At 39.8% G+C, this 71,003-nt stretch overlaps 7 protein-coding genes and 2 long non-coding RNA genes across 13 annotated transcripts in view; 5 read left to right on the top strand and 4 right to left on the bottom strand.

The window, feature by feature from the left end:
- The window catches only part of LOC145447675 (sideroflexin-2-like), a 4,882-nt gene extending 3,221 nt beyond the window's left edge, over positions 1–1,661 (bottom strand). The window contains exon 1 of the mRNA XM_080325935.1: positions 1,484–1,661. Within this exon, the coding sequence (XP_080182061.1) occupies positions 1,484–1,661 (178 nt within the window). The remainder of the gene's footprint in view (positions 1–1,483) is intronic.
- A 21-nt stretch (positions 1,662–1,682) lies between these two features.
- On the bottom strand, positions 1,683–7,682 carry LOC145447665 (receptor-type tyrosine-protein phosphatase gamma-like). The gene is made up of 2 exons (XM_080325920.1): positions 7,536–7,682; positions 1,683–6,829 (listed from the first exon to the last, which is right to left on the bottom strand). Exon 2 carries the CDS (start codon positions 6,633–6,635, stop codon positions 4,038–4,040), a length of 2,598 nt encoding a protein of 865 aa, XP_080182046.1. The 5' UTR covers positions 6,636–6,829; positions 7,536–7,682; the 3' UTR covers positions 1,683–4,037.
- An 8,106-nt stretch (positions 7,683–15,788) lies between these two features.
- Positions 15,789–37,728, top strand: LOC145447674 (uncharacterized). Of its 4 annotated transcripts, XM_080325932.1 has the most exons (8): positions 15,789–16,072; positions 17,684–17,837; positions 32,220–32,317; positions 32,377–32,463; positions 33,320–33,381; positions 35,776–35,942; positions 36,415–36,601; positions 37,278–37,728. In XM_080325932.1, the coding sequence occupies exons 2-8, from the start codon at positions 17,784–17,786 to the stop codon at positions 37,571–37,573; spliced, it is 951 nt and encodes a 316-aa protein (XP_080182058.1). In that variant the 5' UTR covers positions 15,789–16,072; positions 17,684–17,783; the 3' UTR covers positions 37,574–37,728. The 4 variants fall into 4 exon arrangements, with proteins under 4 accessions (XP_080182058.1, XP_080182060.1, XP_080182059.1 ...); XM_080325934.1 differs by lacking the exons at positions 15,789–16,072; positions 17,684–17,837 and adding an exon at positions 20,148–20,201; XM_080325933.1 differs by lacking the exons at positions 15,789–16,072; positions 17,684–17,837 and adding an exon at positions 21,762–22,442.
- A 2,751-nt stretch (positions 37,729–40,479) lies between these two features.
- Positions 40,480–41,370, top strand: LOC145447688 (uncharacterized). Its single transcript, XR_013917682.1, has 2 exons — positions 40,480–40,897; positions 41,271–41,370. It is a non-coding gene; the product is annotated as an uncharacterized LOC145447688 (long non-coding RNA).
- Positions 41,371–41,374: 4 nt separating this feature from the next.
- LOC145447687 (uncharacterized) lies at positions 41,375–46,378 on the bottom strand. 2 transcript variants are annotated; one of them, XR_013917680.1, is made up of 3 exons: positions 45,843–46,378; positions 45,602–45,776; positions 41,375–41,593 (listed from the first exon to the last, which is right to left on the bottom strand). It is a non-coding gene; the product is annotated as an uncharacterized LOC145447687 (long non-coding RNA). The 2 variants fall into 2 exon arrangements; XR_013917681.1 differs by having other exon boundaries at positions 45,853–46,378.
- A 1,493-nt stretch (positions 46,379–47,871) lies between these two features.
- LOC145447685 (transmembrane protein 14C-like) lies at positions 47,872–51,553 on the top strand. Its single transcript, XM_080325943.1, has 4 exons — positions 47,872–48,031; positions 49,694–49,795; positions 50,927–51,014; positions 51,370–51,553. The coding sequence occupies exons 1-4, from the start codon at positions 47,956–47,958 to the stop codon at positions 51,428–51,430; spliced, it is 327 nt and encodes a 108-aa protein (XP_080182069.1). The 5' UTR covers positions 47,872–47,955; the 3' UTR covers positions 51,431–51,553.
- LOC145447681 (armadillo repeat-containing protein 7-like) lies at positions 51,517–56,626 on the top strand. The gene is made up of 4 exons (XM_080325940.1): positions 51,517–51,652; positions 52,330–52,446; positions 53,125–53,357; positions 55,450–56,626. The coding sequence occupies exons 1-4, from the start codon at positions 51,533–51,535 to the stop codon at positions 55,571–55,573; spliced, it is 594 nt and encodes a 197-aa protein (XP_080182066.1). The 5' UTR covers positions 51,517–51,532; the 3' UTR covers positions 55,574–56,626.
- A 7-nt stretch (positions 56,627–56,633) lies between these two features.
- Positions 56,634–66,661, top strand: LOC145447668 (protoporphyrinogen oxidase-like). Its single transcript, XM_080325923.1, has 10 exons — positions 56,634–56,792; positions 57,767–57,870; positions 59,112–59,264; positions 60,017–60,187; positions 62,146–62,263; positions 63,345–63,475; positions 63,998–64,193; positions 64,413–64,527; positions 65,302–65,502; positions 66,476–66,661. Exons 1-10 carry the CDS (start codon positions 56,636–56,638, stop codon positions 66,639–66,641), a joined length of 1,512 nt encoding a protein of 503 aa, XP_080182049.1. The 5' UTR covers positions 56,634–56,635; the 3' UTR covers positions 66,642–66,661.
- Positions 66,662–67,759: 1,098 nt separating this feature from the next.
- On the bottom strand, positions 67,760–68,862 carry LOC145447684 (ubiquitin-conjugating enzyme E2 variant 2-like). Its single transcript, XM_080325942.1, has one exon. The coding sequence runs from the start codon at positions 68,805–68,807 to the stop codon at positions 68,382–68,384; it is 426 nt and encodes a 141-aa protein (XP_080182068.1). The 5' UTR covers positions 68,808–68,862; the 3' UTR covers positions 67,760–68,381.
- Positions 68,863–71,003: the final 2,141 nt, after the last annotated feature.

Raw genomic sequence — 71,003 nt, 5'->3', positions numbered from 1 at the left:
AGAAGTTATTGATTTTCAAGATTTTGGATTTGAAATAATAGTATTCATAGTACGCAGTTCTAGTTCTATAACCAGACAAATTTTCCACCGTAAATAGCCAACAATTTCTTTCAAATCAATCATCTCTGTGCTTTTTCGGCCTTTCATTCCCTACGTCAACTTGTTAGTAGTTTTGAAAAGTCTTGAAAATTTCTTGTAATTCAGTAAAAATTTACAGTGTCACTTCTACTTGAGTAGCTCCGCTTTCTGCTTTGACCGCTGCCGGACAACTAGAAAATTTCAGCTTTCCAAAGTAATAGAAATTTTAGCCGCACAGATTTTTTCATATCATTTTCAAATCAGAAATCAGAAATTGAATTCATTTACAGATCACAGAGAAATGCAACAAAAACCAAGTTCAGTTCACATCGCATCAGAGTTGATCCTCGTAAGCACGAGAATGACAAATGTCTGTACAGCAAACTTGGCTTGTTTCACATGATACAGATCTCATGCAGCATTTTCAGGAAATCAAGAAATTGGATCAGAGTTGAAACCAGAGCATAAAAACATTTCATAAATTAGATTAGAATTAGAGCAAAGAAACATTAATCCAATTACCCGTAATTTTCCATGTATAATGCGCAAAATTTTATCGATTTTTTGCCCTAAAATAAGGGGTGCGTATTATACATGGGTACAGCAAGCCTCGAAAAAAAATCCCTCGATCGAAAACTTGAAATCACACCTTTCTTCATGCTTGTTTAAATCGCGCATCACCTCTAGCCATTGGGCCCCGTAATTCGTATTATAGAGTGTAACGCGCTGCCAAATAGAGAAGGTGTTGCCAATTAACGAAAAGCGTGTTTCTAATTAACGAGAGTCGTCTGCAAAGCACGCGTTCTCTTTGCTGAGTTGGTTTGCCGTTTGTACGCGAGCGAAATTAGGTCGCTGATTGCTGCAAGCGTGCGCGGCAATCCTTGCTGATTCATCGCGTCAACGACAGGCCTTAACAATCGCAAACACAAGAGGCCACGTGCGCAAGATATAATCGCTTGCGTGATCAGTCGCACCTCCAACAGGGCTGGTGCGCAAGACATAACCGTTGGCCTGAGCAATCGCATCTGTAATTGTTATAGGCTCGTGCGCAAGATGTCGTGTGTCGCTTGCCTGAACTATCGCGTCGCCGGCCTCACAGGGTTTGGCTACTATCTACTCTCGTTTAGAAGAGACTCTCGGTTATGATAAGCGATCATTATGTCATGATTGTTCGACAGTGACGTCACAAAACAGAACAACATCGAATACTAAACCGCAACTATTCATGTACGCATGTAGGGCACAGGCTTTTTCCCAGAATATACACGTCATTTCAAGGGTGCGTATTATACACGGGGGTCGGGGGCGCACTATATTCGGAAAATTACGGTAGACGACTAGAATTATGACTTTTTATATTGCCACCTCCAGGAATGTCCGGCTACAGAAGCATAAAAACTGTCACCTTTCTGAAATTCTGTGACCGTGGTTTTGGCATTTTCCAGCTCTTTTTTGCTGGCGAGAGAGAGCCTCGGATCTGTGATCGCGGCGAAATGTCTCAACCTCCCGAAAAACGTGCTCTGATCCCAACGCGGCTTTGTGATGTCAGCACGGAAGTCTACAGGCACAAGAACTTTTGACATTATCGATAAAGGTAGACTGTATTTCTGTGCAAAAGATTTTTACAGAAAATGGCAGATGTCGGCAAAAACACGTTCCGCGTTCACTTGATATGAATAATTTTCTATCGAAAGCTTAGTACCGATGTTTAGTAGTGTGAGTGATTCAAAATATCCGTACCAAATTCAGCGTAAAAGAGTCAAAAGTGAGGCTGAGCACTACATAAAAGGTACATATTTGAAATTCCCACATGATTAATACTGTTTTGAGGTTTGAGCAGTAACCTACTCAACTCCAGTCGTGACCTAATTCTCGATTCAGAATCAAGTCTCTCAGCTACTCAATTTGGCCAGCCCCAGTCAAGGTCAGATGTTCCATTATATGAAAGGTATCAGCGTCATCATAAAACAAGTGCAGTTTTTTTACATGTAGGCAACAATTTTGTAAGACATAGAGCAGGGGCTCCCAACCTGATGGCTATCAGCATTTTAAAGGGGGGGATCAAAAAATTTCCATCCTTAAATTTAAAAGTTCAATACAACACAAGCTATACAGCAAGAAGCTATTTCTTGATGTTGCGTTTACTTTCCTCCCACCTCCACAAAACCAGCAATTACGACGCTGTCAGAGCAAAAACATGCTCAACCATCACATTAACTGAAATAATGACTAATTAGGACCGACTGTATAAATGTCTCTCTAAAAAATTTTTCGAAATGCTGAATAAAATAACGTTGTCATTGATTTTTCAAAGGGAACACGGTGTAAAATGGGTTCGGAAGCCCCGACATTAACAGCCATAAATCGAATTACGAGTCAAAATGTATCATAAATTTCATGCAGTTCATCTGTAAACAACCAGCTTTGGAGCCACATGAAATCCGCAGCCATTTCAAATAAAATTAAATACGCAAAATGGTATTTGTAGTCTAGAGCCCGACCGATAACATATTTTTGAGTCGATATCGATAAAACCAAGAAATAGCACATTCATTCATCATATATTCAAAACATATGGCATCTAGGTCAATGCGCATTTCCAAAACTTTATAGAGTAGGCCTACTTATTGAAACAGACATGCTTGGTCATGAAATAAACTAGAAGGATGCACCTGTACACTCGAATGCGCAGTAATCAAGAAGGTTTTGGCGAATTTCTCATATCTTGATGATTTTAGAGTGTGAGTCAACAGTTTTCAGTTTTTTTGACAAAACTAGGCAAAAAAACTCACTCTTTTACATACTCCGAAACTGTTACTTGTACTCGAGTAGCAATTTATGACTTCACTTCTACTTTGAGTACTGAGAACGACCTTTGCCTATAAGCTAAAAGAAATAGATGGATATCCCCAGTCTAGCAGTCGCTGATTTTTATTCTGTAGCCTGTAGGGTGCTGGGTAGGGTTACTAGATTTCATTTTGGCCGTTTTTTAGTTGTGTTCCGGACCAGTGGCCTGGCTCTCAAAGCTATAAAGGGTAACAAATTAAAAAACAGGACATTTGGCCGTCCTCGGACGGACGACATTTTCGATTTCATGATAGAGGACAAATCCTCCTACTATTATGTTTAACGTCACGAAAATTGCAGATATTATTTTACATCTAACGGCAGACATTGATATGTCATTCAAAATTTGATACACACTCAATAACCGGTCAGGCTCTACTATCAAAGAGAAGAAAATAGAGTTAAATAAGCACCAGTTGGCTTGGTATCATTTTTACAGAGCAAATTGCTACAACAGTGATGTCAAAACAGAATTACAAATTCCTTCACGAAAGAACACATAGAAAATGAGTTTTGATAAAAACATTCCACGAATGTGACCACAATATCACAGGAAATCCATTGAAAGGGGGATTTAACAGATGACTGAACACATGCTAACGCTGGGCACAATGATTCGAGCACTCAAATCTGAATCGAGTATTAAATCTAACGATTCGAGTCGAGTAGCAATAAATGACATTTTAAAGTACTGAAATGATATACGCCTTGCCACTGAGAGTTGTTTTATCAACGAAAATTATAATTTTGATACTATTTTTCTCTGTGCGAAGACTGTAAACTTTAGTTGATCATATCACGGCATACAAAACTTGTAGTGTAAAGCTAGGTGCATTCGTGGAAATAACATATCTGGGAGTCATGACCAAATCACATCATTATCACAAAGTGCAACGAAATAGGTATGGCCGAAAAAAATAGCAAATCAACTTTAACATGATGTAGAATTGGCCTTATATGTGGCCGCATAAAAGCTACATATTAGAACGTTATGAGTGATACTCAACTCGAAGCCTAATACTCGATTCAGGATAAAATCCATCAGACCTACAAACGAGACATTGTAAAATGATCTTCAAGCGGGTACCATGTCATTTGTGATTATAATACTGTTACGCGAGAAGGTTCGTAGCCGAAGTCACTGATTCGTCCATTTCAATATTTTCGTTCGTTGTATCGTCAGAGTTTTTTGCGGACGCGACATCTGCTGTTTCATCGATGACATCATATTGACTCGTGGCGCTTTTGGTGTCATCACAATCGGCAGTTTTCGAGCATTCCCCCAAAACAGGAGACTCCGTTTCATCAGATGGGTTTTCCGCGATCGCATTAGCTAGAAGTAACGTTTTATCGGAACTGACACTTGTTATTTCAACCGTGGACTTGCCAATCTGCGGGCTAATTCCATTATTGCGCCTGGGCGGATGTGTCTCCAGTAACATAGCCATGTAGAGAAAATGTAAATCTTCCGAAGACTCAAAAATTCCGGGGCGCATCTGATACGCGATCCGAACCGTCTGAAAGACATCGACCACGTTTTCATTGGCAAGTTGTTGGTGCAAGTTTAGAGCACAGGCTAACTGTGCGGCGGCCGTACTGCCAAATCTATCTTGAATGATGACGCTACCATCTTTACGTTCGATTGTTTTATCGATAAAACTCAACAATTGACAGAAATCTGGGTTCAATTGGTCCACTGTGGGCCAAAAATCGATGTCAATCTGCACCGTTGAAAGTACATAGTCATCTTTAGTCGCTTCCAACACAAAATCGCGGCTTGCCGCGCGAAACTCTCCGAATTTCAACGTTTCTTCGCAACGCGATCCAGCCGACACATTACAAAGGGGACAAGTGAGCTGTTCATCGCCGGAAGGCCAGTATACATCGTCATCAATCCAATCTTTGTCCCGTATCGTAATGATTACGGGACAGTTATAGTCCCACACTAGGCTCCAGAAATCTATGCGCGTGTCTTCCAAAGGTAGCTGCGTCACAATGTACGCTTTTCCGTTCCGGTAACCTTGTAAATACGAGGCGTTGATGTAATCTGAACCTTCGCTGCCGATGCGATAATTTAAAGGTACACGGGAACAGAATATCGGCAACACTCCGTTGGCACGATTTTTTTTCTCGTTCACTTGTCTTTTTGCGAAATCATAGTCAATGTTGCGAACCACATGTCTCGTTACGATCAAAAATTGATTTTCTAATCCAGTCCGTACATTGGTAGCGTCCAAAGAATCATGTAAACTGGCAGTACCATTTTTGGAGTTTGTCAAATTATCCACATACTCCTTCAATCGTTGCGCTGGACATTCGGTGTCGCCACATATGAAATGACACAACAACGCGTCAAACAGGAAAGTGTATTGATCAACGGTTTGAACAAGATGGTTACGTTGAGTTCTGATGAACTTTAAGAACTTATTAACGTTTACCTGTCCTGTGGCCCGCGCCATTTTGATCATACTATCCAACATGATGTACGCGCCGCTGCGGCCGACCCCCGCACTGCAATGAACTACGATCGGGGCGTTAGATTGTGTAGATCTTCTGATGAATGTCAGCAAGGGTAGGATATATTCAGGAGTGCCGTGATCAGGCCATTGCGTGTAATGATATTGTAAAATTCTTCTTTCGTTGTTGTAAGACCTACGTTTGCTTTGTTTCTGATCTCTCAACTGCAGTGTACGTACTGTATAGTTAGCGTACACATCCTCATCACGTAATGTCACCTGAAAATTCCTGTATTGCTCTCTGCCATCCTGAGGCCAGTATTGGTCGCATTTCCGCCGCCCTTTTTCAATCAAGTTCGTGATCATGACGATGACTGTGACATTATTTTCCCATACCATTTGCCAAAAATCCGCGAAAGTCTCAGGCAAAGGACCTTGGCACGCAATGTAAGCTTTCGGTTTTTCGAAACTAGACACAAAATTTGCGTTGATATAGTCAGATGTGCCTGATCCGTTACGTTTTTTCGTATGTAACAAGACTCTGGAATGATCAAACGCGGATATATTGCTATATCGGTTTTTAGGGCGGTTGTCCTCACACTGAGACGCCTCGCTAGTCAATCCCAGGGTGGAACGGTTCTGTATTTCGTCAAATTCAGAATGAAACAGTTCATCTCCATTATTGTGTCGTAGAGCAACAAATTTGCCAAAGTCTTTAATCAAAACAGCGCCTTCTTCCAGATTTTCAGGCATCGTAGGATGGCAGCTTTCTAAAGGCACGTGCCTTGACTGTTTACGACAATGTAAACGAGCTTCACGACATGAGCGTTGTCTGCAGCGCGTCAAATAGAGATAAAGAAGCACAATAAATGAAATTATTGACACACAGGAAAGCAGAACGACTGCTATAATACTGCCATTGCCATCATTTGCGACGGTAGATGTGAAGGGGTCTGGTGATGTGATGGGTAGGGTGGTATTGTAAAATATCTGGTTGCACCTGGGCTTATCCATTGACCATTTTCCAGTGTGTAAACATTTGAGCCAGTACGTTCTAGGCACACCACCACTGTAGTCATCGTCACAGTCAAATCGAATGACTTCGTTCGGTCTAAATCTTCCTTCGCGTACGTCTGGGATTCGTGTCGAATGGGGGCTGATGCCAGGGTCATCACATTTGAATAGGCGGGAGTTCCTTCTTTTGCTTTGACATCGCTTCGACCCGGGGTCTTTGTCGTCCGAACAATTTGTCATTACATTACTGGTATAGTTATCTGAAAACTGTCATGGATTTTGTGCTCAATTAGCGATTTTCAAGCGTAGAATTAAAATCCACGAGTAGTCTGTCCATTTCGTCAACGTCATCAAGACACACTAGGTTTGTTCAAAAAAATTTTTTTCAAATAATTGCGGGCTACTAGATAGAATGGTTGCCGGTGAACCCAGCCCTCGGTAAACCCAGCCCTCGGTGAACTCGGCCCTCGGGAAATTTTGTATTCACGGATTGCGGGGGAGATAACGCAACGCTCACATACTCTACTTGTTTGTTTTGTGGTATTCATGGTGTTTCTCGAATACTATGGACCTAGGTGAATTCCACCCCCGAACAATTTTGAATTAAAGCTGGGAGCTGGGATATTAGGGTTGGCGAAGGTAGGATATTAGGGTTGGTGGAGGTGGGATATTAGGGTTGGTGGAGGTGGGATATTAGGGTTGGGGGAGGTGGGATATTAGGGTTGGTGGAGGCCGGATATTAGGGTTGGGGGAGGGGGATATTAGGGTTGGTGGAGGTGGGATATTAGGGTTGGGGGAGGTGGGATATTAGGGTTGGGGGAGGTGGGATATTAGGGTTGGTGGAGGGGGGATATTAGGGTTGGGGGAGGTGGGATATTAGGGTTGGGGGAGGGGGGATATTAGGGTTGGTGGAGGTGGGATATTACAAGATCGACAAATCAGTGGATAATAACATTATTAGTTTAATAATTCATAATAATACTTGTTAATACACTTAATTACAAAAGTTCCCGAGGGCCGAGTTCACCGAGGGCTGGGTTTGTAAGGCTGGGTTTACCGAGGGCTGGGTTTGTAAGGCTGGGTTTACCGAGGGCTGGGTTCACTGGTAATCGATAGAATCATTAGGTTGCCTAAACAAACGCTGCCCTTTTAAATGATGTGGTCTAAAATTGAAGGGCAAAACGAAAAAAAAATTTGGCCGCAGCCGTTTTCTTCAAAACGCCACCGTAATGGAGCTGCAATGTATCGAAATTTCAATAGCAAAAATTTTTCAAATTTTACAGGCTACACTACAAAAAATAATAAGACAATTTTGGTCTTATTATCTTAAAGTGACTTTTTATGAAAAAATGTCTTAAAGACCAATCGGTCTTAAAGACTAATCGGTCTTAACAAGAACTTTTCGTCTCAAAATTAAGACCGAAGTTGCTTGAAAATAAGACTTTTTTTTATTAAAAAGTCACTTTAAGAATTTTTCGTCTCAAAATTAAGATTGAAATTGCTTGAAAATAAGACCGTTGTCGCTTAAAATCAAGAGAGAAATTACATCAAAATACTCCAAGTGCTTTGGGGGTATTCACATGTCAGTGTTAGGGTCCGCATGAAGGGAAGCCCAACGTACCTGGATTTGCAATTCATTAGATACCTATTACATAACATTATCATTGTACATTCCACTTACCTCTTTGTATACAATCCTCAAAACAATATGTAGTGTAATTAGAGTATATAATAGTATTTGTGGTGGGTGCGGCATGCCACCACCATTGTGTCAGTGAAAAGTGACAAGGACAGTACTTTGAATTCTTGTTCTGGCGCAAATGCATTCTGCATTTGACTTATTTGAAGTGTGACATGTGACCAGCGAGAAATGGACAAACATGGCACCACCAAATACATTTTGGCTCTCTGCTCGCAAGCCACCTCTAGATTGTATTTGCAATGACCTTTGATGGATCAAAATTTGTCAAAGAAAGCTAATTACGTCTTGTGCTCCTGGCTCATGACAGTTGACCATTAGGGCTCTTCAAAAACGACTTTTTTTCTCAAATCGTACTGGCTACTTGATAAAATTGTTAGGTTACCTAATTTAAGCCTACACACAAAATTTGGTTTAATTCCAGCCAGTAGCCGCTTTGCTACAGGGGAAGAAAGTTTCTATTTATTATATAAAAATAGATAATGAAAAATTTGAAAATTTTCTCTTCACCCCATGAAAGTGTTAGGCTGTCTATAGAAACGATGCTCACCAAATTTGGTTCAATTCCAACCAGTGGAAGCGGAGTTATTGCCGTCAAAAAATTTGGATTTGAAAAAAATAGTATTTACGGTGACCGATTATTTGTTTATTTATTATAGTTGTGCTCACCGTAAATACTATTTTATTCAAATCCAAATTTTTCGACGGGAATAACTCCGCTTCCAATGGTTGGAAATGAACCAAATTTGGTGAGGATGGTTTCTATAGATAGCCTAACGCTTTCATGGGTCGAATAGAAAATTTACAAATTTTTTATTATTTATTTTTATATAATAAATATAAACTTTCTTTTCCTGTAGCAAAGCGGTTACTGGCTGGAATTGAACCAAATTTTGTGTGTAGGCTTAAATTAGGTAACTTAACAATTTTATCAAGTAGCCAGTACGTTTTGAGAGAAAAAGTCATTTTTGAAGAGCCCTATTGACCATTCTGATTTATAAGACCACGGACCATGATGTTTCTTGATTAGCAAAATGGGTCTTGAAAATAAGACCAAAGAGACCCAAGCATCTGAAATTGTCTCAATAAGCAGGTTATGTCTTGGATTCTTATCACATAACAATTTTCCAGTCTCATTTTAAGACCATCAAACCATGATTTTCTTGATTAGCAAAATTGGTCTTGAAAATAAGACAAAATACTCAAGCATTAAAAATTATCTCAATAAGCAGGTTATGTCTTGGATTCTTATCACAAAACAATTTTCCAGTCTCATTTTAAGACCATCAAACCATGATTTTCTTGATTAGCAAACTTGGTCTTGAAAATAAGACAAAAAATGCTCAAGGATCAAAAATTATCTCAATTAGCAGGTTATGTCTTAAATTTGTATCTAATGACAATTTTTCCGTCTCAATTTTAACTCAACGAACCATGATTTTTCTTGATTAACAAAATTGGTCTTGAATACAAGACAAAAAAAAATGTTGAATTAAAAACTGTCTTAATGAGCACAATGTGTCTTATAAGATGTGATGTATTAGTCTTATTTCAAGACAGAATAGTCACGATAATTCAATATGGTCTTACCAAGCTCCTTGAGTCTCAATTTTAAGACAAAAATTTATCAGTAAGACTGAAAATTGCTTAAAATAAGACTTAATAATTCAATATGGTCTTAACAAGCTCCTTGAGTCTCAATTTTAAGACAAAAATTTATCAGTAAGACTGAAAATTGCTTAAAATAAGACTTAATAATTCAATATGGTCTTACCAAGCTCCTTGAGTCTCAATTTTAAGACAAAAATTTATCAGTAAGACTGAAAATTGCTTGAAATAAGACTTAATAATTCAATATCGTCGCTGGAAAACCAAACTATCCTATGTCCACTTTTGGTGATTTTGACTTTTTTGGTTTCTATTACTATTTGGACATAGGTCTTTCTTTTTAGCCGGGTTTCATGTTTCTAGGTAGTGTGGATCAATGGTCAAGTGGACATATACACATGGATTTTCAAGGCAAATTGAAAACCAAACTGGGTTATGTCCAAATTATGGACATAAACCTCTTTGACCTTCCACTTGACCAAGGTCTTATGTACGCCTGTGAGGCTCTATGTCCATCATTGCATGTAAGTAAAGTGGCGGGAAGATCCTGCCATGTGTCATTCGAGTGTTCTATAGTATCTCTCAGGATGTAATTACCTTTTTAGTTAGGTTAATGCATGTTCTCGAATATGCTCTGCCAAAATTCAGAGATGAACAGTGTGAGATGCCAGAATTCAGAGTACTGGTAGATTAACAGTGAGAGATGAGATAATAATACTTGTGTTGAAATTTAAATGTTACTTATATCTTGATGTTTTTACTGGATTCCTATCAAAATTTGTTGATTACAGGGATATATTATGGTAATTCCCAGTACTTGTGGTTTAACAGTGGTAGAATGAATCGAGTTAGAATAAATTCAAGGGTGTCAACGGAAGCCTGGCAATTTGATGAGAAAAACCAGTTGGACACTGACAGATGGTCTTACATGTATTTTGGAGATAATTGGAGCCTTGGAGGGATGCAAGAATACAAGGAACAGTTATAAAAGCTTTGGGATCTAAATGGCAAGTGACAAGTTGTTTCTAGAAGGAATCGCAGATAGAAAAGGAGGAGTTGCAGTTGAGCCATCTTGTTCTGGTGGTGCTGTAAACAGAGGCAGTGACTCTGACTCTGAGGAGATTGAATTAAGTGATTCAGCAGCGGGAAGCGATTCAGATTATTATGATTCCGAAAAAGAAAAGAAGAAAATTGGCAGCAAGTGGAAAGATGTGTTTCTGGTAGATGAGCCTTGTTCGTCAAAACAGACAGATGGTCTTATTGAAGGAGTGGAGGTATATTTGTGTCATCATTCAATTATTTCAAAAGACCGCGAAATTATAACTTCACAATAACTGATATAAACTCAATGAAAACGACATGCTTCCCATGGAATGAAACTGAGGCCAAAAAAGGTTCCTGTGAGGTTGCTACCGCAGTTTTTCTGCACTTGAAGTCATTGAATGACACAGGAAAGAAATCTGTTCATTTATTCTGTGACCGGTGCGGGGGGCAAAATAATAACAGAACGGTTGTTGTAATGCTGTGCCATGGTTCTACCGTTTTTTGAATTTGAGGAGATAACTTTAAATTTCATGGTAATTGGACATTCACAAAGTGAATATGACAATGCACACTCTGTCATCGAAAACGTCACCAGAGGAAAGTGCATATTTCCTACAAAACAATGGGAAATGGCAATAAAAATGGCATTTAAGAAGAATCCACCTGAAGTCAATGCCTTCAATTACAGTGACGTGATTGACTTCAAGTCACCACTGGGTTTTCCGCAGTATGCCTCAATTTGGCAGAGCAAATCCATCATTGATGCTGGGAAAAATGCCGGTGAAAAAATTTACTGGTCAAAGTGATGCAAATGAAATTTTTGAAGGGTTCCAATTCAACAGTTTTTTTCAAGTATAGTTACAGTGACCCCTCGTTCCAAAAATTGCAGCTGTCCAGTTCAAGACCAGCAATTAGGTCAAATGCCCCATTTCTAACGATGCTGTATCAGGAGAGACCAGGGATTCCGACAGACAAATACAAAGACTTGTCTAAACTCTGTGATAAAAATTTGGTTCCTCCACACTTGCATTCCTTTTACAAAACCCTTAAGGTGGCATGCACTAGTGAAGGGAGTGACTGAGTTAGTCAGTTTCTTTCATTTGTTTCATTTGTTGTGTTCCTGTTTCTTAGTTTGACATTATTTAGTCTCACTCATTCGTTTCATTTGTTATGTTCCTGCTTCTTACTTTGACATTATTATGCCATAAAATGCTGATAAAGTACATTATTGACGCATTGATTGGTAATTTGAAGAGGAATTATGTCCAAGAAAATGCTACTTAGTTGAGGACTATTTGAGAACCAAACTGGCCTATGTCCAAAATGGGGGCTGAAAATGGGGGTTGCTCTTATTTTTAGAAACTAAAAATTATACTATATCCCAGCTATATGCATATATATCAGTATCCCAGGAGCTCACTGTTGGGGTGTGGATAGTGTGAGCATGATAACTAGGCGAAATATTCTTTTTCGATTATCTCAGCTCGCTGTTTTGTGACATAGCGCAGTTTGGTTTTCCAGCGACGATATGGTCTTAACAAGCTCCTTGAGTCTCAATTTTAAGACAAAAATTTATCAGTAAGACTGAAAATTGCTTAAAATAAGACTTAATAATTCAATATGGTCTTACCAAGCTCCTTGAGTCTCAATTTTAAGACAAAAATTTATCAGTAAGACTGAAAATTGCTTAAAATAAGACTTAATCAGCTTATTATCTTAAATTTAAGACCAAAAATGCAAATTATTTTTTGTAGTGTACCCCATGAAATTGTCTGGTTGTCTAGAAAATATGATGTATATAAAATTTGGCTCAATTACAGCCATTGAAATCGAAGTTATTGCAGTAGAAGTAACTCCGGATTCGAAAAAAATAGTAAATAAGTCTATAATATATAATGACATAGTTTGCCACTTTACAAAAATAATAGTTCATTATTCTACTTGAGTAGCACCAATATCGGCAACTATCTTGACTTAAACTATATAGGGCTCATAAAAATACCTTTTATTTCAAATTTTCCAGGTTGCCCCATGAAATTGTTTGGTTGTCTAGAAAAACTATATATAGAAAATCTGGCTCAACTCCAATCATTGACAGCAAAATTACTGTGGCAATGAAATATTGTGGATTTGAAAAATAACTAATGAATGAATTTGCTACATGTTAATATTTCATAATTCTACTTGAATTGACTGCAGATAGTAGCAGATGGATGCTACTCAACTAGAATAATTGGCACCATTGGCAAATATATATACCAGCCAGGGAGAGCCAATCTGTTAATGATGAACTCGGCATGGCAAAGAAGTTGAAGAATAAGTTGTGACTAAAAACGATGCAATGAATGAATGGTGCATGCATTCTTTAAAAAGTTTGTTTTTAGGAATTAATTTGAGATAGATCGAGTGTTCTGGACACCAAACAGGCCCAAATGGGAGATTATAATATTAGAGTAACTGCAAGCCTGCCATTATAAAGACAGATAATATAATTTGTCCACCTTACAGATCAACAACATGATGAACAAAAATGCAATTGGGTGAAATGTGATATAGGCTATACAGATTAACAAATTTGTTACCCTCAATATTTTAAATTAATTACCAAAATTGCAAATGAAGGATGAAACATAGAAAGCACACAGAATCACAGAAAATGAATGACTAAAATAAAATCATTGAATACGATTTATAGAGGTGAGGCTTAAAAGCAGAGAGTCAAAAAACCGTTTTTTGAATTCACAAGAAGCTAAATTACGGAATTCAGACGGTTAGTTATTCCATGACTGAGACCACCATCGATGGTTGTGAATTTTGCAGATGACTGGTTTAATGGTGTTACGTGGAGTCGTGGACCGGGACAAGACCACGACGAACGAATGAATAATTTAGCTTTTCTCAGCAAATTTCATCAATCAAATTAAGAGACCTTCTCGCAAACCTTGCAGATACATATGAGTTACGCAGTATATATGTAAGAACACAACTGACTGCAGAAGAAACAGAAAGGGAGGCAGAACCAGAATGCGTCTAACGACTGAATTCAGTGTGAGTACAGTTCAGTACAGAGTGAGGATAACCCGAACTTACCAGATGCAAACTACCACCGCTACCGTAGGTTTAAATAACAGACGGTAGTAAGTAGCATACATACAATAATAGGAAAATACTACGGCGGAATACAAAAAATCGCATATGCAATTATTCACATCTCTGTGTCTACTCGCCTTTCCATAATCCATTTCATGATAATGGCGCCTCTTGGTGTCGCTACTAGACTTGTACAAATTAAAGGATTTTCAAAATGCGCAAATAGTACTAAAACTACTCGCTTTTTAAAAATAGCAATTAGAGATAGAGAGAGAGAGAGAGAGAGAGATATGATATTCTTTCTCGCCTGCACCATCGAGATGCTTTGGCGACGGAGTTGCGATACGGCCCCATGAGGTCATCTAGTCTGCGCCCCCGTTTTTTTTCTCCTCCATGCTATCCGTGATTGCTGAGCGCCTAGCAGGATAGCTGCGGATACCATCTTTCGAGTCTTTGGTATGACCCGGCCGGGGATCGAACCCACGACCTACCGCTCGAGAAGTCGGACGCATAACCATTACACGATCTCGCTCGGTACTAAGGGCTTTTGAAAATTCGCAACCAACTAACCAAAAACACAACTAACTAGATTCGATACCGATGGAACTTATTAATTTTTATGTTATCGGAATCGGATAAGCATTCGGCAACTGAAGTGTTTTTAAATGCGCAACTGGAACTACGACTAGAACAACTCAAAATCCGCAACTGGAACTACAAGTAGGCTACTCAAAAAAGCCAATAGTTAGTACACCGAGCGAGATAGAAAAGCTCCGGCTTCTCGATCGGTAGGTCGTGGGTTCGATCCCCGGCCGCACAAGAACAATACACGCGGGTCCACGTCGTCCAACTATCATATGATCGACCGAAAAGATCATCGCTCTATCAAATATGCCGGACCTGATGTGTGGAACAGTATCCCGCCGGCCATCCGACAGTCGACGAGCATGTCCACATTCAAGTCGAAATACAAGCAATTACTACTAAATAAATACAGTCCATCCTCAAGATTACCGGACCACGACTGACCTATCGATCTCGCTTCCCATGACATGCCGCCCTATTTCTTGTCGCTTTCTTTTTCTATACTATCTTCTTTACTTTCATTCAGTGTGCATGCCTCCTCTTTACATCGCCTAGGCCAAGGTGGGTCAGATTCCATAGACTACTCCTTGTCGCTTCGACATCTTCCTGTCTTTTCATTGTATCGCATTTTTTGTGGTGTATTGAACTGATAAAATTGCTAATAAACCAATGATGATGGGTCAGACCAAAGACTCGAAAATTGGTATCCACGGCTATCCTGCTAGGCGCTCAGCAATCACGGATAGCATGGAGGAGAAAAAACCGGGGGTACAGACTAGATGACCTTACTCTAACATCGCATCTCCGTCGTCAAAGCATCTCGATGGTGCAGGCGAAAAAGAATACGATCTCTCTCTCTCTCTCTCTCTCTCCCTCTCTCTCTCTCTCTCTCTCTCTCTCTCTCTCTCTCTCTCTCTCTCTCCATCAACTAAGTAGATTGAAGGCTTGGACAATTAGCAGCTTATATATCTGGTAGGCCTGCTTCTATATCAGGGGTTCTTAAACTTTTTTTAGCGTCGGACCCCCTTCGTTCCATTCCGAACTTTTTACGAATTAGCGATGCTAAAACCACTTCGCAAAAAATCAACTGTTTTAATTTCAACTACAATCATCATACTCATACAAATGTTGATAGAGCCTTTTTGACTGACAGTTACAAGTAATTCAAAATGAGATCGCCGAAACGCAAACACTTATATGGCTTATTTACCTTGTCATCACGGAAATCAATTTATAGATTACAACAGGGCACTAAACAGATCGTCCACGCGTATCCCCGATGCTTTACGAAATTGTGTGCATTGGAATATGTCTATGCCTAATTACTCTGACGCATAGTGAAGGGTTGCGTTGAACACATTATTGAACTACCACATTTATCTGGAGATATGCTTTAGTGCGGTGAGATAATAGGTGTGACTCGGTATGGAGATGATCCAGGGTAGATCAGAAGCAGGGGCACGGCCGATCTGCCAAATATCATCTTTGGATTTTCAATCAAATAATCTATGTCGTCGCTGCAAGCTATTTTTGTGCAGGCCTATACACAACACATGTGCGTAAATGTATGATTAAGCCAGGCCTGTATATTTGATTGAAGATCTGGTCGGAGGCGTGGAGATCCGAAGAAGTCAAGTCTGAAAGCTATCGAGTAAGTGGTGCCTGTACTGTGACTATATGGGAAGGGCCTATATTTTGTAACAACTTGCGGACGATGACTGTATCTCCGAATTGCAAGGTGCATATCGTTTTGTCTAAACAAAACGGATAAATGGTCCAAATTTTCTAAATCAGATTCTACATTTGACCGTTTGTTGTTATTCACAAAGAAGTGATGCAAATAGGCCTATTAGCCAGCATAAATGGAATTCTGTCTTATACACTTTGCGGCCATGTGTAGTTGGAAACGGTCGAGCCTATTCGCCAGCTGAATCGCAATTTTGATAGAGATGGCGTTATCCAAGAGTGCATTCTTGATGAACCCATAAATGGCTATACTTTTTCAATTCAATTTATTGCTGCAATTTCCATCATTTCAATACACCACCTAACTGCGATACAATGAAAGATAGGAAGGTGTCGAAACGACTTGGAGTAGTCCTCGAAATCAGACACCTACCTGACCTAGGCTAGGCACATGTAAAAAAAGAGGGCATGCACCGAGACCGTACCCCGCATGCACAAGGAAAAGAAGATAATATAAAAGGACAAGTAACAAAAAATGACATTGTGTGGGAAGGCGAGATCGATGTGTCAGCAGGTCGTCGTCCGGTAAATTCAATCCAGAGATATCTATCCCTGACTCAATCCGGTAAACTCAATCCATATTTACTCGACTTAAAAGGGTAAGCGCCCATTGAGGCGTTTTACCGCAATATGGTGGGGTAGGCGTTTTAGCGTCGAGGTGGCCAGCAATGTCCATTGTTCATGAACCAGGCGGATTACGTGAATTCGCCTTCGGACTGTGGCAGTGAAATCATAAATAGGACTCTCTGTATAGCATAGCCTATCCGTTAAATATGACATTTCACTTGCTTGTAAAAGGCTCTCGTTTAGTAAGAATATGTGTAGAAGTCATAAATTCTCATAAAACGCTACAAAACTTAATTTATTCGGGCGCGGAAATCGCAAAGTGACCATTTCGTTTGACCATTACTCGATTTTTGCGATACTGCGACGCTTTCAACGCTCGTTATGTCATAATGATGGTGGGCGTCTTACCTCACCTGGGCGTATTACCCCACGCTACACCTTTCGAATCTAACCCTCGCAGGCCGAATGAAACTGGCCTCTACATATAATGTACTTATAACGAATTTGTTTATTCAATATCGTTGTGATGCTTCGAATGCTTCATTTGATGATGATAGGCTACTAAATAATCCTAAAGATTTCACTGGACAGCAATCTGACGTATTACGCCTACTGAGACATGCCTTATTCCTTTTTCAACGCTTGCCCTTTTTCATTCTCCAATTTTTATTTTCATCCAGTGTGCAACTGTACTTGCCTCTTATTTACGTGCTCTCTATATTAGCTAGATGCCCAGCTGCGTGTCTGATTACCAAACTACTCCAATTTGTTTCGACACCAATCTTTTCAATATCGCAATCTTGCGATCGTCAAATCGTGCTATGATCTATTGAAAAATTTCAATAAAATGCAACTGACTGTGATGTCCAATGACTAATCTAACACACGGGTATCGGTTGTTTTAATTGTGAATACATACAGAGCGATGTCTAATCTCATTATTTCGCAGAATCGGCGGTCCAATGCTTGAAGTGGCCAGATCTCTTTCGGCCGCAGCTCTCCACGACAATCTTCGAACCAAGTCAAGTCTGTAAAGAGTTGGGGTATCGATGGCGCCCGCACGAAAATACAAACTCACACCGAACATTTTTGCAGATGGTGACGTGAGTCAAATTTTCTAACACAATTGGGAGTGAGTGCTGAAATGACGCGCCTCTTGCTATACTGTAGTTAATTTATGAACGTAAATTATAGTTTCTATACAGTCTCGAAACCTCAATTGACCGTATTGCATCATACGATACATGTAGTACAAAGCTATACACGTTAGTAAAAATAACATAGCTGTGAAGTCATTACTGCACGACGACAGCCAGCGAATTGATCCCGACGCTACTCGGATTACTCTGAACTTAAAATAGATGATCTGCTTTAAACAATAAAACCAATCCAAGGATTGATAATGGGATTTTGGTGAGTATGGTGTAACGATTTCGTACATTATACATAACTGCTGGTGGATTTTCAGTGCAAGTTTGAGTTTATGGTTAAAAATTATAACTTTCTAAAAATAGGCCTATCACAAGAGCGCGATATACAACGATAAGACAGAAGGTTTCGAACAGGTAGATTATTTATAGAACTCCCTGATTCTAGAAATCCGTGGTTTCGAAACGACTTGGAGTAATCTTTGGAATTATGCACTCACCTTAGCGTATATGACGATGTAAATAATAAGCATACATGCACACACACACACACACACACACACACACACACACACTAAATGAAAAGTAATAGAAAATAACATAAAAGCACATTCAACAAAATGAGGTAGCGCATGTGACGGAAGGCAAAGCCGATATGTCAGATCGTGGTCCGGTAATCTCGAACTATCTGGACTAATTACGGTTCTATAAGTAGGGTTACCATACGTTATCATTAGTCAGGAAATCGAAAATATCCTCCGAAGACGGCATAATGTCCTCGTTTTTGGCAATTCGTCCTCATTTATAGCTTTGCCAGCCAGGCGATTGGACGGAGACAATTAAAAAACATCATAACTGACGCGAAATATGGAATCTGGACATTTGGACCTAGTGCGGAGCGGATCGACAAATTCTCTGGTCCGGCTCCGATCCGGTTGTTCAATTCTCTGGTCCGGCTCCGGCCGTATCAGGAAAAGTACTGAGCCGGCTCCAATCTGGTCCGGCCAAAAATGAAAAAGTCCGGCCAGAAATCCGGCCCTACTCGGTACGGAGGTTCCGTGAATTGATGAATATGCCACGTTTATGTTCACACTGGCTTGGAGGTTACTTACGTGTGGTTGGTTGGTAGTTATATAGTTATAAAAGTCATGCTTATCCATATAGATTCCGGCCGTATCAAAAAAGTAGTGATCCGGCTCCGATCCGGTCCGGCCAAAATTTTTAACATCCGGCCGGATATCCAATCCGGCTCCGGTCCATGCTCCGTATTAATTTGAACGCGTCTTTTGGGAGTCGAACTGGAGAAATAATGACATATTTTAGTCAATCCAACAGTATTTCCACCAGTCAAATTGCCCGTTTTCTAGTCGGATAATCCAACTTTTGTAATTTGTAAAGAGTGTTCTCTTTTCCGGATCTCAAAGTATGGTATTAAGTTCAATTTTATTCATAAAATTTCATCACATCGAAACATCACAAGACCGTGATACAATGAAAGACAGGAAGATGCTGAACGACTTGGTGTAATCTTTGAGATAAGGCACCCACCTGGCCTAGGCGACGTAAAGAGGAGGCATGCACTGTACACTGAATGAAAGTGAAGGCAGATAATATAAAATGATAAGCGACAAAATCAGGTGGCAAGTGACGGGGGGCGAGATCGATATGTTAGGTCAGGGTCCGGTAAAAATGGTGCGGGCTGACTAGTATTCATTCAGTACAAATTGCTTGTATTTCGACTTGAATGCGGACATGGTCGACGACTGTCGGATAGCCGGCGAGATACAGTTCCACAAATCAGGTCCGACAGATTTGATAATAGAGCGATGATCTTTTTTGTCCACTGTATTATGATAGTTGAACGACTTGGACGCGCGTGTGAATTAATAGCCTATACTTATACATACACTTATTTCGGGGCAGTGGCCGCAGTGGAACTGATACATAAACTTCGCAATTTCTAGTTTGCGCATATCTTCTATGTTTAGGACACCGAATCTTTTGAGCAGTGATTTGTTGGACATACACATCCGGGTCCTTTGGGGCCCTGGCTATTATACGGAGGGCCTGATGTTGTAGTTTTTGCAGCGGCTTTAGTGTAGTTTTACTGGTAGCCCCCAACAGATGATGACATATTGTTACTTCGATTGGAATAATGATTAAAAGACATAAACAGTATGGCATGTAGTCTCTAAGGCTGTAGAACAGACCTCAGTTCAATTCTATCAGTAACTTATTCATTCATTTCATTTATGTACAAATTTCTTATAAATATCACGAATGAATCAGTTAGGTCAAACCCCGGACAAGTGTTTCAATGTAAGTTATCTATCTATTGAAACTGTTGATATATAAGGCTCTTATGAATTCTCTATACTAAAGTTGCTGGCCTTTAGCCAGGTGGATGACGAGTGTCAGCAGTCGGGTTTACTAAAGCATCAATATACTATTCAATGGTAGGCCTATATTGAAATAAGGCGGCAAAGGCTATTTTTCGTGGCCTACGAGCTTACATTTCAAGAACCCATAACACGCAATAAAGGAGCATCTGTTATTTGCGGTTTGGCTCATAAACTGACCCGCACAATCAATAGAGCCAACTATCCATCATGTTCGCCAGAAAATTGTGAGCTCTATATCTTAAATCAATGAGCGATCAATATCGTGACGCCAAAGTGCTCGGGGACGCGGTCAGATGACTTTGTCGTTCGACAGCAAATCGTTGCGCTCTGCAACGATTCATTTCTCGAGCTTTATTTCACGGTTGGAGAGTATTAGTTATTGACGCGCGAATGAGTATAGATTCCAAATTACCAGCGGATGTATTATCTCAGTTTTACTTTTGCTGAAGGGCGCTCAGTATGCAGACTTGCACAACTAGCCAATTCTAGTTGTATAATTAGACTAGAGCGAAATGCTGGTAATCTAATTCCGATCTAATTTTTCCAAGCCTGGTCAGTAGCATTGCAGGCCGTTGCGATCTAAAATGTGCACTCGTGACGTCAGAACCGTGTCGTCTTTGCCAAATTTCGATCAAGGCAAATCTTTAGCGATTCCTTTGAGAAATTACTTTTAGCTCGCAAACCTCTGTCAGCTGAGTCATCAGCATCACTGACCTGAGTCAGTAATCTTAAGGTCATCTCCGAGTCAATATGATTGACTCGACTTGTTGCACGACCCAATAGCACAAAAGGGTGAATTTTTTGTGTTTTCAAATCCAAATAATCCTGCTCCGGATTTGAGACTCGAGTTGAAATTCATGTCTACATCAGACGTCTTGTACGAACTACTCGATTTTCAAACTGCGCGACTACAACTAGAACTATACTAACTTTCACAACTCACAGCTGGAACTAGAACTATACACACTTTTCAAAATCCGCAAATAGAACTACGCATTTTTCAAAACTCACAACTAGAATTAGATCTACTCACTTTGCGAAACTCGCAACTAGAACTAGAACTGACGACGTAAAAATCCACAACGATCTAAATCACAATTCTAACTAATATACCTGATAATGCGATTTACTGAACTACAGTGAGTTGAAAAATATTCGAGAGAGAGAGAGAGAGATATATATGATATTCTTTCTCGCCTGCACCATCGAGATGCTTTGGCGACGGAGTTGCGATACGGCCCCATGAGGTCATCTAGTCTGCGCCCCCGTTTTTTTTCTCCTCCATGCTATCCGTGATTGCTGAGCGCCTAGCAGGATAGCTGCGGATACCATTTTTCGAGTCTTTGGTATGACCCGGCCGGGGATCGAACCCACGACCTACCGCTCGAGAAGCCGGACGCATAACCATTACACTATCTCGCTCGGTGTAATGGTTATCGTGTAATGTTTATGATGGAATCAGCGTTTTAAAATGGCGGGTTTCAGTTTTGAAATGGGAGGAGTTTGGACCCTCAAAACCCACCCACTGCATGGCTGTACTGCGCTGTCAGTAGTGAGGACTCTGAGCCAGTGGCGTAGCAGCTACTTGGCGCTTATTCCTCTGCGCCGTGGGCGGCAGGCTGCTAGGGCGCGGCAAAATGTTAGGTGATGACCCAACAAGATTTCCAGTAAATATAATTGAAAAGATTGAAACTATGTCTAAATTTGTGCGGCATTTTGAAGGAAAGCCATGGCCGGCAGCATATACTCTTACGCCACTGCTCTGAGCTAGAAATGGCTGCAGGAACATCACACAACAGAACACCGGTAGGCCCTATCACGATTCACGCCAAACGATGACACATGTTTCTAGTTGTTTTGCGACTAAATGTGCTTTTAATGCGTAACTAGAATTACAAGTAGAACTACTCAAAAAGCAGTAGGTATTTGAGTGTCAACTTAGTAGGTCGGTAGTCCGTACAATTCGTTCTGCTCTTCTCATATAATCGTAAACTCATCGCTGCCTAATCAATGTCGACTCGATCAATGTCGGCTCAGAGCCGCAAAATTGAGCCGCCAATCATTTTCAGTCGATATATTCGATTTTATCGCCCTCAAAACTGGGATGAAACACAAGAGAGAAAGACAGAATCCGATTCAACACGTCACAGTCGTACAGGTTCGTAATAATTGATTGCGTGTCACTAATGGAAATTCCAGAATTCTTACTCGCTTGGATTGATATAATGATAATTGAATAATATATTCATATTGATGTTGAAAATAACATTATCTATCAACAATCACGTAAATTTTTTTTTCAAATTTCTACTAGTAGCTGACGTTTACGCCCGATGCCCTGATGAGTGTCAGCCTGAAATATTCGGGTTTATTTCAATATGAATATACTATTCAATTGTATATTGAAGTTCTGTGCCTCCAAGAGACTTATAATAAAAATAAGGATTAAATAATCATTTATAGAGCGCCGAATATATAACATCCTCGCATTCTATATGGCGATGTATAGGCCTATACACAAGGCCAATAATATATATAAGGTTTGCAATACGTGTAAAAGATGGATTGGAAGGAATCAACACCACTGTAGTTGTAATGCAGGGAGATAATGAAAACTACTGCAATTCGAATGTACATGTTTTTAAAACGGTTTTGATTTAATGCTTCAAACCAGTGAGTCAGAAAATCTGATTTTTTCCCACTACGAAAGCGCCGTTATGACGCAACAACCTCTATCTATGAATAATGCATGACTCTTTATATTTTGAAAAGCCGCCGAAGACGCAAATTGAGTCTTGAACGTTTTGTTTTCCGCTTCCGTTGCCAAATTGAATCTTTACGTTTCCTGGTTGGTTTTACGAGATTGTAATTTCGTTCTAAAATCTCAGGCAGTGAGCACTGAATGACGTAAAAACCTCAATCCGAGATGGTCCTGACATTTGTACGACATCCTTTCATAAAAAGACAAAAGTCATTGCTGTACAAAGATTGACATCAATAATTCAAGTCTTTTCCGCGAAATCTCGTGTTCCGGTCGGATGGAATCTTTTTTCGAGCTACTATGGAGTTGATATTATTATTGGTATTATTATTATTAGAAGTAAAATCGTGGTAAAGGCGCTTATCACATAACAGGTTTCGTGCGCCACGTCTATGGGGTTATTACAAGAAATTTGCATCAAATAAATATATACACATCATTTATACATCTTTGTGACATGGACTTGTACATTAAATATATGGAATTAGCCTATACATGATACATAACTTTAGTCGATACAACCGCACATACATAGATATACACAATTACACATGTATGTGCATGTGCATGTGCATTGTACAGTGTGCATGTATGTATTATATACACAGCTATACGTAAATCAGAAAGATGTAATCAATTGTTCCGACAATTTCAATATATAGATGCTACGCTAGCGCACAGAAGGAAGTGTGACTTCAAGAAACACGTAATTATGAAGTTTTTTCGGAAAAAAAGTGAAATATATTATAGCAAAACCCTACTCACATCGTAAAATTCCTACTCAAGTATAAGTCGAATAATCGAATTCCTAGCAAGTAGTCAAGTAAGCCTTCTAGGCCTGAAAAGTATAAATTCATAAATACTCGAGTAAGCTATACAGAACCTATACTTGAGTACTCCGAGTAATAAAGTCAGTACTAGATCCACGAGATAAGTATCAGTAACATTTTATTGAAATTTTTATCTGATCAAAAGCACCACAAGACTGCGATATGATGAAAAGATATAGGAAGGGGTCGAAACGACATGGAGCATAGTCATTAAATCAGATACCCACCTGTTGGACCTAGAATAGTTTGACACATCAACGTTAATTCGCCACAAGGTGCTGTTAAACTGTAGAATTTGAAATTGCGATATTTCATAAACTATAGAGCATATCTTCCCAAAATTGGTATGAGCATCCTTATTCCTTTCTACTTTACTTTATATGCACTAAAATTGACAGTCTTTCACAATAATACCTTGGACCAAAATTGGGGGGAATGGGTTTTCCATTTGACTGTTGGCACGGGGAAAGCCTGTCTCTTCTCAGAATGTTTTAAAATTTCAAATATTACTTGATAACGTATCCAAAGGCTTCTGAACAGATGGTAGAATGCTTAGAATTTACAATTATGCACAAAAAATTACGTCAAAATGTGATTTGATACATTACGAATACGATGCAAAGTTTTCGATTTTTTTCAAATTTTACCACAAATCAGATCATGACCAGCGAACTACAACTTCTATTCTAAAAATTATAAATATGCGATGTGGAACAGGCCTGTTTATGGTGTTAGCTCAAGTTTGATCAAGATTACGGCTCTGTTGATATCAAAATTGTCTTCCGCGGTGAAACCATACTAGCGAAAACTAAAAATTGCTGAAAAAATGAACTTAAAAAATTGAAGATAGCATTCGGGAAAATGGAGAACAATATTTAAATTCGGATACTCTTGCATTGTTCATGCATGCTTAAGGAGCTAGAAATTTCAGGCGTACCCCGCCCCCCCCCCCCCCCCCGGTGAAGTGAAATGATCAAAACAACAACATCCACGAACTAGAAAGCCGTATAAGGTAACGCTCAGTAGATTAATATAACCTGTGCCATGTCCTGGTCGCATTTGAGGAAATCCAGCGACCACAGAAGTCCTGGAATCGATTTCCGTCGACTCGCGACCGCCTAGCCTAAGAGCGGTCGATATTCCGATTGTTTGGGCGCATCATCTTATGAATATTCAATCAATTAGCCCTGGCCCGTGAAAGGAATTGCGGCTGCTCAGGGAGTCGCGCGCTGCTTGAATGAAATTCTACGACAGCGTTTTAATGAGATCCGGATGGATTCGTAGAAGCCTCGATTGTCGTTCTTTGGAACGATTGATTTTCGCTGCACGAAGGATGAGTATTTCAATGCGTGCGGTTGCACAGTATACATCACAACCTAGAGAGTGTATACAGAACAGAAAGCTTCTAGCGTGAGAAGTGGCTGTAACAATCTAGTAAATGTTTTACCCATTAGAAGTAATAGTTTTGTTTTTAAGATAGGCCTACTTGAGTGTCAGTGAACAGTAATAGCTCTACTTTAGTATATCTGTTGCAAAACTACAGTCGATCCAAGCAGTCGAGAAGATTCGCGGCTTCCTTAAAACAGCCACGAGTAAAGAATAGGGTATGAAAATGAAATCAATAATTCATAATGTTCGAGATTTGAATTTTCGCTACGCGGAGGGATTTGGAGGCTTTTGAGATTTGTTTTCGTGACGTCACTTAGATTGCTGACAGTGATTCTAGTGATAGTGTCTGAATCGAGTGTTACTAATGATTAGAGTCGGGTTATGGGATTATGCTCTTCTAAGAGTAAATTTGTCAATGTAAATTGTATAGTTTCGATGCTATTTTCCACTTTGGCAGGCCGTAAACCTTGATTGGCCGTATCGCGGCGTACAAAACATGTATTGCAAAGCCACCCACGTTACTGGAAATGACAGTGTCGTGATCAACCCTTAGCATTGTCGCAGAGTGCAGTGAAATATTACGAAACATTACCAAACTGTCTTTATTCTGATGCAGGACTGGCGTTATATTCTTTGTAGTCGCGCAAGAGGTACTTAGATTTTACCAAGCCATAGTCGTTATAGCTGTCGCCGTGTAGTAGGCCTATAATTGAGAGAAATAAGCTTTGCTCAGGAAAGGAAAGGAGGAAAGTACGTATAGTTTATTTTGGTCCTTGATGTTTTTGCGGCATATACACCGACTCATGATAGACATACACACGATCTGTGCTCTGTGCTCTGCATATGCATACCATGAGTGCACGATGTGCATATGCCGCTGGACAAGAAAGGTGCAGATAGAGCCTTGTATGGCTTTCTAAGTCTTGCAGGAAATCAGCTTCGAAATGATGAGGCAGACTGTGGATTAGAAAATCGACGTTTTCGTCTCGTAATATATATTTGTAGAGATTCTTGGAGGTACAGAATAGTATATTCATATTGAAATAAACCTGAATATTTTAGGCTGTCAAAGGTAGAGGCTAATCGTCAGCAACTAGTAGAGAATTAAAAAGAACATTGCATATCAACTATCGTATCACCAAATATTTCTTAGATCTCGTACCGATAAATCATCGAGCACCAATGCAAAAAACGTCACGAATTCTGCCTGACTCAAATTATTTTTGAGTCACAAACTTCAGTGTGTTTGTCGACGTCACGGTCGCGACTCGGTATCGAAGCATCGATGCCTCTTAATTCTTGATTTTGCGCGCTCGATAAAAGCACTATGACTTCATCGAGCGACAACGGCGTGCTGAACGCGATATCGAAATCACTTTGTTTCATTTGCTCCTCCAAGTCGGACGACGCCCTAATAGCGCAGCAACAGCAGGTGGGGTTCGCTAGAGTGTCGTGAAGGGGTTTTGCACAAAATCCAACCATTCGCGGTCCATAGCATGCTCGGTTTGGTTTTATAGTTATATTGAAAAAAATAACGAACAACAAGCAGAGACCTCAAAAGAACCTAATCAACAAGTGGTGTCGTGTTTGGAACAAAAATAAATTTATAACAAGCATGTTTAAACCAAGGCCCTTGTTTAAAACATGCTTTTTCTGATCCATGACGTCACTAATATTCAATTGTGACGCCATAGTGGATTGATATTCACAATTGAAAATATAGGCTAAATATAGTTCCTCTGACGAAATAGGCTTCATACTACGGTCATATTCGGACCAAAAATATCTTTAACCAGATTCTTCGTCTTGCATCATTTTTCGGTCGGCGGTCATCATCATCTGAACATTCATTTCGTACCAATGATCTATATCTCTACGTACTATAACTGTTGAGCCGACTACTTCGAGAGTTCCAACTATCCCATACGTCGGCCATCTGGTGGTAATAGGCGTCCGTAGGCGCGTACAACATGTTTTAAGAAAGTATTTACACAATTATGGCATAATTATACAACTTGAAAAAACACGTATTTTAAATGTCTTTATTTAAAACACTGTTTACAACAGGGGCGGCCAACCCTTGGCCCGCGAGATAATTTTCGAAATTAGTAATAATATCAAAAATGGATTGCCCCGATTGTGAACTTGCAAGGCCAACCAAGAACTTGATTAGTCTGGCCGCAACACCTGGGATGTTATATGACTAAAATATCAGTTCCGACGCGTTGGTAGATCCCGGGGCTGGGCAAAATCGAGTACCTGAGTGATTCGATTCTGAATCACGTATGATGCTTCGAGTCGAGTATTCGAGTATTGTTCATTATGACGTCATAACATAATGGAATATGTCAAAGTCAAATATGGACCTTTTATCCCACAGCAAAGAATATATTGCCTATTATCCATCACATTAGAGATACGTAGTACTTTTTCGACCACACCGATTTCGTTACGCTTGGATATTGTGGAATGATCATGACTTTGGAAATGTGGTATTTCCAGTAACTTTCGTAATTTTGTACTAGTACTTTATACCCTGTTTCGTATGCTGCGATACGGCTAATCGTGGTTTCAAGGCATCCACAGTGGAAAATAGTATCGGAACTATAATTTTCGTTGGGAAATTAACTTTCAATGGCGAGGAGCGTATAATTTCAGTACTCAAAAAAAATCGTCCTTTACTACTCGACTCGAATCATTGAAATTAATACTCAATTCAGATTCGAGTACTCGAATCATTGTTCCCACTGCCCAGCCCTAGTAGATCCATGGGCCAGTCACATTTTGGTACATCTTCGTACATTACAATAAAATAGAATATTTTGCGGTAGAAATTATATCAAGTCAAAATTTTCTTCAGGCTTCGCGCAATATGTTGTCACTTGATTTCTTGTTTTTAATGTTGTTACCCCCTCCTGAAAATGAAAAAAAACCGTCTAATGTACCAGATTGAATCTAACTATATTGGCAATTATGAGAGAAAATGTCGTCCAACATGTGACCTTGCGTTTGCGCTCGCGCTCACAGAAAGACCGTCGCCGATGAAACCTATTCGCACAAAATGTGTGACGCATGTTTCCGAAGCTTTCGATATCGATATGTCCAGGCGCCGAATAGTCCTCTACTTGCAAACTGAACCCAGCGATATACAGCAGACTCGCAATATAATCAATTAATAACATTATAACATTATTAATAACATTATTGACCTATAAACTTTGAAAAAAATTTCGCGCTCGGCGCGGCTAGTGGCCCGCGCAATGCTTCGTCAATTGTATGTGACGGAATGTGGCCATTTGGCCGAAAAGATTGGTCACCCCTGGTTTAAAACATGTTTTAAACAAAGTGTTTTAAACAACCATTGGTATTGGTATTAAATGCAACCCTGTCAACAAGAGACTTGTACAAAGCAGTGTTGGGATCAAGTCACTACCTTCGAGTCACAAGTCATTTCGAGTCATTGCACATTTTGACTCGAGTCAAGTCAAGTCAATCGATTTTCGAAGGTGACTCGAGTCAAGTCAAGTCACTCGATTTTTGGAGGTGACTCGAGTCAAGTCGAGTCAAGTCAAGTCAAGTCACGAGTCAAGTCACAATTCAAGTCAAGTTGCCTTTTCAAAGTATAAGGTATATGATTACTTCATTGCATTTTGCTAGCTCTTTGAAACACAGATTGAGTGGTCATTGATTCTGAACCGATGAACGAATATCGAGTTAAATATACTCGCATGAAGGCACTGTATCGCTCACATATACGTAGAACTGTTAAACTACGTAAGTAATTGCATAGCCTCGATCAGTTTATAGTTACCAGCAGAGAATAGAGAATAAAGAAACGAATTAATAAGATGCAATACATTACCCATTTACAAATTGATACGATACAATTAGAGCCTGCGCCAATGGTTGAGGACTATATAAACTATATTAGAATTCAATTTCGTAAAACAAGAGATTTGGTTAAGCAGGAGTGTCAAACTCGAATTGTGTCGCAGGCCGACTCAAAACCTTCGGATCGCTCGCGTGCCGGACCAGTCATATGATTCCAAAATGTCACCGTAAAAGCGATTCTCCCATTTTTCACGTAAATATTTCATTATCTAGCAATTCTAGCGTAAAAACAACATAGTATATAATACATAATTTTACGGATCATAAGGGTTCTATTCTAGCAATACCGCAAACAACAGAATTGGCAAAAAATACGATGATTGGTCGATTCAATGGTAAGCGTTGGTCGCTCTAACGGGGTACAAGTTGCATGGCATATTTCCCTGCGCTGTTTGTTTTAGTCATTAGCCCGGCGTAGGTCTATGCGTTGTGAGAAAAAAACTGTAAATGTAGACGTTGGATTTATAATCTGCATATAGCGGTGTCGCACAGGCGTTTTCGCTTCCGCTAACAATTACTAATAAGACCATTTTTTCCATAAAACTATGTAGGCTATACTCAGTGTGCAGTCTGTGCACTCATTTGTCCTCTGCAGATGGTAATAATGTGGCCTATTAACATTGAACATGTACGACATTTGCTGTCTTGAGGGATTATTTAATCAAAGTATTTTTTAGTATCAAATCTTGATATTTGTCATAAATTAGGCTTACCATACGTCCTCTTTTAAGAGGATTTGTCCTCTTTTTTGACTTTTTTGAAAGTGTCCTCGGAGGACGCCCTTTTGTCCTCTTTTTTGAGATTTTGTCCTCTTTTTTGAAAATTTAGGTCAGATTTAGAGGAAATTGCGAGTGATATGCCGCAAATTAGCGCAGAAGTGAAGCTCCGGCGGGTATTTCGGAGGGAAAAGTGCTGATTTCAGCTCTGAGCGAAAAGAAGTCCTTTTTTTTTTAGTCATCCACCTGGTAATGTGGAGTGAAAAACGTGTTTTTGAGCTCTGAGTGGAAGGTGGAAGTGATGACCTTTTTTTTTTTTATTTTTTTTTTTATTTTTAGTCATCCACCTGGTGATGTGGAGTGAAAAACGTGTATTTGAGCTCTGAGTGGAAGTGATGACCTTTTTTTTAGTCAACCGATCATGAAGCGGGTGAAATTTACCTGTTTTTGGGAATTCTTCTCCAGTTATGCTTGACTGAAATTTCTGAAAAAGTGTCCTCTTTTTTCATTTCCGAAATATGGTAAGCCTATCATAAATATGCTGGGTAATACTATTTTTCAATCTACTCGTAATTGGTTCGTGGGCCGTGTGAAATCGTCTGGCGGGCCGTATGTTTGACACTCCTGGGTTAAGGTAAGAACAGAGAACAGAAATATACATTTTGCTTTTAAATTACTTCACTACTAGTTTACGACAGCGTAAACTGTGAGCTTCGATCACTTCGTTTGCGGTCAATTCATATGTGAGGCACAATGGAGGATCAGTAAAACACACGATCATTGAATGATTGGTCGCTCTCACGGGTTACAGCAGCGGTTCGCGAACAATCCGACCACATGCAAGATACAGTCATTTTATCGACACCGATTACTTGATGACTTGAAATTGACTCGTGAATTTTGCTCCGAGTCACGAGTCAATCCACATTTCTGATACGCCGAGTCAAGTCAAGTCAAGTCATTTTAGCAAAGTGACTCGAGTCAAGTCAAGTCATACGAAAAAGGTGACTCGAGTCTGACTCGAGTCAAGTCACGACTCGAGTCATCCCAACACTGGTACAAAGTATTGGATTTTCAAAATTCGCAGCTAGAACAAAAATTAGAAGTAGCCTACTCACTTTTCAGAACTCCCTACTAGAATTAGAAATATAACTACTCACTTTCTAACCTCGCAACTAGAACTAGAACTACTTACTCTCAGAACTCGCAACAAGAACTATAGGACTAGAACTACTCACTTTTCGAAAGTAGCAAATAGAACCACAATTACTCACTTTCAAAACTGGTATCTAGAACTACAAAAAACGACCTTCAAAAAGCCACAACTAACAAACTGATAATACAAGATTGGAATTACAAATGAGCCAGAGGATATTGGAAATAGAATCGGCGTTTCAAAAGCACGGGGTTTCGAGTTTCAAATGGTAGGGGTTTTGACCCCCAAAACCCCCTCCTTAGGCTTCGCCACTATTAGCAGTCATGACTCTAAGCTAGCAATGACATCACAAAACAGAACACCGGTTCATGCCAAACGACGAGACATGTGTTAACTCGTTGTTCGGCGACTATTTTAAAAAAATACGCAACCAGAACTAAAACTTCTCCCTTTTCAAAGTTCGCAACTAGAACTATGCTGGCTTTTCAAAATCCAAAACTGAACTAGAACTATATAAGCTACTCAAAAACAGTTAGTTAGTTTATCATCAACAAACTAAGTCTGAGTGCAGTGAAACAATATTGTATCGACTTCGTAAACCAAAGGTGTATTATTGAATTGCAATGATCATGATCATCATCAACATGTAGTGCAGATACACATCTTACTGATGTGTACGCTGTTGTGGATTTTCTATCCATGCCTACCTTCCATTGTGAAATATAGCTTCTTACGTGACGGGCGTGTGAAGAGTCCTAATGTGATATTGAGAAACATTTAGCTAACTGAATCAGCTACCATTTTGGGTTTATACATTTGTAAATCTGACTTCAAGTAAATATTACTTTCTCTTGCTGTTGTAGTTATTATGATTCATGCAATCAATAAACAAACCGAACGGCTGCATGTATCTGCATTCTGCAATCTACCTTCCACTGTGGAGAGGCTATCTAGCTTGTATTATCTTCTTATGTTATAGTATGCGTATGAATGATATTGATTAGATATGGAATGTAACCAATTGAAGACTACCTGTTTTTGTCTATATATTAGTAAATCAAACTTTGAAGCAGTCAAGGTCTTACCAACCATGAACCCCACCGGCTATTTGGCCACATATCGCCAAATTTCTTTGAAACGACTAAAAAACTTCTGAGATAATCGCGTTTATTGTTTCGTAACACCATTTCAGATTTACCTCGGAGACCATCTGACTCGATCGTGGACTCGAGACTCCCGACAAGAGTCACAGGAAGCGCCGGAGCGAGAATGTCACAACAACAGGCCGCAGTGAGTTGGAGTTACAATGCGAATCAGAACTAGAACTCTGATTCGAATCTCGTTGCCAGGCAACCCCCGATCTCCAGGACGCGTAGCAGCCTCCGGGACTCGCGTGGCAACAGAAAAAATTGGGCGTCAAAAGCACCCTTGAACTGGTTAGTGATGTCTTTTCGAACGTTTCATGGAGATTGCGGTCTAGTTTGTTTACGGTCAACTAACTAATTTTTTCGACTGGCTGTATTAGTTCTACTTTTAATTGCGCATTTTCAAAAGTGAGTAGTTCGAGTTCTAGTTACCAGTTCTAATTCTTGTTCGATTGTAGTGGGGATTGAAATGGGGTGAGTAGTTTTAGTTCTAGTTGTAGTTGTGGGTTAAAAATAGTGGCCGAGCAACTAGTACACGTTTGGCTTCAATAATGTTCTGCTGTGTGATGTTCTTGCAGCCGCATTGCTAGCTCGGGGCGGGTTTTGGCGGCCGAAGTCTGTCCCATTTCAAACTCGAAACCCCGTTCTCTTGACATGCCGATTCTGTCTCCAATTTTAATTAGTTTCTGCTTCAAAATTGAATCTAATATATCGCATATTTCAGTTAGTTTCAGAGGTGGTCAGTAACGATGTACTTCTACTTTTTGAAGTACTTGAAGTAAATTTTGCCTTCTCGCACCACTTATTAAGTAGTTATGATTTTAGATTACTTCTACTTCTACTTGACAGTTTCAGTTTTTAGGCAAACATTGGCGTAAAATACCTACTTACTTACTTACTTATGAACTCCTACTTCTACTTGAGTAGTAATTCCTGCGTTACTTCTGCTTCTACTTGAGTAGCGACGGTGAGTACTTTGACCACATCTGGTTAGTTTCATTGCGGATTCTTGAACGTCGTTAGTTTTCTAGTTCTAACTACTAGTTTTGAAAAGTGAGCAGTTCTAATTCTAGCTCTATAGTTGCGCATTTTGAAAATCCAGTGGTTTGTACGAGTCATCACGTCCATGTGTCGCCGTGTTTTTTAGCGTGACCGCCGAGCAGATCCAAGAGTGGAAATCCTCCTTCGACAATCTACTGAAAAGTCCGAGTGAGTTATTTCTTCGAATGATACGAAAATAATATCGATCCCGGTTTATGGCCTAAAAGCGTTTCGGTGTCGCTCATCGATTTTTGATCCCCCCGTCCTGAAATAGAGCTCGTTACTAGTACTCGTTCTATTTGTACCATCCTCACCAAATATTTGATCCTAAGCCTCTCTATTTCAGATGTTCTTTGCGTTTCTAACCCGGTTAACCCTCACGCTAATCTGCAAGGCTTTGACGAACCCCAAATCTTCGACGAATCACAAACAATACACATTTAACGTACCACTATATAGAATATAGGTGCACAAAATGAACTCTGCATCGACAGCAGTGATAAAAGAACGATAACATGAACATGATTTTCATACATAACAAAAATATATTATAACGGAGATTTAACGCCCAACGCCGACGCAGTGTTGGGATGCCTCGAGTCATGACTTGACTGAGTCACCTTCGTATGACTTGACTTGACTCGGGTCACCTTGGTAAAATGAATTGACTTGACTTAACTCGGAGCAAAATATATCAGTCAATTTCAAGTCACCGAGTAATCGGTGTCGATAAAAATCACTGCATCTTACATATGTTCGGATTGATCGCGAAACGCTGGTGTTACCCGTGAGAGCGACCAATCATTCAATGATCGTGCGTTTCATTGAGCCTCCATTGTTCTCTCACAAAAAAATGACCGCAAACGAAGTTATCGAAGCTTACAGCTTACGTTGTCGTAAGCTATTAGTAAAGTTATAAAATAACAAAATGTCTATTTCTGTTCTAACCTTAAACAAACCTCTTGTTTTATTGAAATTGAATTCGATTATAGTTTATATAGTCCTCAACCATTGGCGCATGCTCGAATCGTATCATATATCGATTTGTAAATGGTTAATGTATTGTATCTTATCAATTCGTTTCTCTATTCTCTCTTGGCCGGTAACTGTAAACTGAGGCTATGGAATTACTTACGCAGTTCTACGTATATGTGAGCGATACAGCGCCTTCTTGCGTGCATATTTAACTCTATATTTGTTCATCGGTTCGGAATCAATGACCACTCAATCTGTATCTCCGACAGCTAGCAAAATGTAATTACGTAATCGTGCCTCATATTTCGAAAAGGCAACTTGACTTGAATTGTGACTTCACTTGACTTGACTCGAGTCACCTCCAAAATAGAGTGACTTGACTTGACTCGAGTCACCTTCGAAAACCGATTGCCTTTGACTTGACTCGACTCGAGTCAAAATGTGCAATGACTCGAAATGATTTGTGACTCGAAGGTAGTGACTTGATCCCAACACTGCGCGAACCCCATGTTGAGAACCACTATGCTCCATTTACAACCAGACTTGGAAAACCAGATTATTCTAGTTGCATAATTAGATTCATTAGAGCAAACTGCCGGTAATTTAATCCCATTCCAATTCTGTAAAGTTTCGTTCCAATTCTAACCTAATTTCTGGTTTTCCTGAAAATGCTACAGGAGAATTGTATAGTGTGACATGAGCCGTACATGATGCAATTACCATTCTTGTGCTTATGGGAATGATCTCTGATTTGATATGAAGTGAACTTCATTGTTGTTGTAGTTTAATTAGCAATTGAATTCAATTGCTAAGTTTTTGTTAATACAGTAAGTTAAATTCAATTCTAAGTTGCAAAAACTGTAGTTAATTTGGAAAAATATATGTAGCTATCTTCTAATTCTAATTTACTTTGGAAAAAACTGTGTAGCTATCTTTCTAATTGTAATGTAATTTGTAAAAATGTGTAGTTATCATTCTAATTGTAATGCAATTTGAAAAAAACTGTTTAGCTATCTTTCTAATTGTAATGCAATTTGGAAAAATGTGTAGTTATCATTCTAATTGTAATCTAAGTTGCAAAAACGGTGTAGCTACCATTCTAATTCTAATCTAATTTGAAAAAAACTTGTAGCTATCTTCTAATTCTAATCCAGTGGTTCTCAACCTTTTTTTAGACACGCCCCCCTTTTTGATAGTGAAAAATTTCGCGCCCCCCTTATCGTCATATCACAAAATCCACCTGGGATGCTAGACCCCAACAGATTGTTTGGTGGTATGGACGGTTATTAATGTTGATGAGAGAATAAAAATATATGAAATTGGGTCTATATAGAGAGAAACACGCGTATATAGGAGGTAAATCGCGCGGACCGCTTCTTCGCGCCCCCCTTCAGCTGTTTCACGCCCCCCAGGTTGAGAACCCCTGTTCTAATCTAGTTTGAAAAATACTGTGTAGCTATCTTTCTAATTGTAATGTAATTTGGAAAAGACGGTAATTCTCTAATCGTCCAACTGTCGGCGACCCCTTGTGGTTCGTGTGAACCCCGGTGAAGTACCACTGCTCTCTTTAAAAGCGCTCCTTTGCAGTGGGCAGCAAGCTGTTCCGCATGTTCCTGTCCAACGAGATAGCGGACGAGAACCTTCTGTTCTGGGAGGCCGTCGAGGAATTGCGGAATACAAAGGCGGAAAAACGGATGCAGAAATTGTGTCGGTGCATATACGAAGATTTCATATCTGTCTACTCGCCGAAGGAAGTGAGTGTACCAACCCGACGATAGATGGGTTCAGTTTATTCGTCACAGTAAAAATCCAGTGCGGACCAGGATACCGTCAAGGCGCCGGTAGGGCTTGACACACAGCAGTTGTCACCAGTAGGACTACGTACAGTCTTGGCTCGTCATCAGACCTGTAAAAACTATTGCCTTTTTAAAATGCGCAACTAGAACTAGAACTACTCACTTTTCTAGACTCAAAACTAGAACTAGAGCTAGAACTACTTACTTTTCAAGACTCGGAACTAGAACTACTTAATTTTCAAATCTCACAACTAGAGCTAGAACTAAGGGATATCTAGAACTCCGGTGCGTTCACATCTAGCCTAACAGTTGGAATTGAGTCAAATTTGGTATGTAGCGTTTGTTAATCAGTGAATCGCCAGCACCGCAGGAAAAAAAGTTATTTTTGAACAACACTACTGCACACTTTGACCAAAAATTCGTTCTCCAGATCAACATCGGGTACAAGATGCGAGAAGACATCGTCGCTCAGCTATCTCTGACAGAGTACGCGGACCCGGAGGTATACAGGGAGGCTCAAAACCTCGTCTATTCGCTCATGCTCAGAGACTCGTACCCGAGGTTCATCGTGAGCGCGCTGGCCGCCAAGGAAAAGCAGGAAGAAGATAAGAGAAAATGTACAAAATACAATTATATCGCGAGATTAAATATATTGATATCTAAATCCACGTCATCTCGGATTCTTACGTTGCTTCCGGCGCTTTTAATATATTTATATATGAATATTAGATTCATACTTATTATCCGAAGCTTTTCGAGCTGACCCTCGTTATCCTATTCAGCTCATAAAACTGAATAGATTATTCAAACGTGTTATGAGGTTTTGTAGTCCTATCCTAAATAAGCCTCGCTTGCTATATTGATATTAGGAATATGTGGTCAGTAGGGTTTTTCGGATTCCTGGGATTCACTGATTACATTGTTAGGTTGCCTAAAACAACGCTGCACACCAAATTTGACTCGATTCCAACTGGTATATGGATGTGATCGTACAGGGGCTGGAACATTCTTAATTTATCCCCATTTTTTTCAAATTTTACTGTCAACCCCATGAAATTGTTGATTTGTCTACACAAATTGTTATCAATCGTTCTTTTAGACAACTTAACAATTTCGTGGGGTTAACAGTCAAATTTGAATTTTTTTTTTAAGAAAAGCTACTTGGAGTTTTTTAATATACTATTGCGTAATTTAATATTATTAGTATTATATATATATACTACTACACTTTTATAAACTACCATATAATGTCCCTATTATATTAATAAATGCATATTAAACTCTTGCCTTTAGGCAAATCTCCAACCAGAACCAAGTCTCGTGTACTGTGCTGCTACGGCAGCGACCCGGACGACGACAGATGTTCTGACGACGTTCTGCAGACGAACGTGGTCGAAATGAAAGTCCAAATCAGCCAGCCATCCAGACACGACGTCTCTGTGCGGCCTCCTGGGGTTGTCACGGCAGCTGACAGTATTCAAGAGGACGGTCGGACAGACGAACACAGTGTCTCGGGCAGTGACATGATCGACCCTGCTAAAATACCCTCAAAGCCAATCGAAATTTCGAGAAATCCGGAGGATGGTTGATGTAGCAATCTCTTGATCAAAACTCAGATGTTGTTGTGTTATCCGTCGGAGCTATACGTGAGAGATGGTGGCGTCCTGTGTGACGTGTTTTACGATGCAAATATATACTTATTGCAGTGGCAGATTTATATCGTAATAAATTGACTCGACGTAAACGCGTCTTTCTGACTACGTGACATAAAACTGTTCTCGATCAGAGTTCGTATACATTGTCGTTCGTTTAAGATAAAAGATAAAATGCGATGTAATGAACCGATATCATGATGCCGACAATAAGTAGATAATTCTTGTCTGGCTAGGATAATTTGAACGAAATGCGAGTGATCAAATTTATGAACTGTTTCCAAGCTCTCATAGTCCTAATATAATATGTGGATTTCCTGAAAATGATGATATAGGCCTACATAAGAATTGGATCGTGCTAAAACGAGTCTCGAGTCATATATGCCTTGGTTCGAGTCATGCACAATGACTCGAGTACTCGAGTCAATACAAAAATTGACTCGAGTCGAGTCTATTATAGTCATTTTACGCATTTGAAAAAATGACTCGACCTAAGTCGAGTCACCATAAAATCGCGACGCGAGTCATTACAACCCTGGTCTGGGCGATTTAAAGAGGAGGCGCGCACACTGAATGAAAAGTAAAAGAAGATATTATAAAAGGACAAACGACAAAAGGAGGCGGCGAGATCGAATGTCAGGTCGTGATGGGGTAATCTCGAGCTCTGGCTAGTATCGTATAATCATGCAGGATCCACTTCAATGCAATGCACAAGATACAAGAAATACAACAAAGAATTCGTACTCAGAGGCATGAGAACAGAGGACGTATATTCCTGTCGCTGGACATTACAAGGCTTTCTAAGTCCTGCCCCATCCCTCCATATTATCCCGGTTATGCTGAGTGCCACGCGGGGAAGCCACGGATACCAGATTTACTGATTAGGTCTTTGATCTAACCCGACCGGGATTGAACTCACGATAGCGAAGCCGGACGCTCCCACCATTACGCTCTTGTCGGCAAATAGCCTATCTATACAGCGAGATCGTTCGGCTCGTTTCTAGGACTGGGCAAAATCGAGTAACTGGGTGATTCGATTCTGAATCACGTAATATGCTTCGAGTCGAGTCGAGTAATCGAGTACCCCCCATTATGACATCATAACACAATATAATACGTGAAGGTTCAAATATGTACCCTGTACCGTTTATGTCGCTACAAAGAAGAAAGAATATCATGCCTGTTATTCATCTCATAAATGATACTTTGGTATTTTTTGAACCATACCGATTTCATTCCACTTGGTGATGCAGGATGAGGAGCTGTCCGTTACTGTGCGATAGTTACGGCAAGTCCGTGGTCTACGGATGGCAGCTTACAGTATATACTTAACTGGCAGTAGTCAGTCAGTCAGTATGCTTTTATTCATCTCACCAACAAACACATGTAAATTGGTATAGATTGGGAGACGACGGGGGACCGGTAGGTCTTATACTTCGTTTCCATGCTCGGCCGATGGGCCCATTTTCGAGAGACTCGGCCGACGAACGAGAGAATTTTGTTGCGCATTTAAAGTGATGCACATTGCACACCCACGTCGGCCAACTCGTCGGCCATCTAGTAAATCCTTCGGCTTAGCCCTTCGGCCATGCTTGCGCTGTGTCTTCGATTAGCTAATTGGTATTCGCTACTTACAATACACTTTTCGTATCAAATTAACCATGGCTGCACTCCGGACGGATCTTGGACGCCTTGAGAAACCAAGAATTATGATCGTAACGGAATTTAGTAGTACCGGTACTGCTACGAATTACCCGTAGGTTACCGAAATCTTCGCGATCTGATCACATACGCTGCTGCCACAATTCGAAGGTTTGCGTTCTATGGTGCATGGATACAATACAAACTATACCGCTTGACCACAAACTAGGTGAACTTATTCACATTCCCCTGGTAAGCAAATCATCGACAGGACACTGGACGTTCATGTCTGAATCATGACGACGAAACAGTAGTACCGGTAGACTACTGGAGAAGTTACTATTCTGTGCTCGAAATTATTGGACCACGATATCCCATATCTATATCCCCCACATACGAAGATATGCCACCAATTTTCATCTTTTATCCATCTTATTTTATCTTCTGTTCGTTTTAAGCAATTGGTTCATCGTGACCATTTTACATGTTGGATGCATTTCGTGTTCAAGGTCAAAGCGTGTTATTTGATTGAATGATCGCTACAAGTCTTTTCGACTCATTCCTACCGAGTCATTTATCGCAATCTTCTGATTATTTTGAAATTGTTACTGAGTAAGTAAGCCAAAAACGTCATCGCGATCGCTTCGCCCACCTAGTTCGGCCAAGTCACGGTTGGGTTACGTCTGCTCATGGAAACACGGCCGACATGTACAACGCATGCGTCATGGCCTTTCGGCCGACCGTCGGCCGAGCATGGAAACGAAGTATATGATTCAGTCGCCACCCAGCGGAGTTATAAATGAGTAAATATGGCAAGATCAATACTAACGATTATGACAGTTAACCAATGGACATAAAAATAAACAAAAGATAAAAGTCATGGAAAATCAGCAGTAAGCATCCAAGCACAGTACTGGTACACAATGCACAGTGTGCACAGCAAAAATATGCAGCAAAGCAAGAACAATGAAGACTAACCAAGTGGAACAGTATTACATAACAGTAAATGCAAATCATGGACCATGACAGTATTTTTCAACAACAACAACAACAACAGCAACAACAACAACAACAGCTGACACGAACGTTCTGTGTAGTCCTTGACTGCGGTAGTTCAATAGACGACAATAATTGCCTTTTCCAGATATATTGTACGGATGGTTATAGCAATTCGGGTATAAGCAGTAAGTTAGCGTACATGAGTCTCTCTAAGGCCCTTTTCATACCGGGGTTCCGGGAATAACATTTCTCGAAAATGTTTACCGGAACCCCTCTATGTGAACATAACACTGGTGATTCGGGGCGGTATGAACGCGCTTATTTTCGGAGATTTTTACGGGACCGACTGAGTATGAACACGAATGGCGCAGCTGGGTTCCCGAAACGCTGTCAATCAAACTTTTAGTTACCGTAACGCGCTGTTCATTCAGGCTGCTTGTATTTCGAGGTCAGATACCTGCGGCACTTTGATCTTCTTGGTAATGCATTATTCTTGGATTTATATTCTGTATGCTCACAATACGCAGTCACTGACTACTAGTCAGCTTCTTTTTTCTGTGGTTTTGTAAACAGAGCATGGCTAAAAAGATAGAACACCATCTCCAAATGATGCAGCATTGGGTGAGTTGCCTGAAAACGTTAGCACTTCAACACTAATTTGACAGGTGATCTTAACCCTTACTAAATTTGCTACATCAAAGGCAAGTTTCTAACCACGCATATGCTGTGTGTAGGTTAGTCACCGTCATATACGCCTACTGAAAAGGGGATTTAGTAACATCTGCTTTGATAGTGGCAGCACAGCAGAGAATGATGTCCTTAGCTCTGACTCACTAACCAAAAATTCAAATTGTACCAACGGGCTGGTAAGCCATCGTACATCATCCAAGCCATAATTTGGTTTTCACCTATGCCTTCATTTTCTTGTTACAACCAAGTCATTCCTTTGTTATACAAGGTTAGGCAAGTGTAACTTAATTTGATCTTTTCGCAGGTCTAGATGGAGGATACTGATGAAAAAGGTGAAAAGGCGGAACTGTGCAAGTGTGCATTAAGTTATAGTTTCTCTCATGAATAAAATGAAACAGCACAAACACATCTGGTTAAGCAAGAGCATTGTTTATTGAGAAAGTCACACAGGGCATTTCCGACGTCTGGGCCAGCGATACTTGGATCACCACCAGGTCTTGTCTTCATTGCGTATACCATCCTCTGTATCATTCTGGCCTTGGCGGATTGCAGTTTATGAGAAAAGCTGAACACCACGCCTTCAGTCGACCAAAATCTTTCAACCTTCATGTGTGCTTTGCCAAGTTTCTGAAAAAGCAATTGTGAATTTTAACCGATTGGCACCGGCTGCAATTTTCGAAAAATTTTGCTTCAATTTTCAAAAACGAAAAACTGTACCTTAATGGGATTGGAAAACGGCAGCCAAGGTAGCGTTCGAATCAGAAAGTCAACGCGGATCCGATTGCGCCACTCGCTTTCATTTCGAGCCCTGTGTCTGGCCGCTTATATCGAGAGCAAACCGAGAATTCGTTGATGAGAAACGTATTACATTTACTGCACTCTTTATAAACCTTAACATGGATATCTGGTGACATAGGCTTCTTGTGAATCATATTGGCGAGGACATCATGATCATGGAGATGGCTCAGTCGATATAATACGCCCTAATATCGCCAATATCCAATAGATACAGTACTGACGGTTTGCACAATAAACACGCACCAGGCCGCAGAGTGAATGAGTCATCGGCGAGTGAGCGAGTGACGCGCGTGTATTTATTAGGTAGCGTAGCCTTCCAGGGCATTTACAAAGCTTATAGAGCACGTAAATGGGTCACTTTAGTATTGATAAACGGAGATTGTCAAGACCTAACCATGAGGACAAACCACAAACGCATATCTTACTACTACGTAAGGTTTATGACGTTAGTTGGTAGCACTTCATACAAACATGATACACACGTTTGCGCGGAATACACTGCGTGTAGAATTGGTCTTGTTGCCATATATACATCACTATTAGCTGTTAGTCTGATGTAGATATAATCTTATGGGCATGCACTCTCCACAGAAACAATCTAAGAATGTCAACCACCGATAAAATTCAGGATATAACACATTATGTTACGGATATTCGTCCCTGCGTTTGACACTAGTGTGGTAGTCTGCAGGAATTCTTTTCACGATTTTCAGAAGCGGCCTTGGGGTGACATAGGCATAACTAATGTTGTTTATTTTGACCTTGAAGGTGGAGATTGGCTAGTTCTATTGAAAGAGACAATGTAAATGTCTTTCATTACTACAACGTAAGATATATATCGTTTTACGACAGCTCTTTGTATATCCTGATGCACACTTTTGCGTAGGTATATGCGCTGAGTAATATTGTATTTATTCCGAAATATACTTGACTATCAGCCATTATTTAGAATCGTATAGGCAACAACTGTTCACAGACACAATCTATGAAGGTATATCACTATTAGAACTCGATATAATCCCGTTATGTGACCAGTATTCATCCATCTGCTTGAAGCTGGTACGGTAGGCTGCGAGAATTCTCTTCCCGATTTTCAAATGCAACCTTGGGCGATGCAGACATAACTAGTATAGTTGTTTTAGCAAGAAAATCAGAAGCTGACAAGCGCTATTCATAGAAACAAACTACAACAACTGGCTATGACGAATACAACCAAATATACGACAGGGTATATGATGGGTATCGGGAACGCGCGTTTCCGCGAAATGATGCGGTCGGCGGATATCTTTGTCACGCGGCCTATCACATAGATTTTGAACACCTTATATGTAACTAATATCAGATATGAAGATATGTGTGAACTTGTATGGACACTAGCTTTTCACCGAAAGAAACAACTATGCTCTAAGACGGCTAGAACAAAACATACAGTACGTTATGTGAGAGTGGTCAATGACGCGCGTTGCCGAGACAGTGTATTTTGCAACACATTTATCTACGGTATTTGATATCCGATTTCGACGTCTTAGATATAATATATATCAAATAATATGGTATCAATGAACTTGCACAAACAATATCCATTCGCAGAAATGAACAGCAGAGACCTAGAACGATTAGAACGGGATATATAGTGGTTCTATTACAGTACGCTTCCCTCGTACCGGCAATGGGTAAAAATACCCACGCCGGCGCCAAACGGTTAAGGGCAGCAGAAAGGAAATTTATATTACATATTTGAAATTAGCTTTAGCTTATGCTCTGTTTGTGTTTCAGGGAAAAGACTCCGCCAAGAGCCGGGGCTGAAAGGGATAGGCTGCGTCATCAGTTATGTAGGCTAGTACGGAACCCTATGGCTCCCAATCATGAAGTCATCCTGAAAAAAATTGAATGCAGCAAATGCATGTTTGGTACAAATGTTGCTGTGGTAATTTTTTATCCACCCACAACACTCAGACTTGTACAAAGTACTGGAATTTCAAAATGCGCAACTTCAACTAGAACTACTCAATTTTTTAAACTAGCAACTAGAACAGCGGTGGCCAACCTTTTCAGCCAAATCACCACATTCGATTGACGAACTATTCTGCCGGCCACTAGCCGCGCGAAGCACGAAAATTTTTTGAAGTTGATAAATTAATAATATTGTCACTTGACTATATTGCAAGCCTGCTGTATATCGCTGGGCTCAGTTTGCAAGGACTGGACTATTCGGCACCTGGACATATCGATATCGAAAGCTTCGTCCAACATGAGGCAATCATTTTGTGCCTAGGTTTCATAGTCGACGGTCTTTCTGCGAGCACAAACGGGAGGTCGCAAATATATATATAGTTAGACTCAATCTGATAGATTAGGCGTTCTTTCATTTTCACAAAGGGGTAACAATATTAAAAGCAAGAAATCGAGTGACAAGATGTTGCGCTAAGTGTGTAGAAAATTGATTAATCTTTTGATTAATCTATCGCAAAGTATTCTGCTTTATTGTAGTGTATGAAGATCTACCAAAATGTGACTGGCTCATAGACCTACCAATGCGTCGGAACTGATATTTCAGTCATCACATCTCAAGTGCTGTGGTCAGACTAATCAAATTTTTGATTGGCCTTGCAAGTTCACAATCTGTGCAATCCATTTTTGATAATACTACTAATTTCGGAAATTAACTCGCGGGCCACGAGTTGGCCGGCCCTGAACTTTTCAAAATCTGCTATCTAGAACTACTCACTTTAAAATATCCGCAACTAGAACCAGAAACTATTCACTTTTTCAAATCCACAACTAGAACTACATAGTTTTAGTAACTAAATAAGTAGGTTGATGTACATGTCTGACTACACTACAAAAAATATACAAATTTGGTCTCATTTTCAGCAATTTCAGTCAAGTGAGCAGGGTTGTAACCAAGTCACAAGTCGATCCCACTTCAATAGTTTTGACTAGATTCAAGTCGAGTCATTTTCAATTTATCACCGAGTCAAATCCGAGTTCAACTCATCGAGCAGAGCGTCGAGTTCGAGTCATGGTTTTATGACTCGAGACCAAGACATTGTGTTGATTGCTCAGTGTTTAAGTCTATTTTCCATCAATTTGGGTCTTACTTTTGAGACAGAAAGTAGCCTACTTGGCAAGAACAATTGGTCTTTCAGACTTCTTTTTCTGACATAATGATTCGAGACCAAATTTGTCTGACCTTTTTGCAGTGGTATGCTACGCAAAAACTGGCTGACATTCCGCCATGACAAATATAGAAATATTACTATGCACTAGGGCTGGGCAAAATTGAGTACCTGGGTGATTCGATTCTGAATCAATTATTACACATCGAGTCGATTATCATCATGATGACATCACAACACAATGTACCATGCCAAAATTCAAATGTGTAGGCTACCTTTTATGCTACCATAAAGAACATAACGCCTATTGTCCGTCACGTTAAAGATACTTTTTTCGACCATACCGTTTTCATTGCACTGCTTGACAGTGTTATATGGGATGGTCATGACTTCGGAAATGTGTTATTTCCAGCAACGTTCGTAGCTTTGTACTATATCTCGTATGTTGCGACACGGCCAATCAAGGTTTCACGGCTTACTCAGTGGAAAAGTTTATCAAAACTACGGTATAATTCTCGTTAGTAAATCAAATTTCAGTATAATTTCAGTAGCCTACTCGAAAAGTAGTATTTTACTACTCGCCTCGAATCAATAAAGTTAATACCCGATTCAGATTCGAGTACTCGAATCGTTGTGGCTAGCCCTACTATAGGCACCAGCAATTTTTATTAAAATCAACTTGTGACAGTTGCCTTCTTAAAATACATCTGATGTTTACCTGGATCTATAAACGATTGGCTTCATTGGCTAGCCTCCAAAGAGCGACAGCTACTCAGCAAGCAAGAGAAATTGAGTTCGTGTAATTTGCTTGCTGCTTTTCGTTATGGTCTCGAAGCTCGTCGCAGAGTATACCAAATGTTTCTCTCACGAATTTCTCGATTTCCCTGGTTTCTCTGTACAGTGTACATAAGATTAGATTTACCCAAACCATTATACAGCAATCAGAAAGATAAACTGACTTTGTCGTACCTCGTACGCAGATGTGATCGCCTCGGTGGTTCTTTTCATTCCAGGACTCTATCCTCTTTGCTGGCTTTCAGTTTCTGCTCTCAGCTTCGGTTGATAATATACAAGCCAGGAACATGCTCGGGCTCTATTGCTGATACAGATATTGAGTATAGAGCCCCATACACTTCGAGAAGGCATATCCGCAACATCCCATAGCTAAAAGTTGGAGCCAACTTCTCCGCATCTCACGTATATGCCTCTCCCACATTGTTTTCCACAAGCATATTACAACTGGAACACCCCACAGACATGGTTTCGTAACTATCAACACTTACGGAGAATCGCGTTCATACTGGCCATAATTTCCCGCGAATTTACCGAAAAAACGACCTGTATGAACATAAGTTCGCGGTAACTCTAAATAGGTATGAACGCGCCCTTTTCCCGGAACTGTTTCGGTAATTTTTTCTCTATGTGAACATCGCCTGTTTCGGAACTTGTTCCCGAAAGAGTTTCGTAAATCCGGTATGAAAAGGGCCTTAGTCAATCTTTGATATGCACTGGGTTATAACTATGCGTTCTAACGGCGACAAAAAAAGCCCAGAAAAAAGACCCGAAGAAAGAAAGCACTCACAAGGAATGGAAAGAACTAGTAGAAAGGGCCGCGGCTTTAAAAAGATCAACGTCGAAAAAGACCTGTGACATCGGACACTCTAGGCCGAGGTGGATGTTTGAGTAAAGGATCGCTACTGATGCGTGTCGTTCGACATCCTCCTATCTGTTCGTTACATTGCATTGTGTCTTATCGCATTGTACATTTATGTGTAGCTTGTTCAGATGAAAATTATAACCCACGTGATGTAGTATTGCTCAATAACAGATATAGGAGAGAGGGAGCACGAGCTCCGCAGTGACAATGTTGCGGGATAATCATGACTTCGGAAATGTGCTAAGTCCAGTAACCTTCGTAGCTTCGTATGCTACATACCGCCAACCAAGGCTTCAAGGCTTCAACAGTGAAAATTAGTATCGAAACTATAATTCTCGTTGTTAAATTAACTTTCAGTGGCGAGAAGCGTATAATTTCAGTACTCGAAAAAATCGTATTTTACTACTCGACTCGAATCATTAAAATAAATACTCGATGCAGATTCGAGTACTCGAATCATTGTGCCCAGTCCTACTCGTTTCGCGAGCTCCGTCGTAGCATTTTCTGGAAAACCAGAGATTCGATTAGAATTAAAATGAGAGCATAGACACATTTCACAAATTTGATTAGAATTAGATTACCTGCATTTCTAACATCCACCTAGGACTCATGCCCGATATGTTGCTGTGTTTGAGTTTGATCTTGGTCTTGCTTTTCTTCCGGGTGTTAGGCGCTTCTTGATAAGACGCTGTAAGAACAGCTGCGTGAATAGCGGCGCTGTGCAATCAATCAACCAATCAGTTTTTATTAATATTTTCGCGATTTCAAAACACCACAAAACTGCGATACAATGAAAAGATAGGAAGGTGTCGAAACGACTAGGAGTAGTCTTTGGGATCAGACACCTTGGCCTAGTCGAAGTGAAGAAGAGGCATGCACACGGAATGAAAAGTAAAACAAAGAATATAAAGGCAAGCTACAAAATGAGGTGGCATGTGGCGGAAGGCGACATCGATGTTAGGTCGTGGTCCGGTGATCCTGATATGAAGACAACAAAAGTCACATTCATCATCAGCAGCTTTACATTGATCTGCTCAAGAGTCAAGATACACGGTGTACAAACTATAGATTACTAATACCTACTTACCGTAGGTTAGTAATCTATATACAAACGCGGTTATTGTTAATGCAGGAAAAATTTCTTCACAGCCGCTATATCTAAATAAACGATGCGGAGATAAATGCAGATTCAGTAAGGCCATAAAGGGATATATAGCTCAGTGTAAAATTATAGAAAGGAAAAGGAAAACTAAGGTAAACCTTAGTCATCGATTGTAAAATATACCCTTGATTTCGTTTGTGGTGTTTCACCTTAGAACATTATGTCTTCACGTTGGCATAGAAATTACGCTGATCTTTTGCAAGTGTTTTTGCTGCAACGGACTCGTGCGCAGAGAAATTGAGGAAATATTGCAATGCCGGTTGACATTTTTGGTTACATTTACGCGGCAGCTGTGGCCGCGGGAGGAATTGCTGGCTATCTGAAAGCAGGTAAGGAATATAACGACTTGTTCAGCGAAAATAGTGAAAATCTGACCGAATCTGAACATTACCGGACCACGACCTGACCTATCGATCTCGTCTCCCATGACATGTCACCCCATTACTTGTCGCTTGCTTTTTCTATACTACCTTCTTTAGTTTTCATTTAGTGTGCATGCCTCCTCTTTACATCGCCTAGGCCAAGGTGGGTGCGTGATTCCATAGATAGACTACTCCAAGTCGCTTCGACACCTTCCTATCTTTTCATTGTATCGCATTTTTCATGATTTTGTGGTGTATTGAACTGATAAAAATTGCTAATAAACCAATGACCAACGAAATTCCCGTAATTCAATTTGTGAAATATTTCGGCACTTCTTCGTTATTCCCCACACATCGAAAAAATGATCCCCATGACCCAATAAATGTTTCCCCATGAAAATAAACAGAAAAATTTATAAACGTCAAAATGAATTGTTTTTCGCGTTGGGGTGGGATAGACGGATAATGAAAAGGGGGAGGGGGATATTAGGATGGGGTAGGATATCCTAATATTAGGGTCGAGAGATATTAGGAATGGGGATATTAGGGTGGGTTAGGTTAGGATATCCCCAGATTGGAAACAGTGGTTGTTTTCGGCAATGAGTTGCGCGTGACAGAAGGGTTTCTTACATAGAATAATTAAAGAATTGAACGGAAAGTTGCGCGTGACGTTACCACCAATTCCACTCTGGGGATATCCTAAGATTAGGGTTGGGGATATTAGGGATGGGTAGGGGGATATTGGGGTGGGTTAGGGTCAAGGTTGGGGATATATTAGGGATGGGGAGGAGATATTAGGGTTAGGATATCCTGGGGTTGGGGATATTAGAGTCAAGGATGGGGTTAGGATATCCTAAGATTAGGGCTGGGGGTGAAGATTACAATATTCCAAACCCTAATCTTGTGATACCCTGACCCCAAATTTAACCCTAATGTCAGATGTCCTACCTCAACCTTGACCCTAACCTACCCTAGCACCCTCACCCGCAACCCTAATCTTAGGATATCCCAACCTTGACCCTAACCCACCCTAATATCTCCAACCCCGACCCCAATATTCCCTTCCCACGACCCTAATATCTCCCACCCCCACCCTAATATTGCCTTCCTCGACCCTAATATTCCCCTAGCCCTAATCCCACGGCGAAAAACAAGTTATTTTGACGTTATAAATTTTCACATGTTCATGGGAATCATTTATTGGTTTCATGGTGATCACTTCTGGATGTGTGGGGAATAACGAAGAAGTGCCAACGTTTCTAAGACCTTAATTTAATTCTAATTTGATTGATGTTTTTCCTCAAAATGTGCTACAGCACTACAGGAACTATAGTGCGAAACGACGAAGCTTGCTGTATAGCCATTTCCTATTCTTGTGCTAATGAGAATATTTTGATATGAAGTGAACCCATTTTTGTTGTATTTCGTTCTCATTAGGAATTGAATTCAATTTCCAAGTTTTTTTGCGAACTCAGTATGGATCTAATTCGAATCTAATTTGGAAAAGCTGAAAATTTTCTATGTTTGTCCTGCCATATGCGTTGTGCCTGACTAACATACGCTTCTGTGCGTTAAGACATTTCTTTGCACATATTTTGCTTTTACATTAATCTTTTTTCCGTTACACAGGAAGCACTACTTCTCTTGGGGCGGGCCTCATCTTTGGGGGCCTTGCTGGACTCGGCGCTTACAGAACCTCGAAAGATTCGAAAGATGTTTGGCTCATGATTGGTGAGTCCTATGTGACAGGGTTGTAATTGAGTCGCAGGGTTCCAAGTCACGAGTCACTTTGACTTAATTGTAGTTTTGAGTCATTTTCAATTCATCACCGAGTCAAGTTTGAGTCGAAGTCTGGGTGAGAAGGGTCGAGTCTGAGTTGTGTTGTTTATTTCTGTTTAGTCTCGAATTCAAGTCATGTTCAAGACATTTTTTACAACTCTGCTCCAGTGAAACGGAATCTGTCACATGCAAACTATACTCATTTTTTTCACTCTTAACCAGAGATGGTCAGTAAAGAGCTACCGCACTTCTATTTTGTCAAAGTACTCAAGTAGATTCATCCTGCTTGCACTACTACCTCAAGCAGTTATGTTTCTGACCAGGGTTGTAATGTCCCGAATCATGATTCGACTCATTGACTCGACTTGGACTCGAGTCATATGACTCGAGACTCAGACGGCCAAGACCGACATTTCATTGAAATTTCGAAGAATAGTAAAGTAGCCAGACTATTGGGATTTCGTCTATTGGTAATGGTACTTGAAAATGCGACCAGAAACTCCTAAAAGTGAGGAAAATTAGTACATTTTAAATGTGAATCCTTCGATATCACCAAACAGAGTTATAAAAAGTGGGCTTAACAAGACTTCAACTGGAAACTGAGTGGTCAACACCATGACTTGTGCTCGGAATCGAGTCATAACACCATGACTCGGACTTGACTCGTTGGTGGATTGAAAATGACTCGACTTGACTCGAGTCAAAATTACAGAAGTGAGAATGACTTGTGACTCGGAGCCTTGTGACTTGGTTATGGTTACAACCCTGTTTCAGACTACCTTTTACTTGACAGCTTTCATTTCTTACGCATTCTAGGTTTTACTTACTCGGAAATTGCTACTTGACTTCTAGGCTACTTGATTATTGATTACAGTGATACTTCTACTTCTACTTGACTACTTCGACCACGTCTACTCCTTGTGTCGAGTCATGTGACTTGGTCGAGTCATGTGACTTGGTCGAGTCACGTGCAATTTACAAGTGGAGTCAATACTGAAATTGACTTTAGTCAAGTCGAGTCACCAAAAATTGTGAGTTTAGCCATGAGTCAATATGCGTTGAAGCATGCACTTTGCGTTTCAGGCGTGTCCGCGTCTCTTGGCATGATGATGGGCTGGAGATTTTACGGTTTGAAAAAATTCATGCCGTCTGGAATGGTTGCCTTATTAAGGTGCGTTGTTATTACTAATGCTTGGAAAAATCGAGGTTCTGAATCGATGGATTAGGCTTTCGGGTATCACTCGTTATGTTAAAACAGTATCAATGCGAACAATTCAACTAGATGTGCCTTTTATGCGACTATAAAGAATACAATGCCAGTTCTACATCACATTAAGGACGATTTCATATTTTTTACTGGGCGAGGTTTCTATGATACCACAGCGGGAAATAGTATCGAAACTAATTTTCATTGATGAATTAATTCTTATTGGCAAGGAATGTATCATTTCAGTGCTAGACAGTGCCCAGCCCTAGAGATCAACTTTCAAAAATGAAGCATGCCTGAATTTATTTTGTAATTACAGTTTGGGGATGTTTGCAAAAAGCGTTTCTGGGATGTTGACCAACGAGACCAAAAACAGATGAGGATCCAGAGAAAACGCTTCTCAATCAATGTTGAATTTTGTTTTGCCTTGAAATTGTGATGCTGCATTATGGTCTGCCAAATTGTTTTTCTATCTGTTAACGATGAGATTTCTGTTTTCCAGATGTAAATTAAACGATTTGATAGAAATGTTTAGTTCTTACAAAAGATTAAAACATCGAACGCGACCGAAAAAAGACTTGGACAGACCTCATTATTTGCAGGTAATAAGCGGAAATGTGGGCAATTTTTTTTTAATAGTTTTGACTCGAGTCAAGTCGAGTCATTTTCATTCACCGCTGAGTCCGGATGCAAAGGGTCGAGTCTGGGTCGCAGTGTTGAGTGTAGGTCATACTGTTTATTACTGTTCAGTATGGTGGTTCAAAAATAACACCGCTCTTCAAATTTAGCTGACTATTAGATAACATTGTTGGGTTGGCTAAATAAACGCTGCACACCAAATTTGACTCAATTCCAACCAGTAGAAGCGAAGCTATTAGAGTCAGCAAATTATAGAATAGCTCTCTAACAAAACGATGCATAGCAAATTTGGTTCAATTACGACCGGTAGTTAAGCAAAGTCATTGGTGTTCGTAATTTGTAATTGTAGTATTTTTAGAATTCATTATACAACTATTCACTATAAATGCTACAATGTAGTATTTACAGTGGTAGTTATATAATCAACTCTAATATAATTTGGAAATACCAGTGTAGCTATAATTCTAATTTAATTTTCAAGACACTGCGATAGTTTTAAGTCTAATTCTAGTCTAATTTGGAAAACAACTGCAACTATCTAATTTGACATAACCTCCGCAGCTATCATTCTAATTTTAATCTAATTTGTTAAGGCTGAAAATATTCTAGTTGTCCGACTCTTTGTGATCTAACATTGCAGGCGTTGGTGTCAGAATATCAAGAATGTGAGAGCCAACCGGACAAGAAGCAGATTCTCGCAAATCTGTCCAATTTTGCATACGACCCCATCAACTACCAGTATTTGCGACAGTTGCAGGTAAGCTGCCAACATTGATGTCTTTTAAGTAGAATAATGAAATAGTTTATGGTAAAGTCGAGATGGTTGCCGATATTATTGCTACTCACGTATATAAAGAGACTCTAGGACAGTGGTGTCGAACTCAACTTGTACCACGGGCTGGATTCCAAATGTTACCTCCAATTCTATACTTTTTAATACTTTATAATCAAGCCCATATACATAATAGTATATTGCATTGTATTACGGATCACTGGGATTCTAATCTAGCACCTTTGTTCGCAAACAATGGAATTGGCAAATACAGGATGATTATATTTCTAAACTCTCTTTATTTTATTCGTACTTTGGCGTTAGCCCTGCGTATGCGTTGTGAGCATTCTGAGCAATACATGAGATTTGACTGTAGACGCGGACATTGTAATTTGGTTCATTGATTCGGGCTTCTCTGGTTGCTGGGGGACCTTTTGAGTCAGAAGTGGTACAAAAATAGTTGAAATGTGTTTTTGAAATATTCTATTATCCATGGACCCTACCCTGCATATAGCAGTTTTGTATTGGCGTTTATCTGTAGTGAATACCTACTCCCTTTGGTCCATTTCTCCATAAAACTCGGAAATCATTGTGCATTTTTTGCCTTCGCGATCGATCGAAGAGAATGACAGCTCACAAATGAAATGGAATATGACCTTTCAGGTTATCGAGCTTTTTCTGGACTGTCTGACGGAAGACGAAGACATCCAATCGGAGGAGGCTGAATTTGCGATCGGAGGATTGTGTAACTTGTCCGCGGACCCCGAAAATCGAGAAATCATCTTGGAAACGGAAAACAGCGTCGAGCTCATTACCAGGTGTCTGTCGAGCACCAATTCTGAGACGGTCCTCTCCGGGATGACGACGTTGATGCAGCTTCTGGTGCCTCGATCCAGGTGAGTAACTAGGGTTGGGCACAATCATTCGTGGAGTACGCTAATCTGAATCGAGTGTTAATTCTAACGATTTGAGTAGAGTAGTGAGAGATGAATATGTCGAGCACTGAAATTTTACGATCCTTGCCACCGAGAGTTAATTTATCAAAGAGAATTGCGGTATGGTTCCCATTCCCTTTGATGTATAACTAGCATTTTAGTTCTAGTGGTCTATGAAGGGTATGTATTCGAACTTTCAATATCATTCATACTGCTTTGAGGTCGTATTGAGTGATACTCGAATACCTGACTCAACCCGAAACCTAATACTTGATTCAGAACCGATTAATTGTACGTCGAAATACAAAAATATGATTGTTAAGCTACATAACGACCATGAACTACCGTAATTTTCCATGTATAATCCGCAAAATTTTCACGATTTTTTGTCCTAAAATCGGGGGGTGTGTATTATACATGGGAACAACACGCTTGTAAAAAAATCTCCCTCGATAAAAAACTTGAAATCACACCTTTCTTCATGTTTGTTTCCAATCGCGCATCACTTTAAGCCATCGTGCCCAGTAATTCGTATTATCATTATAACGCGCTGCCAATTAGCAAAAAGCGTGTTGCCAATTAACGAGAGTCGTCTGCACGTAATCTCCTGCTGCGTGGGTTTGCCGTTTCTACGCGAGCGAAATTAGGTCATTCATTGATTGCTGAGCGCTCGCTAATGCTAATTGATCGACAGGCCATGTGCGCAAAATATAATCGCCTGCGTAATCAGTCGCACGTCCAGCAGGCGTGGTGTGCACGACATAACTGTTGGCCTGAGCAATCACATCTGACCTCGTGCGCAAGACGTCGTGTCGCTGGCCCGAACTATCGCGTCGCCAGCCTCGCTGGCTTTGGCTGCTCTCTACTATCGTTTAGAGACAATGCCGTTAATTGCATAATGATTAGCGATGGTTATGTCATGATTGTTCGACAGTGACATCGCAAAACAGAACAACATCTCGTACTAAAACTCAGCTATTTATGTACTGCGAATGCAGGGTGCGTACTATACATGGGTACAGGCTTTCCCAGAATTTGCATGCCATTTTAAGGGTGCGTATTATACATGGGGGCGTACTATACTTGGAAAATTACGGTAGTTAGCGGTCAACCAACCACTGCTTTAGCCCCGGTAGTTCCAGCTCTAGTTGCAGATTTAAAAAGTGAGTCGTTCTGGGTCTAATTCTAGCTGCGTTGAGTCGTTTTCACGTACTGAAATTTCACACGTTACTTGAGAAGACATAACTGTGGAGTCATGATCAACTCACAGCATTGTTACAAAGTGCAATGATATAGGTATGGTGGATAAAATACCAAATAATCTTTAACGTGATGTAGAACTGGCATTATATTGTTTGTGGTCGCATACAAGGTAGGCCTACATATTTGAACTTTATACATTCATACTGTTAATACATGAGCGATACTGAATTATAGAGGTCGACCGATATTGATTTTTACAGGCCGATACCGATATCATGGGCCGATATTAATATGGAAGGAGCAGAGAACAATTTCACCAAAAATATTATGTATTAGGCAAGATGGCTCTTGTTCATGCCACAGAAAGCTGAACAACAAACGAGAAAACTGAAATTGAAAAGAATTATTGCTTAATTGTGCACATTCGATGAAATTTGGGATAACCCAAAAAGCAAAATAGGATACAGAATTGCAGATCAGTCCAGAAAAGGTAGATTGTAATGGAGGAAGCATAGTTTCTCTGCATGCTCACCCAGTTAAACTTGTCCTGCAAGGGTAAATCTGTCATATATCGCCCTTTGCGTCGTCGATTTCTTGAGATCGAAAACACAGAGCATTGAATTTCCGAAATTTTTGAATTTTTTTTAAATATAAAATATCGACCGCGATATCGGCCTATGAAGGATGATCGGGAAAGCTCAAATATCAGCCTCGATAATCGGTCGACCTCTACTGAATTACTCGGCTCGAGGCCTCATACCTCATACATCAAATCAATCGGGCACCGTACCAGATTTTGTGAAGATTGATGAAGATGATTGCCTCCTCTGAATTTGAGATTATCGTTCAGGGAGCGGATTCTCACAAAGAGCCTCGTTTCTAGCCTGGAAGTTTTCAAGAAACAAAATGATCGACGCATCAGTAATCTTGCCGTTATATTTCTTGAGGATTACTGCTCGGATGACAATACGTGACAGCGCTGACGCTGCGATTGACTTTGAAAAGTCGAACCTACTCCCGTGGTTCTTAACCGCCAGAGATCAAGACAAACTTCGACAGACTTTGACAACTAGATAATTGAAGTGAAATGCTAATAATCTAATTCTAATCTAGTTTTTGAAATGCTTTTATGCTGTCATTTGAAATCTAATCCAATTTCGGGTTTTCCTGAAAATGCTGCAGGAGAAATGTATCATGCAAAACGTGCCAAGCATTGCTGTACATACATTTGCTATTCTCGTGCTTTTGAGAATTTACTCTAAATTGACAATTCAATAATTTTAGTTATAATCTAATATGAAAAAACTTTGTACGTGTAATTCTAATTCTATTCCAATTTGGGAAAAAACTATCTATAAATTCTGATTCTAGTCTAATTTGGAAAAAACTGTGTAGCTATCATTCTAATTCTAATATAATTTGTAATAGGTGAAAATTTTCTAGTTGTCCAACTGTGAGCAGAAGTGATACTGATATGCAGTGAATATTCATCGTAATATTTTCGTTTTGCGCCAAATCATGTTTTTATGTTTTTGTCCTTTTAACACTGTTCTCGATGCACAGTTCGTTGTGTGCACCAGTGTATTATAGTAATGATTACATGTGTAAAATGGTAGATTTTTATGTGACTAGGCGAAAATGCTGAGTTTCCCCGTGGTTTGTAGAGTAGCGTGAGGTTTCATCAGGTTACATATGACCGAATAAATATATTGACATTGAAATTAACCCAAATATTATCGACTGAAACTTGTCAGGGGTGATCGTCAGCAACTAGTAGACACAATTGCAAACAACATTGTATATCAACAATCGTATCGCAATGATATTCGCGTTTATTTCAATATGAATATTTCATTCTATTGTTCTATTTTTTATTGAAGTTCTGTGCCTCCAAGAAACCTTAGTAAAAAGTGATTAACCACTGATCCATTCCGCTTGTACATTGCTGTGTACAACTGCTGATGAGATTCCTTACCTTAAACTGCCACCGGAATTGCTTGATTACATGGAATTACATTATTTTACAGTGAGCGAATATGTCCAAGATAGTTGTATTAGGCGGTGGTATCAGTGGGCTGTCTGCTGCATTTTATCTGGCACGAAGCCTGGCCGCCAAAGCCGCTTCTTATGAAATAACACTGATTGATAAAGGCGATTTGGGTGGTTGGGTGCAGAGCGTGGACACAGGAAAAGGTAAGGCTGATGGTTCTACGGCTGGGATTCCCAACCTGGGGTCCTACTAGGGTGTGCCATGAAAAGATTTGAATCATGAAAATGAAATTTAATAAAAATATCAGAAAAGCAATGAGCTATTTTTCACCTTGAGTTTTCTTGCTTTGCTCCACCGCCAAACCAGCCATTAAGACCATAATCAGAAGAAGAACAAGCCCAGCCATAACAATAACTGAGCGTGTAATGCGTGATTAATGCCGTATCATGTTTTTGCGTGTTGTATTGATATCATTTTATCATTCTAACTACCGGTTAGGCTACTGCATCTATCGTTATTTTAATTAAAATACAGTTTCTTAAGTGAAAGAAAATTTGAAAAATAGGGTGGTCATTAGGGCTGTTCTAAAATATTTTTTTCATATTCTACTGGCTAGTACATAAAATAATGAGGTTTTCTGCAAAAACGCTGTACAGCAAGTGTGACACGATTCTGACCTGTGAAATCATTTCTGTTATAGGATAAGTTTTGGGATTTATCAAATAAAATATGAAAATCTCAAATCTTGATAACTTTTTTGCTCAAATTTTACTGGCCACCCAATGAAATCTGTATGTTGTCTCAAAAAAACGATGTATAACAAATTCGGGTCAGTTCCATCCAATATGAGCAAAGTTATTTGATTAAAAAGATTGAAGGTAATAAAAGAATATATACAGTGACCAGTTTTATAATTGACAAGTAAAGAATTTACCACCGTGAACACTAATTTTTCAAATCTAAAATTTACTACTGCAATACTGGTAACTTAGCTTTTACGGGTTGGAAAGGCCAAGTTGGCTAGCCTACTCATCGTTTATTTTAGACGATCGAATAAATTTTTGGGTAACCAGTAGACGTTGAACAGAAGAGTTATTATTGAACAGCCCTGGTTTCTTTGAGGTTGGGAACCCCTGTTCTACGGACTAGGGGTTGAGTGTGATGTCACTACGTTCAGGTATCTTTGAACTGGGGCCGCGTAGTCTAAGGACAGCTGGTTTTGTCGGAGCAAACGCAATCAAGTTGGCTGATGAGCTTGGACTTGCGGATTTTATGATTAATGTAAGTTGTTGTTTATATCTGCTGTCGAGTCATCAGTGTTGCTAATGAAGTATTATTATTATTTGATACACTGATAAGTGTATAATTTTTTCGTAATACATATTTGTAGAGTAAATAAACATTATTATGAATGTACTTTTGGAAGCTGTATCTGAGGAAGCTGTTGCAGGCACAGAAATTCAATATACATTTGAATAACATATTGATATTGAAATGAACCTGAATAGTTTCAGCTGACACTGGTCAGCAACTAGTAGAGAATTGAAAAGAACGTATATCAATAACACTGTTCAACACATATTTTTAGGCAGGCAAAGTAAGAGTGGTTTTGGGGGTTCTGAAGGGCACTGATTCCGAATATGACCTTAGTTTTATCAAATTGGCTCTTGTTTTAGAGATAACCCATGGGGCTATTTTGACCAAAATCTCCCATTTTCGCTGTAATGGTTAGATAGAAAATCGGCCAATTGATACAGGAGAATATGTAGCCTATTTCAGTTGTGCAAAAGTACAATTTTTAGGCTTGACAAACTACTTTTTCGACAAACAAATATTTTGCACCAGGTCATGTTAATATTGATAGAATGACTGAGCACGACATGAGGGTTCTTCATAGTCAATTATCTATTTATGCAGAGTATAAAATTAGAAAAAACTACGATTTTCTTCTTATCAAGTGAAATATTCAAAGGTAAATACGGTAATTTTGGGCTTTTTTAGGGGTATAAATATATCCTGAACAAGAGCCAATCTGGCAAAACTAATGTGATATTAGTAATCAGCAACCTCGAAAACCCCAGAAACGGCTCTAAGATGTTCTGCCCAAAAATTTTTTTTGCATTTTGTGGACAAGTGTAATGTATTCATAGGCCTATTGAAATAATTCATCAGCCACTAGTAGGCATTTGGAAAGAACATTGTATATCAACAATCGTTTCACAATGATATTCGAGTTTATTTCAATATGAATATATCATTCAATTGTATACGGTATTGAAGTTCTGTACCACCAAAAAACATTATAAAAGTTAGTAACCATTGATCTATTCCGCCTGCATATTACTGTGTAATGTATATCAATACAATGTTCTTTTAAAATTCTGTACTTGTTGCTGGCGGGGATAAGTCAAAAGCAGTTTGGTTATTTCGAGATGAATGTAGGCCCTATTATTCAATTGTACAACGAAAGCTGTATTCAACTTCTCTACCATGGATCATTTACTCAAGGTTAAAATTTGCAGGTTAAACGCGACACGTTAACTGCGAAACATCGCTACATTTACGCAAACAATCAGCTGAACCCACTGCCATCGTCCTTGATGGAGTGTTTCAAAACGATGGCTCCGTTACCAAAATCGATTGCATCGATATATCTGAAAGCCATTTTTAAGCAAGTATGTTGATTTTATCCTCATTAGTAGGTATTTTGGTAACAGTCCTGTGTGTTGATCACGTCTTCACAGCTATGTCATTTCCAGTAACGCGTGTAGCTTTGTAATTCATGTTTTGTATGCTGTGAAGCGACCAGTCAATGTTTACATTCATTCAGTGGAAAATAGTATCAAAACTATAATTATCATAGTTGATAAAAAATTTGAAACTGAATCCGTTCCTGTTTCGGAAAAACTGCCCGGATTTCTGTCTGGTTACAATTCCAAATTCGGATCGTGACTTTTTGAGGTGTAGAACTTTGAGATCGATTTTATCGAAATATTTGCCATGAAAATGTACACCACAAGCTTTTCATATATCTTCATATTTACGTTATACTTTATTTTTTGTTTCTTCCGGCTTTATCATTTTGAAATATTTTAGCACATATGTAATTTGTCAAATTAGTCCTAAATCCCAGACTCTAATTACTGCTTTTCCTGAAAATTCTACATGAGTGAGAATTGTATAGCACGAACCAAACTTGCTGTACAGACATTCTCCATTCTCATGCTTATGGGAATAAACTATGATTTATTATATGCTGAACTTTTTGTTTCTTTCTTATACAGAACTGGATTCAATTTAAAAGTTTATACAAATTTAGTAATTCTAATTGTAATCTAATTTGGAAAAGCAGGGTATTTTCTCGCTGTCCAGCTCTGATCCTCGCGACTTATTGCAATGATATTGTCAATGTTGTTGTGATTGACAGGCAAATGCCGATGCTGAGTCAGTGTATGACGTCATCTCGAGTCGTTTCGGTGAAGAAGTCACTCGTTGGTACGTCGACCCGTTTGTTCGAGGCGTTTTCGCAGCTGATTGCAAACAGCTAAGTTTCAAAGCGGCATTCCCCGGAATATGGCAAGCGGTCAAAAATAGAAAGGTTAGCACGATGACTAGAGCACGGCCGAATTCGGATTTTTCAACGGATACCGATAAAACTGATTACCGTCACCGATAACCGGGGCTGTAATGACTCGAGTCATGACTCGATTGTAGTCGAACTCGAGTCTAGATTTTTTGGTGACTTAACCGGACTCGAGACATTGTGCGTGACTCGAACCAAGGCATATGACCCGAGACTAGGACGGCCAAGACAGACATTTCATTGTAACTAGGAAGAATAGTAAAGTCACCACCATATTGGTATTTAGTCCAGCAGTTCTGATACTTGGAAAATAAGGCCAGAACTGTTGAGAGTGAGGAAATTTGCTATATGATGAATGCTTGCCATTCTATATCATTCGAGCAGAGTTGAAAAAAGTGGGTTGAACTGAGAACTGAACACTGAACTGAACGCGGGTCAAATCGCTATGACTTGGACTCGGGTGTGAATTGAAAATGACTCGACTTGACTCGAGTTAGAACTATATTGATAAGATTGACTTGTGACTTGGTTACAACCCTGTTCGACACATACTATGACCTATTCAAGTCTCGCGTAACAGGACTGATGTTTGAAAAAAATAGGCCAATAAACCGCCCATGATGTGTTTGAATAAGCATGTTTAGGGTGAGAAAAATGATTATATTATGAATCCGAGCCTTGTCACCCTGGAAGACTTTCACAGAAGTGAGTTGAATCTACCTTGAACCAGGGTTGTAACCAAATCATAAGGCTCCGAGTCACAAGTCAATCTCACTTTTATAGTTTTGACTCGAGTCAAGTCGAGTCATTTTCAACTCACCGCCGAGTCCAAGTCATCGAGCAGAGGGTCGAGTCCCAGTCATGGTATTATGACTCGAGTCCGAGTCCAAGTCATTGTGTTGACTGCTCAGTTTCTAGTTAAAGTATTGTTAAACCCACATTTATACCTCTGGTTGGTGATATCGAATGGTTCGCATCTATAATATACTAATTTTCCTCACTTTTGGCAGTTCCTGGTAGCGTTTTCAAGTATCAGTACCAATAGACGAAATCCCAATAGGGTAGTTACTTTATTATTATTCGAAATTACAATGAAATGTCGGTCTTGGCCGTCTGTGTCTCGAGTCATATGACTTGGTTCGAGTCATGCACAATGACTCGAATCCAAGTCGAGTCAATACACAGATTGACTCGATTCGAGTCATTTCCGTATATTGAGAAAATGACTCGACTGGACTCGAATCAAAACTATTAAAGTAAGATTGTGACTCGGAACCTTGTGACTTGGTTACAACCCTGCCAACAACCCAAACATATTCAGCCAGTATTCATAAGATATGGCATCCAGCTTAAGGCCAATTTCCAAAACTTCACAGCGTATATTTAAACAGTTTTACAGCCATTGATATGCTTGGGCTATTTGGTTAATCCTGATTTTAGTAATCATTTGTAATAAAGCCTTTTCAGATAGGCTGTTCTTACTGCTATATAAAGCGTCTGCGAACCACCATTTGTTGGTTATTTACGTTGACGCAAAATTAATTGTAAATCTTACTTTGATCCCTTGCTTACGTTACTCTTGATTCTGTTACGTTCGTCGGCCGTATGTTGCTGTTGCTGTGCTAAGTGTCAGCTATCATCATCAAGTTGGGCGTGCTATTGTGTTATTAAAGTCGTGGATCACATGTATGAATTACAACGATTAGCATCTGTAGATAACCCCATAGACAGGCTTCTGCGCCTATAATCGGCAGCGCAAGATTCAGACTGCCGCGCAGAAACATGGGCAATGGACGTGAAATAAATTAGAACGGCTGCATCTGAACTCTTGTAATCTACAAGAAATAGATTAATATTCCCAGTCTATCAGTCGCAGATTAGAATTCTCTGACTCCATACTACCATGATGTGATATCACGAAAATCTCCGATATTTTTTTTGCTTTAATGACCAATGCTGACATTGTGTTTCAGCTATCCATGCCCCGAAAGCCACGGCTCGATGAAAAACTTCTTCATTTCCAAGAACACGCTTCCTGTGCGATTATCGACAAAGTCAGAAACGAGGGGTGGAGTCAGTGGAATCTCGAGGGTAAGTGTTGATGCGTGGTCTACAATAAAGCAGTCGCAACATCTATAAGCAGTTAAACAGATATATCTAAACTAACAGAAAGTTCTAGGATAAAATAGTAGTCAGATTTCTACAAAGTTCTGAATTTTCAATATACACAACTAGCGCTACTCATTTTTCAAAACTCGCAACTACAACTAAAGAACTAACAACCTTTAATAATCCGTAACTAACTAATAACTGATAATACAAATTAATACAAATGACCGACGGTAAGTAACATTGGAGATGGAGTCGGCATTTCAGAAGGATGGGGTTTCAAGTTTGAAGCTGGGACCTTGTGACTATTTGTAGCGATGACTCTGAGCTAGCAATGGCTGCTGGAATATCACACCGCAGAACATTCTCGATTTCAACTAGAAACCAACTTGAAGGTGCTACTAGAACTAGAAATACTGAAAAAACAGTAGCTAGCCAACCATCAACTTACTAAATTGGTAGCTAGTACAAGTCTGACGACTAACTTTCCATGCTAATAAGCAGCCTATTGGACAGACTTGTACATGTACTTGTACAAGCTACCAATCAACCAACAACTGTTATGGAGTAGTTCTAGTCTTAGTTGCGGGTTTTGAAAAATGATTAGTCCTAGTTCTCGTTGCGAATTTACAAAAGTGATTAGTTCTGGTTACATTTTTAATTGCATATTTTGAAAAGCGAGTAGCTCTAGTTCTAGTTGCTGGTTTTAAAAGTGAGTACCCGGTAGTTCTAGTTTTAGTTGCGGGTTTCGAAAAATGATGATCTCTAGTTCTGGTTGCGCATTTTAAAAAGTGATTAATTCTGGTTATATTTCTAATTGCATATTTTGAAAAGCGAGTAGTTCTAGTTCAAGTTGTGGTTTTGAAAAAGTGAGTAGTTCTGATTCTAGATGAAGGTTTTAAACGGCGATTAGTTTTGGTTCTAGTTTTAGTTGCAGGTTTTGCGGAGTGAGCAGTTCTAATTCCAGTTGCGCATTTTGAAAACCCAGTAGTTTGCACAAGACCGATGCTCTACGCCGGCGGTTCTTGGTTATTGATTGATATTTTGAAACCATTGGTATCAGGCGGCCTGGCGCAGTTCATCAGCGCTTTGGAGCGAGGATGCCAGCAACACAACGTGGAGATCTTGAAAAACACAGAAGTCGATCGTTTGTTTGTGCAAGAAGATGGAACGATCTCCGTGACTTGCCAGACTGTAGGTAATTTTAGTTCCGCAATTCAAAGATATGTCTTCTGGTTGACTAGTACTACTTGCAAGTTTTGGTTCTAGTTCTAGTGGCGGCTTTTCAAAATAGAGTAGTTCCTCTTCTAGTTGGGATTTCTTAAAATTCAGTAGTTCTTGTTCTAGTTGCGTATTTTGAAGAGTGAATAGTACTTAGGATTACCGTACGCGGTACGCCCGCTTTTAAAAGGATTTGTCCTCTTTTTTGACTTTTTTAAAGTGTCCTTGGAGCATGCCCAAGTGTCCTCTTTTTTGAGAATTTTGGTTAAATATAGGGCAAAATTCAACTGAGAGACAGTGAATCAGTACTGAAGTAACGCTCCGGCAGCTATTTTTTTTAGTCGACCGACCATGAAGTTTTTTCAGGATTTACCTCCGTTATTGCAAGTCTGAAAATTTTGAAAAGGTGTCCTCTTTTCAGATTTCCAAAATATGGTAACCCTAGTAGTACTAGTTCTAGTCACAAATGCAGCTAAAAAAATTTGCAATAACCAGGTTGATCAAGAAGAACATTGTGAGAGAACGATAACCCCGGATCACGTCATCTCTACGATTCCAGCCGCCAGTCTCGGTCAATTGGTGGCTGACAACGACCCGAAATCTAGCAAGCAAGAATATCTCAATGAAATTTCTCAGAAACTCACGAAGATGGACACTGTCAATGTCGGGATGGTGAATCTACAATATGAAGGTGGTTTGACTTGTGTCTGAATTTTCATTTGCCTGTCGGTGTTTGGAAATGATTTGATGTAAAGTGAACTTATTTTTTGTTGTATTTCTTTGTCATTCTAATTCTAATCTGATTCGCAAATAAAAACTAGATATCATTCTAATTCTAATCTAATTAGCAAAAGGTAGTGCGGAAAAGTTTCCATGTTCAAAGCCTTTAAAATATTGCTATATTTTGCAGGACCTCCGAATTACGTTCTGCCTAAACTCGGATTCGGGCATCTTGTGCCATCGTGCGTGGAGTCAAAAGTACTGGGTATCGTGTATGATTCGTGCGTGTTTCCGGAACATGACAGGTTAGCAGAGATGACTGAAGTGTGTTGAATCATGCTGCAAAGTCATGAAATATGCCATAAACTACCATAATGTTACCTCCAAATCAATAATTTTGTGAAATACTTCATAATGTCATGAGTCACTTTGTGTATTGACTCAACTTGTAGTCGAATCATCGCTAACTCGACTAATTAATTTGACTCTAATTCTGAAGTTTTTGCAAACTTGTATTAGGCTACTTCCTTCAGGTGGACTGCTTGTATTTGGCAGTTTGGGTGTTTTAGGCAAAAGTATGGCTAGGCTTTATTACTTTCTCTGAACTTCCTTGGATATCACCGATTTTACTCTTACATGAGTAGAAATGTACGCCGTTACATCTAATTGAGTAGCAACCCTGTACCGAATATTAGTAACATTTTTTGTTTACATTTATATGTTTTCCATTCCTGATCTAAAACGCATTTACTTTGCCACAATTTCTCATTACTGCAATCGAGTTGTGGGTAGTTCTAGTTACCAGGTTTGAGTAGTTCTAGTTCCGGTTGCGTATTTTGAAAATGGGGTAGTTTGCACAACAGGAGTGATAATTTGCTTTGAAGTAATATCTTGACTTTTGATTGGAATATGTCGGAAATTGGCAGCATATTTCATTTTCATCGCATAGCATTTACAATTGTACCGCGACTGATCTAAAAGGCTTTTATTTTGTCACAAATTTATGCTGTAGAAAAGATGCCGGTCAAGACAATATATATTTCTGCACTCCTGCATTATATCTGTGATTTTGTCTGCAGTAAAGAAGACTTGCCATCCACCAGGATAACTTGCATGATGGGCGGATCGTGGTTTAATGATTTGTTCGGTGATCCGGAACACGTGAGAGGTCACGAATTGGAGCAGGCCGCGTTAGAAAGCGTTTCGGAGCAACTCGGCATACGAGACGAACCCATGAGCGTGATCACAAACTTACACAGAAACTGCATTCCGACATACAGGTCTGTTTTCAAAGCTAGAGCGAAATATCGGTAACCGGATTTGTGAAATGTTTCTATGGTCTCATTTTGGTTCTAATCAAAATTCTAGTTTTCCTGAAAACGCTACAGGAGAACTGTATAGTGCGAAACTAGCCAAGCTTGCTGTACAGACATTTGTCATTCTCGGGGTTGTGAAAATCAACTATGGTTTGGTATGAACTGAACTTGCGTTTTGCGAACTCAGTAGTTCTAATTCTAATGTAATTTGGAAAAAAACTGCAGCTATAATTCAAGTCTAACTTATTAGTAACTGTGGAGTTCCTGAAAACGTTCTCGTTGTCCAACTCTGACACCGATTAGTGAATATTGAAAAGCGATTTTCATTAATGAATCCAAAATTTTCTACCAGGGTTGCAACGCCTCGAGTCGTGACTCAACTCAACTCACGACTTTCTAATGACTCGATTTGACTAGAGTCATTTTCGAAAAATTTGGAATTGGCTCAACTCGAGTCAATTTGTGTATTGACTCGACTCATTGCACATGACTCGAGACTCAGAAGGCCAAACCGACATTTCATTGTAATTTCGAAGAATAGAAAAGTTGCCACGGTATTAGGATTTCGTCTGTTGGTACTGGTACTTGAAAATGCGACCTGAAACTGCTAAAAGTGAGAAAAATGAGTATATTATAAATGCGAACCATTCAATATCACCAAACACTGTTATAAAAAGTGGGTTAACAAGACTTTAACTGGAAACTGAGCAGTCAACACAATGACTCGGACTCGACCCTCTGATCGCTGACTTGGACTCAGTGGTGAATTGAAAATGACTCAACTTGACTCTCGAGTCAAAACTATAAAAGTGAGATTGACTTGTGACTTGGTTACAACCCTGTTTTCTACACTAATAACTTCGCTTCTGTAAGTTGAAATTGGGCCAAATGAAATGTACATCGCTTTTGGGCACTAATGCAACTCGTGCGCATGCAGGGTGGGCCACACAGATGTGGTCGAAAATATGGAAGACACGCTACGGGAGCATTCCATCAATCTTCACCTGGGCGGCATGTCATACTGGGGCGTCAGCGTCAACGATTGCATCTACAACAGCAGATACATTGCCGATCATATATCTAACAAAATACTATCCGAATAAATTTTTATCACGCTACACAAGTGTTGTAATGACGCGACTTGCAAATTCATGGTGACTTGACTCAACATGTAATTCAGAGAAATCGAGCCAGAACCCCTCTTCTGTTGGAATAAACCAGAAGTAACGGCATTAGTTTCACTCAAGTCCAAGTAAGTAAAATATCAAGTATTCAAAGCCTATCACAAAAGCTGAAAAGTCCAAAACCCTCTCGAGCAAGTGAGTTAGTGATAAAAGCGATGGTTTCGTCACAATAATGAGTTGACATTAGGGTTACCGGTACCACATCTTGAAAATTTGACAAGAACGCTTTTTCAAAATTTGAATAATCCGGATAAAAATGGTAAATTCCTCCCGAATTTTTGTGGTTGGTTGACTGAAAAAACTCGACTACAGAAGTATACAATTTTGTTGAATTCTTCGTTAGGTCATTTTCCAGACTCGACTCCGGACATATACACTGCCGTTGAATTCGCTGTTGGTTGACTGAAAAATAAAATGATTAAGGTTCAACTTTCCAGCTCAACTACCGAGATACCCACCAGAACGTTTGCTTGAGGATTTCCTGCATCTCAGTCGAATTTTAACCTATATTTAACCAAAATTTTCAAAAACAAGACAGACTCCCAGTAAAAAGGACATTTGGGCGCCCTCCGAGGACACTTTCAAAAGAGGATGTGCGGTAACCCTAGCTTTAAACAAATCGTGAAGGTTAGTTGATCGAAACTGAAAACAGCCGATTTTGCAATATGTACTTAAAACTTTATTGAGTTTAGAAAAAAAAGTCGCTTTTACTAGCCACCCGATTTACCCACTTTTTACTTCAATTTTGTAGTGTTGACTAACAAAAACGGCTCGAACATATGTATAACCTGTTTCGCGTCATTTAAGCCAATTTACGGTTGAACATGTCCATTATCCTAACCGTTAAAGCTGTAGTGGACGAATTGCCGAAAATGAGGACATTGACTGAAAAGCAAAACTTAGACTAGACTCATACTTGAGGCCATGATCTGGACTCAGAATTGACTCAATAGTGAATCGAAACTTCTACCGACTCAACTTGTTTATAATCCTGCCCTAAACTGATCTCACTTTGACGTGGCGCAGATACAAACAAATTGTTCACTTGTTGGGCTTCGTTATGAAGGCCTAGTTCATCATCATCAACTGCAGTAAACACGCACATATCAAAAACCGTGGCATTTCTGACGACGCTGCTTTCATATTGAATACACCTAGTTACTTAGCAGCCTAGTTAACATATTGCAAAGGATAAGAACTAGGGCTGAGCACAATGATTCGAGTTGAGAGCGATGATTCTTTCGAGTACTGAAATGATACCGTACTTGCCGCTAAGAGACGAAAATTACAGTTTCGATGGTATTTTCCATTGTGAAAGCCTTGAAACTTCGATCGGTCGTGTCATAGAAACATTCATTACAAAGAAGATACACAGCACGTTACTGGGAATGACGTCTGCGAAGTCATTATCAACCCACATCATCGTCACAAAGTCCAATGAAAGCGTTGTCAAAAATACGAAATTATCTTTACTATGTGTACAACTGGCATTATATTCTTTGTGGTAGCATAAAAGATCTCATATCTCACACATCTCTCATATAGTTGTGACGCCATAACGATTGATACTCGATTCACAATGGAATCACTCAGAATACTCGAATTTGCCCAGCCCTAGTAATAACAACATCGCAAAGCAGTTTCTTACACAATACTACATCAGTACATAGTGCCTTCCGGGGGCTGTCTGAATTGAGAATATTGTTTGTCCGCCATCATTCTTCGTAACTCTGTAAGAATGGTCTTCATCGTGTAGTTCCGTTGCCATCTCGACAAAACATGACACTTTGATTGATCTACGACGCCGTTGGCTTGGTTCACCCAAGGCGCATTGATCCTGGTTACAAAACGGACGGTAGGGGGTTTATCGGGGTACGCGTCACCGCATCTGATGTGCAGAGAGTAGACTCGGTTTTCAAACGGACTTCTGCCCGGTCCCAAGATCATTCCGTTCCAGTTAGTCAGAGTCGAGTCGTCGTCGTCATGCAGGCCCCAACTGATGGTCCCGTCCGCGCCACCCTTTTGGCCTTCGTCCAGTTCTTCAAGAAGACGGAAATTACGGGGTACTACGACTGCTCTAGCCATTCAATATTTATGTCTACACAGAAAAGTAACACACTTCTTCATTATCAACCCACAACTAGCTGCAAATAGCAATTTGAAAATTGTAATTCAGCATGCGAAATGTTGCATTGCGATCACAGCCATACGAATATCGGATTTGAGCCTATACCTATAATTCGCACCAGTGGCGTGGACTGGGGGTAGAATCCAGAAACCCTTTATCCCAGGGGCTGGCTTCATACAGCTTACATAAAAATGGGGCCCGCGGCCAGTTTTGTTCGAGTCCACATACATTTGCTACCAGGAATAGACAAACTTGCATTCCAATTTAACTGATGCGCACATGCAGTCTTTACGAAGGGTTTTTACTCCGACATGCAACCAGAGTTCACAGAACTTGCCGACAACTTCCTCTACCACAGATCTCATTGACTTCAACAGTAATATAAGTATATTATGTTGATAAATTCTGATCTCTATGCAATTAACCCGCTATGGAATCTCCGTCCTTTTTTTGAAATAAATCCTGCGTGATAGGAGCTTTTTTCGCGTGACAGAGCCAACTTTGCGGCGTGTCAAGCAAGGTTACCGATTTCAAATGACTGTGCTAAGTCAGTGACAAGAGATCAGATGCTAATGGTTGGCAACTGGCAAGGTGCAAGTACTTTACCAACAGATCCTGGCTTAAGGATTAGGTCAAACATTATATACCACATACTAACTGGAATATAGCATTTGGGGTGGCTGAGAACATAGACTTTTTTCAATCAATTTTTTTTTTAAATCAAAATCAATGACCCGTGACCGCGTGCAACTGGCGACCCAGTCGGCGTGATCCTGCGTGCCGTGGACACCGATTCCATACTGGAAATTAACTTAAAATTCACATGATATACAATCAATTCTTTGTGTATATATAGGTGGATAATCACACAATTACTGTTTATAGATTCAAGAATCCAGCCCACCAACTGATCTATCCCCTTTCCAAGCTCGACTTTACCCCCATTTTAAAACTTCTTATAGCTCTCACAGAGGGAGTAATCTACTTATCCTGAATGCATTCGAATGTTCACATATTTCTTCCTGTCATTGTTGCACACGGTCGTAACGGCCTAAATCTTCATAACTAACCATTTGTCATACTCGATTATGCCCCCACATTCAGTCATCAATAGAGCACCGAAATTGCTTTGTGAGCAAGTCATGATTCACATATCGCCGATATATCGGTATTATATATCGGTACTGGATTGAATAAAACCTAATCTATATTTTGTTATGCCGTGACTGGCATCTGTATAGGCCTACGTATAGAGAATTTAACAGGAGCAAGATGATCGGATCTTTGTTGCATTTGTACTTGACCCGATTATTCCACTAGAATTTAGAACATTGTCTGTTTTTGAAATATCCCTCCTCTCCCCCGGCTAGCACCTTCACAGATAACCCAAACCAAGCCAATATTCACAAAATACAGCACCTACTTTGATGCGCATTTCCAAAACTTACATTGATTTAAACAGCTTTACAACCCTCACTATGCTTGGACATGAAATAAACTAGAAAGGCTGCATCTGTACGCCTTTAAACTACAAGAAATAGATCAATATTCCCAGTCTCCATGATTCCTATACTACCATCCTGTGACGTCACGAAAATCACCGATATTTTTTACCTCAAATGACTGATGCTGATATTGTCAGCCACCCGATAAGCTCCGACTTTATACCAGTGGTTCTTAACCTTGCCTCCAGCGCCCCCCAGGGGGCGCTGGCGATTTTGAAGGGGGCGGAAACGCTCAGGGGGGCGCTGGGCTCAGGGGGGCGCTGGAGGAAAATGGCTTTGCAGTAGATGATGTGGTAGTAGGAGATATCCTTAATGAGTATTCGGAGCGAATCAACACCGAAAACTTCGTTATATATAGCCTACAAAAGACATATAGGTTCATTAGCCAATGGGCGCCTAAATGACTGGCACGGAATGTTCCTGTCTTGGCAATCTGAACCTCAGAAGACGAATTCCATCTGGCTGGAAAAATTATATGCCAATGAAAAAATACCAATTTGAAATCGTGTGCGTCTTTTAGTTTAGTACGATTGGGTGACAGGGATATGTAGAACTAGATATCCCTGTTGGGCGACTCTATATTTTTTGATATAGCAGACAGGAGGTCACGAAATAACATCATGCAACGAAGTCATACCAACGGGTCCA

The sequence above is a fragment of the Botryllus schlosseri genome, chromosome 10 (genome assembly GCF_051294905.1).
Source record: "Botryllus schlosseri isolate E-star chromosome 10, Bs_hap1, whole genome shotgun sequence".
Taxonomy (NCBI): domain Eukaryota; kingdom Metazoa; phylum Chordata; class Ascidiacea; order Stolidobranchia; family Styelidae; genus Botryllus; species Botryllus schlosseri.
The sequence above is the reverse complement of the archived record's forward strand: the minus strand, read 5'-3'. Positions and strand labels throughout refer to the sequence as shown.

Coding starts and splice junctions, on each gene's coding strand:
- LOC145447681 (XM_080325940.1), top strand. CDS start 51,533: ATGAGATTTCTGTTTTCCAGATGTAAATTAAACGATTTGATAGAAATG. Junction 51,653..52,329: donor ACAGACCTCATTATTTGCAG/GTAATAAGCGGA, acceptor CTAACATTGCAG/GCGTTGGTGTCAGAATATCA. Junction 52,447..53,124: donor AGTATTTGCGACAGTTGCAG/GTAAGCTGCCAA, acceptor ATGACCTTTCAG/GTTATCGAGCTTTTTCTGGA.
- LOC145447674 (XM_080325931.1), top strand. CDS start 26,592: ATGACTTCATCGAGCGACAACGGCGTGCTGAACGCGATATCGAAATCA. Junction 26,697..32,219: donor TAATAGCGCAGCAACAGCAG/GTGGGGTTCGCT, acceptor ACACCATTTCAG/ATTTACCTCGGAGACCATCT. Junction 32,318..32,376: donor TGTCACAACAACAGGCCGCA/GTGAGTTGGAGT, acceptor TCTCGTTGCCAG/GCAACCCCCGATCTCCAGGA.
- LOC145447665 (XM_080325920.1), bottom strand. CDS start 6,635: ATGACAAATTGTTCGGACGACAAAGACCCCGGGTCGAAGCGATGTCAA.
- LOC145447685 (XM_080325943.1), top strand. CDS start 47,956: ATGCCGGTTGACATTTTTGGTTACATTTACGCGGCAGCTGTGGCCGCG. Junction 48,032..49,693: donor TGCTGGCTATCTGAAAGCAG/GTAAGGAATATA, acceptor TCCGTTACACAG/GAAGCACTACTTCTCTTGGG. Junction 49,796..50,926: donor AGATGTTTGGCTCATGATTG/GTGAGTCCTATG, acceptor TTTGCGTTTCAG/GCGTGTCCGCGTCTCTTGGC.
- LOC145447684 (XM_080325942.1), bottom strand. CDS start 68,807: ATGGCTAGAGCAGTCGTAGTACCCCGTAATTTCCGTCTTCTTGAAGAA.
- LOC145447668 (XM_080325923.1), top strand. CDS start 56,636: ATGTCCAAGATAGTTGTATTAGGCGGTGGTATCAGTGGGCTGTCTGCT. Junction 57,871..59,111: donor TTGCGGATTTTATGATTAAT/GTAAGTTGTTGT, acceptor TAAAATTTGCAG/GTTAAACGCGACACGTTAAC. Junction 59,265..60,016: donor TGAAAGCCATTTTTAAGCAA/GTATGTTGATTT, acceptor TGTGATTGACAG/GCAAATGCCGATGCTGAGTC.